This window comes from Gorilla gorilla, chromosome 7, assembly GCF_029281585.2.
Source record: "Gorilla gorilla gorilla isolate KB3781 chromosome 7, NHGRI_mGorGor1-v2.1_pri, whole genome shotgun sequence".
Lineage (NCBI taxonomy): Eukaryota > Metazoa > Chordata > Mammalia > Primates > Hominidae > Gorilla > Gorilla gorilla.
This window is the reverse complement of record NC_073231.2, coordinates 24,249,936-24,319,983: the sequence shown is the minus strand read 5'-3', so window position 1 is coordinate 24,319,983 and position 70,048 is coordinate 24,249,936. Positions and strand designations below refer to the sequence as shown.

Sequence of the window (70,048 nt, the reverse complement as noted above, 5' to 3'; positions counted from 1 at the left end):
GACCTTAATAAATGCTTCTCCACTTACTCGGCTCTCTCCTTATTTTTCTCATTAGGATTGTATAATTTTCTCCACCTGAATTTCTTGAAGGGGAGTCTGTGACATGTTGGTCCTCTGAAATGCATCGTTTCACTTCATCCCCCTGGGGTGGGCATTGTGGTCCCCATTTTACGGATGAGAACAGCCCGCGAGGTTAAATAATCAGCTTGAGGTCAAATAGTCACTTACACAAGAAGCAGCAGAGCCCAGATTTGAACTCAGGTGGGTCTGACTCCAAAGTCTGAGGCCTTTCCTTAACAAATCAATCTTTTAACACCTTTTGCTCATGAACAAAATTTAACACAAGGCTTTTTTTTTTTTTTTTTTTTTTGCAACAGTGAATTTTATTACTAATGTTTGATTGGGCTGTAGAAACTTTTCTGCATATTTTAAGAAATGTGCTATGTTACCTTCACCTTCTTCCACCTTGATTCTCCTTCCTCCTGAGCCGCCTACCAAATTCTGTCTCAACTCTCACAATGAAATTGGCCTCTGATTTCTAGTATTTGTCACTGGCTTGAAAAACCACAAGTAAAGACCAATTCCCAGTATTTCCAGAAGAGGGCGGTAGAGCCCACACTAAATTGCTCAGATACCAAACTAGTAAATTGGATCGGCCTGGACCAAATTCTGAGACTTGAGACTTGATGTACTTTACTTTCTATTAAACAAAGTAATAGGGCCTTACACACACTGGCTTTGGCTTACACATTTTAAGTAAAGTTTATGATATGGTTAGGCTCTGTGTCCCCGTCCAAATTTTATCTTGAATTGGAATTCCCAAGTTTTGAGGGAGGAATCTGGTGGGAGGTGATTGGATCAGGAGGGCAGTTTCCCACATGCTGTTCTCGTGATTTGAGGGAGTTCTCATGAGACCTGATGGTTTTATAAAAGTGTTTGGCAAGTTCCTCCTTCGCTCACTCTTCTCTTTCCTGCCGCTGTGTGAAGAGGATCCTTGCTTCCCCTTCGTCTTACGCCGTGACTGTAAGTTTCCTGAGGCCTTCCCAGCCACGCAGAACTCTGAGTCAATTAAACCTCTTTTCTTTATAAATCGCCCAGTCTTTGGTATGTCTTTACAGCAGTGTGAAAACTAACTCATACAGTTTATTTTCTGTGTTCCCGTCTCCCTTCCCTGCTTTTCCCTTGTCTACATCCTTGTCTTCCTTTCCAACTCCAGCCTTCCTGAGCCAAAGGTAGTTTCCTTTCATGCCATCTTGCCTCTGAACTTCTCCCAGCTCTCAAAATAAGTGGGTGAAAATTCTGTTTTCTTCAGGCTCTGTTTCCCCCACCCGCCCCAAGGATAATCCTAAAAAGTAGCTTACTGGATGTGTCAATGACTTACCTCAAAGTGATGACATCCTAATGGCTGACTTCAGTGCAACAAGCATTGCCTACCATCTGGCTGATACTAATCAGATCTATATGGGATTCTTTAAAGAAAAACAACAAAATTAAAAATAATAATAAACACTTACTCTTTGGTATGATGTGCTTCTTCTAGCTACTCAGGGGGCTGAGGCAGGAGGATCACTTAAGCCCAGGAGTTACAGGCTACAGTGGACTACGATGGTACTGTTGCACTCCAACCTGGCCAACAGAGTGAGACCCTGCCTCCTAAAACAAAAACCAAAAAAACACCCCAGAGTCACTTACCCAGACAGCCATAGCCACTGCCAGTGTCATTCTTACTATTCAGGGTGTAGGAATGGTATCTCCGAAGGACAGATTGTGGGCTCAAGGGTATCTCTGTGCCACATACTCCTCTCGCCCTCTTCAGAACTTTCCACAATATGTGAGCTGGAAAATCTTGGTTGATTGGAACTTGGAGAAGGAATCCCACTGAGAGTACTCACTAGCTGTCATTTCCCTAATATGGGTTTAGTGTCTTCATCTATGAAACAGGGAGGTTGGTCTTTACCAGCCCAACTATTCTAGGATTCTGCATATCCTGCTTTTACCTTTCATAGGACCTTGGAGAGAAACACCAAGCTGGAATCAGCCAGAGTTCCTTAGGTGGACCAGTGGAATGTTTTAATGTTTTACTCACCTGTGACTGGCAAATCTGTTTACTTCCTGCTTTCCAAGACTTTTGAATACGACTATTTTTTCATGGGACTCCCCAGATCAGTGCTCAGTAGTGAAAGAGAGACAGAGTTTGGGCTGCAGAGATCCTTGGGAAGTTTCCACCACTTCAGATAAAGCTTTAGTTCCCTGATGGCGCCAGACTTGGGCCTCTGTCTGACTCTTCAGAAACAAAAGAAGCATTGCAAATAGCATCACTGCAAGGCTGCAGAAAAGGGGAAAACGTGCCTTCTACGTTCTTGGAGAGTCAGAAACCGGCAGGGCTTTCCTTGGCATAGGACTGAATTAAAGAAAAAATTCGGGGCCAGGCGCGGTGGCTCATGCCTGTAATCTCAGCACTTTGGGAGGCCGAGGCGGGTGGGTCATGAGGTCACGAGATTGAGACCATCCTGGCTAACACTGTGAAACCCCGTCTCTACTAAAAAAAAAAAAAAAACAAAAAATTAGGCGGGCATGGTGGCGGGCACCTGTAGTCCCAGCTACTCAGGAGGCTGAGGCAGGAGAATGATGTGAACCTGGGAGGCGGAGCTTGCAGTGAGCCGAGATCGAGCCACTGCACTCCAGCCTGGGGGACAGAGAGAGACTCTGTCTCAAGAAAAAAGAAAAAATTCTGTGTTCAAATGAATGACTTGAGTAACTCTATTGATGAAATACAATTATGTCCTATAAATCCTATGTGAAATGTTATCTTACACTTGATTCAATTCCTTAACATCACTTTCATTCCATTACACACCTAACTTTTCATCGTTGATCAGACCTGAAATGAGGTTTAATGTTGGGCATGGAAGACCATTAAAAGACATGAGGGTCAGAGAATAGGCATTAAGAGCACTGGGCACATGTCGTGGGTATTAAACACCTGAAAAATAATTAGTTCTGGCATGTTCATTTTCTAAAATAACCATATCATACCGGATGGAGGTCTGGCTTCAAAATCAAAGATGTAGTTTGGATTTTGCCTGCCCTGGGAGGCCCTGGGAAGACGTCTTCTCCTCTCTGAATCTTATTTCACAGAGTGTAGTAAGACTTGGTAACTATACTTACCCTGCCTTCCCCAGGATTGCTGCAAAGATCAGAGGAGGGGGAGTGTGTGCTTGTAATTGTAAAACCCAAACAATATGCCAGTTATGAATGCTAGTCTGCAGATCACTGCACCAGTGGAGTGAGTGGCAAGACAATTATTTTGCTGGTTTTCTGCTTATCCTGGTGTAGAATTCAAACGGAGCCTGAGATGATAGAACAGAGAACATCAGTGTCTGCTGTGGGTGTTAGGGGCTGCCTGTCATGCTTCTTTCTCCTACAAAGGCTACTATGGTTGTAGCTCGAATCCATCAGTCAAATGGACCACAGATATTTACCGCCAAGCTATTAAGCCCAGTTTAGATGGGAGGCGTAGACAAGGAATGGCCAGCCCATCCTCTAGAGGCTGGGAGGACCTAGGCAGGCAGTGCAGGAGACGCACAGTATATGGTGGGGCCAGGCAAGCCCTAGAGGGATTATAGAGAGTGATGATCAGAGTGAGGGGCCAGGGAGGTCTTTATAGACAACTGGGGTCCCAAAAAGTGGGTCATCAAGGATGGCAGGGAATCAAATGACTGGATGACACGTGGAGTCATTCGGAGCGAGGGGCTGCAGTGATCAAAGGCCAGGAGGTGGGGCAGTGAGTGAGGAGCTGGTGCGGGAGGAGGCAGCAAGGCTGGGAGGGTGGGGTGGGCTGGATTCTAGAAGCAGGTGGCTTCCGGGCCAGGGTCTGTAAACTGTCTCCCAAGGCATCAAAACCAAAGGAAGAAAGGCCTGAAAAACTGGCGTGGCTGTCATACAGGATGAACAGGGAGCAGGGAGGCCCAAGTGGGACCCAGTGGTAATCCTGTCAGGCTTCCTCCCCTTTCAGCACTCCAGCCATGGGTTCTCGGTGTCTGTCTGCTACAAGGTGCCATCAGTTTTTGGGGTTGTAAGCTCTCATCCATTCCCTTGGTTTCAGCCTCCTACTGTACCTCACCAGCAAGACACTCATTGTCCCTGTAGCTGCCCTGTGGCCCTTTCTGTCTTCCTGACAGCCTCACAGAGGTTCGCCCCGGGGCCGCGGCTCGGCCCTGGTAGGCTCTGAGCTGTGTCTGTCAGGCAGACGTACAGGCACCAGATCGAGGGCAGAGCAGGCCAGTTAGTGCCTGGTCCTCCTGCCTGTATGGGACCCGGCCTGCGTTTAACTGTGATCTTCGACACTCACAACCACAAGCCACTATCTCAGCCCAGCACCCACTTGTGGCCACAGCGAGCTCTAAAGACTGATTTCGGTGCGTGTGGCCTGTTCACATTCTGGCTGGAGCTATGAGTCCTGGAAAGTCCTCAGCCCACTTCAACTCACCCTGGATCCCAGCCCTGCTCACCACTTGCCAAGGAATACCCAAGCCTTGCTCAACAGGCCATCTGGTATATGCAGAAGAGAACCCAGGCTTCAGGGTCAGAAAACTGAGCTGCGATTTCTTGCTGCTCCACTTATTCTCTCTGTGACTTCAAGAGGGCGTCACCCCGGGCCTCGCTTTGCTACGTGTGTGCAGTAGAAGGTTTGGATGACACCTGTACCAGAGCCCTGGGTCCGAATGGAGTGACGTGTGTGAAGCCACGTTGCATACTCTAGAGTTCTGCGCAAACGGCATGTCCCAGGCTCTCAAGAACTTTGGGAAGATTGACTTCCTTCCCAGAACATCTTTGTGAATTGAGCTGGGACTTCTGGAGGCAGGATTGTAGCCCAGAGGCGTGATGGATGCTGGGAAGGAGAACAGAGTGAAGAGGATATCGGCTTCTCAGTATCACTGGTGTTGATAGATCCAAGGTTTGCTTTAGGATGCCAGGACCTGCAGGAGGTAAAGGGACATGTTCACTACAAACCCCTCAATTAGTCACAACAAGTCCCACTTGCAGAGGAAAACAGCACAGCCTGACCCATCTGATTAGCATGTGTTGATATGGGCCAAGGTATGAGATTAACATTTTATTTGCAAAGCTTCTGTGACCTCCTGCTTGCAGTTGTGAAGTCAGGACTCAACTCACAGTGTCTTGCTCAAGGTCCACATAAACATATTATGCTCACATTTGGGCATGGCCCTGCTTGGCAGAACTGAAGCTGCGTACGTGAGGCATATGTATGTATGATCCAGCTGCTGTCTGATGCTTGCAAAGTTGGTAAAGAGGATGCCGAGAGACAAGAGCCAGCATCTGTTCTCAGCTGTCTAAAAGTCCACTTGAGATCAGATCGTAGCAAGTGAAATGTTTGGACAATGATTCGAATAACTTTCTGTGTAGCCTGGGGCAAGTCACTTAACCTCTCTAGACATGTTTTTCCATTCCTCATAGGAGAGCAGGAACTTCTACTTTCAAAGGGAATCATGACCTCTTAGCTCTGGAAGAAAACTGAGGGTGGTATGTTAGGCCAACCTTCTTTGGTCTCAAACCTCCCTTCTACCACAGCCTGGAAAAAAGGGCCTATCCTATCACTTTTACTTACATACCTCCTCCCACAGGGACCTCACTACCACTCCTGAAGCCCATTCTTATGTGAGAAAGCTCTGATAGTTAACAAGCTACTTCTCATTTTCAGAAGAAGGTTTGGTAGCCAGGTTGATCAGGGAATGTTCAGCACTGGTTTGGGGAGTTGAGACGCCCCAGAGCTGGCCTGCCTCTCAGCAGTTAGGGCCAAACTACTGCCAAGGAGGGTGATACAGTAGCAGCAACCACTGCTTTCTCTTATTCTGTTGTCTGCCTGGACCAGCTGCCATCATCTCTCATCCTCCACACCCCAGGTTACACTGTTTCTGCAGACTGAAATGAGTTTCCCTTACACTAGACAGAAAGCTTGCTATCGTCCTTCAAGATCTAGCTCAAATGTGTCATCTTCCATGAAGTGTTCCTAGACTTATCCAGGCCACACAACTCCCCGCCTGCATCCCCAGAACACTGAGCTCTTGCCTCTGTTATAGCAGGAGAACATAACATAGCAGTTGTATTGTTACAAAGCATCTCCCTCAGTACATTCTGTGCTCTTCCAGGCTAATTACTGGGTCTCATATCCATGCTGGCAACCTCAGTATCTGTTGCAGGCCACAGCATATAGTATAAATTCAATATTTGTGCTGACCCATCTAGACATAGACATAAATAAAAGTATATACATACATATCTTACTTCCTCCCTTCCTTCCCTCCCTCCCTCCCTCTCTCCCTCCCTCCATCCCTCTTTTCCCTCCCTTCCTCCCTCCCCTCTCCTCCCCTCCCCTCCTCTCCCTTCCTCCCTCCCTCCCTCCCTTCCTTCTCTCTCTTTTCTCTTTTCTTTCTCTCTCTTTCTCATTTTATTTTTTTCCTGCTACAAGCTCTTGCATGTGGAAGACAGAGTGAAATACCCTTGGAATGACTGTAGTTTGTAGGAGAAGGGTCATTGTCTACTGGAGGTTCAGAATTTCTCATAAAACACTTTAAAATGATGTGTGTTGGATGCGTTTAAACATAGCACAGTTAGTGCATTTATACTAAGCATATCAATATACTAAGTAAAAGCAAATTAGAAAATTTAATTTGCTAAAAAGAACATCTGGATATCTAAGTAAAACAGGTAAGGCTGTTATTTGACTCTGACCTGCATTCTTACTTCCATCGTCCTGCCCCAGTCAATAAACTCTTTTGGCCGGGTGCGGTAGTTCACGCCTGAAATCCCAACACTTTGGGAGGCTGAGGCAGGTGGATCACCTGAGGTCAGAAGTTCAAGACCAGTCTGACTGACATGGTGAAACTCCGTTTCTACTAAAAATACTCAAAAATTAGCCAGGCATGGTGGCAGGCACCAGTACTCCCAGGTACTTGGGGGGCTGAGGCAGGAGAATCGCTTGAACCTGGGAGGCAGAGGTTACACTGAGCCGAGATCGTACCATTGCACTCCAGCCTGGGCGACAAGAGCAAAAATCCACCTCAAAAAAAATTTAAATTTAAAAATAAATAAAAACCCTATTGATTTCTAGCATCTGCATGACTTTCCACTGAGAATGAATGATGGATGCCCTAAACTGTATAATATGCAGAGGTGTCCTCAGGTAGGATTTTTGAGGTGAGCCAGAGAGGGCTGCCTTTGAAACCCTTCACCCACAGCCCCGCCTTTGCACCTCTGCACCCAGAGGCATGTGAGGCTTGGTCTTTGAGGAATAGCTTGTAGTTTCTAGGCCCTAAGGGCCCCTAAACTTCATCATCTTTAGCTCCCTGCCTGTTCCTGGAAACCTGGGGTGTGCTGTGGTGACACAGCCAGCGGGGCGCCCCATCCTCTCCACAGCCCTGGGTCCCGAGGGCTGAGTGCTCCTCCTGCTCCTAAGAAGACTTCAATGCAGCTTTCACCCTTCCCGGTTGGTGTGGATCTTGAACTTTTCTAGAGCTTCGGGTAGGGGAATTTCATTCGTCTCTACTTATGGGAACCTGATGGGCAGAAACTGCCACCATGGTTCATTTAACAGTGACATCTGAAATAAGTTCTCTGCGTCTCTTTAACATTGACATGTGGAATCAGTTCTCTGCATCTCTTTTGTTTCAGGATTGTTATATGATCCATAGCGTGTCTCTCGGGGCTCTCTCTCATGCATGCTGGAGCCTCAAGTGTGGGGAAGCATGCACGTCACAGGTTATCTTCTCTGTCACCCTGCCCATATTAGCTGTGGCTGCTCTCTGGGTCTGGTTAAGATCTTTGGTTGGTCTAGGTCAGAGATGCTCACCCAGGCCCCCACAGCTCTAGACTGTCCCTGGAGATAGGTGGGCAGAGTTTGGGGTTACCCCGCTTCACATGTTCACCTAAAATGTTGTTTAAAGGAATGATTATGCTGCTTGAAGTACAAAGACAAAACACTGGGAACCACTGCCGCAGAGGGTCTCTGGGGTCCTCCACATTTCCAGCAGCCAAAGCCTCCTTCACTCTCAGTCAGTGAAGCCCCAGGGTAATGATTATTTTCATTTGTTTTACTTGTTGGACATCCAGCAAATGCATCCAGCAAGACTGCATTTGAACCAAGTTTTCTGAGGATAAAAATCATTAAAAAACATTTAAAGCTGCATTTAACACAGCTCTCAGCCCCCTTGGGAACCATTTCTGTATGTAGTTATGCATCTCTGTTCTTTTCATACAGTTCCCTCCCTCCTGGAAGCCAAGTAGTAAAACAGTCCATAATTAGTGGGTGGAGGAGCTTCTAGTTGGAGACAAGGCATGTGTATTAGTCCGTTTTCTGCTGCTTATAGCAGAATGCCTGAAAGTGGGTTGTTTATAAGGAATTTATTTCTTACAGCTCTGGAGGCCAAGAAATCCAAGGTGCTGCATCTGGTGAGAGGCTTGTTGGTGGTGGGGACTAAACAGTGTCCTGCGGTGGTGTAGCGTGTCACATGGAGAGGGACTGAGTGTGCTAATGTGCCAGCTCAGGTCTTAGTTCGTCTTTATACCACACTGATCCCTTAACCCATTAGTTCATGAATGGATTAATCTACTCCTGAGGGCAGAGCTTTCATGATCCCACTACCTCTGAAAGGACACTGCCACACTAGGGATGAAGTTTTGATGTGAGTTCGGGAGGGGACATTGAAACCACAGCACCATCCAGTCAATGCTGTTCTTAATTCATCTCTCGGCTAAGGAAGCCTCCCCGCTGGGAACCTGTCTCTAATGTCTCCAGGCAGAGCTAGTGATATGGTTTGGCTCTGTGTTCATGTTCAGTTGTAATCCCCTGTGTTGGAGGTGGGTCCTGGTGGGAGGTGGTTGGATCACGGGAGTGGTTAGCATCATCCTCCTTCGTCACCATAGTGAGTGGGTTCTCATGAGACCTTTCATCCTGCTCTGGACATGTGAGATGTGCCTGCTTCCTCTTTGCCTTCTGCCATGACTGTGTTTCCTGAGGCCTCCTTAGAGGCAGAAGCCACTGTGCTTTCTGTCCAGCCTGCAGAACATGAGCCAATTAAACCTCTTTTCTTATAAATTACCCAGTCTTGGATATTTCTTTTTCTTTCTTTCTTTTTTTTTTTTGTTTTGAGACAGAGTCTCATTCTGTTGCTTAGTCTGGAGTGCAGTGGCACAATCTCAACTCACTGCAACCTCTGCCTCCAAGGTTCAAGCGATTCTTCTGCCTCAGCCCCCTGAGTGGCTGGGATTACAGAGGTGTGCCACCACACCCGGCTAATTTTTGTATTTTAAGTAGAGACAGGGTTTCACCATGTTGGCTAGGCTGGTCTCAAACTCCTGACCTCGAGTGATCCCCCCGCCTCAGCCTCCCAAAGTGCTGAGATTACAAGCATGAGCCACTGCGCCCAGCCTCAGATATTTCTTTATAGCAGTGAGAGAACTAATACAGATAGTGCTTCTCCCTCAGTGCTCCCACAGTGTCTCTGCCTTATATAAGGTGCGCTATGCCAAAGGCTGTTTCCAAGTCCGTTTCCCTTGATAGAATGAGAGCTCCACGAGGGAGGGAACATACTATTCATTCTTTACTCTGGCACTTGGAATGTGGCAATCAGTGATGGTGGAATGACAGTTCAACAAAAATGTCCCCAGCCCAATCCCCAGAACTTGTGAATATGATCCCTATGTGGCAAAAGCGGGTTGCAGATGTGATTCAGGTTAAGAATCTTGAGATAAGAAGGTGATCTTGAGGTACTCCTGCAGGTCCAATCTAATCAAACGAATCCTTCAAAGAGGAGAAGCTTCCCCAGCTGAGGTCGCGGTCAGGGGACAACACGACAGCTGAAGAAGGGCCAGGAAGATCTGCCGTTTTGCTGAGTTTGAAGGTGAAGAAAGGAGCCATGAGCCAAGGCACGCAGTGACCCCTGGGAGCTGGAAAGGCAAGTAAATGAGCTCCCCCCAGAGCCCCCGCTTTCAGAAGGAACACATCCCTGCCAGCCCCTCGATTTCAGCCCGGTAAGACTGGTTTTGGGCTTCTAATCTACAGAACAGTAAGATCGTAATTATGTGTTGCCTTCGGCTACTATGTTTGTCATAATTTGTTACAGTAGTGAGAGAAAACTAACACAGGTACAAAAATAGAGAAAATCCAATAACTGGATAAGAGGAAGAGAATTAGGAAAGATTCTTAGGCCAGGCACGGTGGCTCATGTCTATAGTCTGAGCACTTTGAGAGACAAGACTGGAGGATTGCTTCGGCCCAGGAGTTTGAGACCACACTGGGCAACATAGTGAGACCCTGTCTCTACAAAATATTTTAAAAATTAGCCAGGTTTGGTGGTATGTGCCTACAGTTCCAGCTACTCAGGAGGCTGAGGTGGGAGGATCGCTTGAGCCTGGGAGGTTGAGGCTGATTGCACCACTGTACTCCAGCCTGAATGATAGAGGGAGACCCTGTCTCAAAATAATAATAATAATAATAATAATAATAATAATAAGATTCTTTTCTCATTTTATGTAGATCCACCAGGAGGAGCCCTTATCACACTATTGAAATCTGACTCCTCAGAGGCATCAAGGTTTTTAAGTATAGGGAGTTTTCTACAAGCATGCAAAACTGTTACTCTACAAAAAGGCTCAAGGAAAAATTGTGAAGTGGTGTATTTCTGGTCAATTTTCTGCCCCCTTTCAGTTTGGAATGCACAGGCCACCCGGAGCCCAATGCAACCCTCGCACTGCCGGAACTGTGTTCTGCTCACCGGGGCTTCTCACCTCTCCTGGGGTTCCCAAGGCAGCTTTCTGGTTCTAAGCTACCAGCCTGCTTCTGTCCAATGAAACTGACCTGGTCCTTCATTGAACTCTGGCTGGTGACCCAGTAAACTACCTTCTATCTGCGCCCCTGTCTCTCTCCCTCCCTCCTTCCTGAAGGTCATTGAAAGAATGATTGCAACTCAGTAGCTCACTCACTCATTCATTTATTTCTATGGTCATCATGATTATTCATTACGCACCTATGATGTTTCAGTTACTTTACCAGAAAAACAAAGTCGGATAAAACCTGGCTATGCCTGCCCAGCACCCCCATATAATAGAGGGGCTTTGGGAGGTGGGAGGACTCAAGTATGGTGGGGGCACAAAGCGACCTACCCAGCCTTCAGCCATTCTTAGGGGAAGGGGCTGAGGGTAGAAGGGAGAAACTTGTCCAGAAGAGGTGACATTTGAGCTAGACCTTGAAGCATAGACAAGAGTAGCTTTTTCTAAATGAGAGTTGAGCAGTAAAGACAGGGAGGAGTGGCGGGTGTATTGAGGGAAGATAATGGCAGTGGCAGCTGTAGGCAGGTCTGGCAAAGCACAGTCGGATTCCTGTAAAAAGAGGCTTACACACCAGCCAGGAAGCATTCAGACCCGAACTTGCAGTAAGTAAGGAGGAGTCAGACAGACCTGCATTTATGTCTTAATGTGGCTATATTTGCTGTATTTGTTTTTCTAAAACATCTCTTTGACAGCCATGTGGAGGTTGGGGAAATATTGTGAGCAGGAAGACCAGCTAGGAGCCTTCTACTTAAAGTGACCTAAAAGGGGGCATGAGCAGAGATAATGGAGGCGGCAGGATGAATTTTAAAAGGCAGAATTTATAAGACTTTGTGGCTGGGCTCAGTGGCTCATGCCTGTAATCCCAGCACTTTGGGAGGCCAAGATGGGTGAATCACTTGAGGTCAGGAGTTCCAGACCAGCCTGATTCACATGGGGAAACCCCATCTCTACTAAAAATACAAAAATTAGCTAAGCGTAGTGGTGGGTTCCTGTAGTCCCAGCTACTTGGGAGGCTGAGGCACGAGAATCGCTTGAACCCTGGAGGTGGAGGTTGCAGTGAGCCAAGATCATGCCACTGCACTCCAGCCTGGGCAACAGAGTGAGACTCTGTCTCAAAAACAAACAAACAAAAAACAAACAAAAAAAGACTTTGTAGGAATGAATGTGGAGAGTGAGGAATAGAGGAATAGAAGGAGGTGTCAAAGCATAGAGATTCATTCCTCTACCTTGGGTGATGGTTTCTAAAGAGAGATCTTTGGCTGAGAGGGAGGTAAAGAGGGAGAAACAGAAGAAGGGATGGATTGCAAATTGGAGATCAGTCTAGCATGCAGGTAAAGAAGATGGGGAATCATCAAAATGCCATAAATAAATCAGAACAAACGAGTTTGTCAGAAGGTGGGAAAGAAGACTGTTCAAGGAAATGGTGGCCTGTAGATACTGAATGCCACAGAACAGTTATGTAAGCAGAAGACTGAAAGATACCATTACAGGTGACAATTAGAAGTCACCTACTAGGCACCTTAGGAATACGTTGTTTTAGCAACTCCAGAACTTGTTATAGGAGGATAAGAAAATGCAGTGGTGCTGTGATCCCACTTTTCCAAAGAGATGGAACATCAAAGGTAAGATTGTGAATATAAATAGAGGGGCAGGCAGAGGTGTGAAAAGTTTTCGGTTTTATTATTGTTATTATTATTTAAGAGACATGGTCGTGCTCTGTTGCCCAGGTTGGAGAGCAGTGGTGCAATCACAGCTCACTGCTGCCTCGAACTCCTGGACTCAGGCGATCTTCCCACCTCAGCCTCCCCAGTAGCTGGGACTACAGGCGCACAAAACCACGCCCAGCTAATTTATTTATTTTTATTTTTTTTTGTAGAGGTGGGATCTTGCTATGTTTTCCGGGCTAGTCTTGAACTCCTGGGCTCAAGCAATCTTCCTGCCTCAGCATCCCAAAATTCTGAGATTACAGGCATAAGCCTTCCTGCCTAGCCAGTTTTATTATTATTATTTATTATTTATTTATGTTTTTTGAGACAGAGTTTCACTCTTGTTGCCTAGCCTGGAATGCAATGGCGGGATCTCGACTCACTGCAACCTCTGCCTCCTGGGTTCAAGCAATTCTCTTGCCTCAGCCTCCCCAGTAGGTGGGATTACAGGCATGTGTCACCACGCCTGGCTAATTTTGTATTTTTAGTAGAGACGGGGTTTCTTTATGTTGGACAGGCTGGTCTCAAACGCCCAACCTTAGGAGATCCACCTGCCTCAGCCTCCCAAAGTGCTGGGATTACAGGCATGAGCCACTGCACCCAGCCCAGTTTTATTATTTTTAGAATGGTGAGTGTTGAATGCTTTGTGGACTGAGGAGAAGCAAACAATAAACAGGATGAGATTGAATACAGGTAAACATATTTACAATTTAAACACCCAAGAGAGTGATTCTGGTCTGAGTTCCAGGCACTGCTGGTGAGCTCCTGAGGGCTACTTTCCAGGTGGCAGCACTCCTGAAATCCACCAGGTGGGCCACCCCCTCCTTCCCCCTGCCTGAACAGACAACTGGGTTCTGTCATGCCTTAGAGGAGGGGGTCGTGTGAGGCTTTGATTTCTGGGAAAGCCTACAAGGAGAAGTCAGACAGACCTGTATACCAACCTCAGTCCTGCAAATAGTCACTGTAGGCAAGATGACCTCTGAGCCTTAGGTTTCCCCTGGAGAAAATGAGGGTAATACAATCTATTATCTATTTTGCTGTGAGGCTGGATGACATATGTATGTAAAGGCCTCCCTACAATGCTGCCTCTGAAGTAAAGGCCTCCCTACAATGCTGCCTCTGATGTGGCAAGCAAATTCAAGAGTCCTTATTTTCACACTCATGCCCAAGAGGAGATTCCTGACCAGGAGAGTTCTTTCTTTCCAGAGGTTATGGGCAGCCCTGCATGTGTTTGCTTGGTTTTTCGTTGTTGTTGTTGTTGTTGTTGTTGCTGTTGTTTGTTTGTTTGTTTGTTTGTTTGAGACAGAGTTTTGCTGTTGTCGCCCAGGCTGGAGTGCAGTGGTGTGATCTCAGCTTACTGCAACCTCTGCCTCCCAGATTCAAGTGATTCTCTTGCCTCAGCCTCTCGAGTAGCTGGGATTACAGGCACCAGCTACCACGCCCGGCTATTTTTTGTAGTTTTAGTAAAGACGGTGTTTCACCACGTGGGTCAGGCTGGTTTCGAACTCCTGACCTCAGGTGATCTGCCCGCCTTGGCCTCCCTAAGTGCTGGGATTACAGGCGTGAGCCACTGTTCCTGGCGCTTGTTTTTGTGTTTCTGTGTGTCTGTGGCTGTCCGCTGTGCTCATCAATATCTGGGCTCTTCCCAGCTGGGACAGGGAGCCTCTGTTTACTGCCCTTTGCCTGATGTTTACTACAATGTTGGACAGTTTGAGCTCTCAAACACCCAGCAGATGAACTCCCTCATTCAACAGATTTAGGAGGGAGTTGGGGAGACCAGACACAAGAAAAATAGCATATTTCCCCCTAGAAGATTCCTGGCCAGCCTTCTTTCTTAGAAAGCCCTCCCTGGTGAGTCAGTGCATTGGCCTGCCCTGACCTCCCAGAAGGTTGGACAGAAGATTGTCTTGGCACAGGCACGGCAGACAATTTCTCTGCCTGCACAGATTTCCTGGTACCCAGCAATATTTGGCTAACCTGAACTTCTATTTTTCTAACTGAAACACCATACTGTTGATTTTAGGAACATTGCTTTTACCTTCTCTAAGAGGACAAGGTCTCTAAATCTTTCCCTATTGAAGAATTTGATTTTGGTTCATCCAGGTAATTGTGGCTAGGGCTAAGGGTGTAGGGAGGTCTGAGCTTCCAAAATGCTGGTTATGCAGGGAGCAGATGGGGAGGGAGATGAGTTAGCAGGGCTCTCTCCTGCTCTGAGAGTCATCTCTGAGCCCCCCAACCCCCATAGCACCTGGCCAGTGGCTTGGACAGAGAAGGTGCTCAGAAAATGTTGGATAAGCAAGTGAATACGTGGGGATATGAACGGATAGATTTGACTTGTTTACTCAAGAGGCAAAGAAGAACATGAAGGAGCAATGGAAATGGGCTTGGAAAGAGTGATAACTGGTAGGTCACCACGTTGAGGACAGGACAGGGTGAATACTGGCTGGCATGTATGTTTCAGTGTTGTTGTATTAGTCCATTCTTGCACTGTTATAAAGAAATACCTGAGACTGGGTAATTTATAAATAAAAGAGGTTGAATTGGCTTACTCTATTGTAGGCTATACAAGAAGCATGGCTGGGGAGGCCTCAGGAAACTTACAATCATGGTGGAAGGTGAAGGGGAAGCAGGCACGTCTTACACGGCCAGAGCAGGGGGAAGAGAGAGAAGGGGGAGGTGCTACACCCTTTTAAACAACGGGATCTCATGAGAACTCACTCACTATCATGAGAACAGGAAAGGGGAAATCTGCCCCACTGATCCAATCATCTCCCACCAGGGCCCTTCTCCAACTTTGGAGATTACGATTCGACATGAGATTTAGGCGGGGACACAAATCCAAACCATAACAAGTGTATACCTAAAGCTCAGTAGTCTTGAAGCTGGCACATCTAGCCTTGTGAAATTCCACATGCCTGTATCACTGTCACTCTGTGCCCATTGATAGGATACAGGGAAAGTGGATTTTAGAATACTGAGAAAACAATTCCTAGAGAGAGTTCTTGCAGGGCCTATCTCTGCTTGAAGGGGCCAAGTAAGGAATGAGCCCAACACAATCACTGATCAGGCTTGCTCAGCTGGGGCGTGTAAACCCAGCTTTCCAAACTTGGTGTTGAGAACCAAGGCATCCTGGTGATATTTTCTGTGAATCTATTGAATTGGCCATGGCGGAGGTTGAATAGAGCAAGTATACTGTTAAAGGAAAAGGCTGTTGTGATTCAGTTCTGGGTTGTGGCTTGTTTTTTTGAGCCACTTCTGGGCTCAGCTTCATAGGTTGGGCTGCATACTTGGTGGCTGGATCAGTGGCGGTCACTGGGAAGCTGTGTCACTCAGCCAAGGACATTGGCTGTGGGTGATCTGTAGCAGGCGGCAGCAACCTGGTTTCAGAGCTTAAGACGATCCTTCAAACTGTCCCCAGCAAGTTCGCTGCACTCCCAGCACCATTAGATAAGGCAGTGTCCTTGATTTCAGGGAACTCACCTCTGATTGTATTCTTCTATAGCCTGGAGTAATTGAGACTTTTCAAAGCAGCCTGGAAAAACCTTACATCCTGGAGGAAAGAACAGGGCCCACTTTCTCTCCTCTTTCCTCCTAGAGTCTTAGGAATATTTAACCTTCAAGTAGGTAGAGATATTACTGGGGCCTCTTCACTCTGACTTTCTCAGCTGCCGATTCATTCTCTTGGTGCAGAAATTCGTTTTTACTCTTATGGGTTGCTTTAGTACTAACACATAGCAACTTGCTTTGAGTATGGAAAAATATGCCAATAAACGCATGCAGACATGTCTGATCATGTAGGGAAAATGTCGGTAGACCCAAAGACTTTTATCATCACGAGCCATTGGGTCTTGAGGATCCTGAGTTCTCTTCTCCAGAGCCATTACTGAAGTATACTGAATCTCCAGGACAGAAGCTCCATGAGCCTCAATAAGAAAGATCAGGAACTCCCTTTCTTCCCCAGCAATTTGGGGGAGCAGCAGCTTCTCCCATTCGAAAAGCATTGCCTGGAGAGAGAGAGGTAGATTGATGGAAAATAGTCAAGTATACACATAAATATGAAACACATTTTGACCCAATGTCTAGTTCTAGTTCTACAGCAGGGAGAGTAAAGAATTTAGCCCTCACTATGGGAGAAGCCCTCATTGATCTAATCAGGGAAAATGGGAGGAGGCCCATTTGTAAGAGACACTAAAGGAGAAGATTAGGAAGTCATCAGGAGGGGTTTCAGTGGACTACGCCTTGGCCTCTGTATAATGAAACCAGTATCCTTAGAGCTTCAGGAGTGAAACTCCCCACAGTTGCAATAGAATAACTTATATTAAGTCCTGCTTTACAGTAAATAACAACTGAGTGAGATTCCAGGGAAGGGGCTTAGAGTTATCATTTAATCAAGCCAAGACTTGTCACTGAAAAATTATGTGTGCAGAGCCCTGTGTTAAATACAGCAAGGAATACAGAAATGAAAAATGTGGGGATGGGCACGCTGGCTCATTCCTATAATCCCAGCACTTTGGGAGGCCAAGACAGGCAGGTCACATGAGGCCAGGAGTTCAAGACCGGCCTGGCCAACATGGTGAAACCCTGTCTTTACTAAAAATTCAAAAATTAGCTGGGCGTGGTGGCACTCACCTGTAATCCCATCTACTTGGTAGACTGAGGCATGAGAATTGTTTGAACACTTGAACACGGGAGGTGGAGGTAGCAGTGAGCCGAGATTGTGTCACTGCACTCCAGCCTGGGTGACAGAGCAAGACTCTGTCTCAAAAAAAGAGAAGAGAAGAAAAGAAAAAGGTGTGAATTCTGCCTTCCAGGAGCTTCAGGCTGGTAAGAGAGTAAGACCTACATAAATAACCTGTTAAAGGGCAGAGTAGTTACGACCAAGCCAGAGGCCCAAGCAGTGTGCTTTGGAAGTAGAAGACAGGGAGAGATCTATTTCATTTAGGGAGCTCGGGTAAAGCTCATTAGAGGAAACGGCATTGAAACAGGGATCTCACAGACTTATACCAGACTGAAGGTGGGGATTAGGGTAAAATGAGTGGGACACTTGACTGGGTTACAGTATGTACAGGAGTGCCAAAAAAAACTTCAGTAATCAAGATTAATAATACGTTAATGAAATATTTTAAAATCAAAATAAATGCAAAAAACCTCACAAGTAATAGAACATCCATTATTTCAATAAGTCCAGGATGTTTTGAATGAGCCTGCCTTCTCATACAAGGGAACTATTCTTTTTAATCAGCTCTTGGTTCCTAGTTCCCTACCAGGAGCCTTTATAAGGGTTGTCAGCAACCTGTGAGCAGATTGGGCAACCTAGAGGTTTATATATAGTCATTTTTAAAAACTGTAGAGCTTTTATTAGCTTTTACACTTGATATGGTTTGGCTGTGTCTCCACCCAATTCTCACCTTGAACTGTAATAATCCCCACCTGTCAAGAGTGAGGCAAGGTGGAGATAATTGAAACATCAGGGTGGTTTCTCCCATACTGTTCTCATGGTGGTGAATAAGTCTCACGAGATCTGATAGTTTTATAAATGGGAGTTCCCCTGCGCAAGTTCTCACTTGCCTGCCACCGTGTAAGATGTGACTTTGTTCCTCATTTGCCTTCCACCATGATTTGTGAGGCCTCCCAAGCCATGTGGAACTGTGAGTCCTTTAAACCTCTTTCCTTTATAAATTACCCAGTCTCAGGTATGTCTTTATTAGCAGTGTGAGAAGTGCATATGGGGGTGTGTATCTTTCCTTTTGCTTGGACTCCAGCATGGCTCAACACAGCACTAGCCAAATTGGTAAAAAATGAGGCCGTGTGGAAGGAGAATAGTTTGAGCAAAGGTAGGAGACACTAGCGTAGGTCCAGACCCACGGGGGTTATGAATCACATGCTTGGGAAGTTGTAATGAGAGAGAAGGCTGGAACATTTAGAAGCAGCGAGAGTGTGAAGGGCTTTGAATACCATTTTGAAGATGTTTGGAATTAATAGTGTGGATACTTCAGGTACCATAGAATGTTTCTGAACAAGGATTGTGGACACAAACACACCTAAGGCCAGTCTATGGAGCAAACACACCTGAGGCCAGTCTGCGGGTAGTAGGGAGCATCTGTTGGAGAGGGTGAGTCAGGAAAGAGAATTGCTGGAGGAAGCAGCCACTGCCATCGAGCAGGAGAAATGGAAGAGTCCTCCCAACCAGGCAGAGGGCGTCAGGCTTAATAGACCGTGCTGTTCAGAGTATAGTTATAAGGACTTCTTCAGCTGCTTCTTCAATAATCTAAGAAGCTTTGCTGAGTGCTTCCTGTAGATAACAAACTAACATCCACTTGAGGACAGGAAATGCATTGTGATTCTTTTTCCCGATGAGGACACGGCAGCCCCACTGAGTTAGGTATCCTGTCTAACAATCTCACACCCTTATTTTCATCAGCTGCTGTGATCTCTGGGCCACGTAAATTTCTAAGTGGAGGTACAGTGAGTTCCTAAGAAGCCAGGCCTTTCCTTGTCTCTGCTATTAGAGCTGTGTTGCTATAAATTTCAGAGACAGAGTCAACATCCCATCTTGGATGGAGGGGAGGAGTGGAAAACCAGCCCTCAACTTTTTTGGGGTGTTTTTCTTTCCCATGTTGTAGTAAGCATGCTAAGAAAAGATAAAGTTTTGCAGATGTGAACTGATTGGAGAAGAAAACTTGTTCTGTAAAATACACATATTATTAAACCTCACTAATTCTGTTTTAATTTCCTGAGAAATCACAGTGGATCAAATGAAGGATGAATTGATTTATGATTGATTATAAAGGAAGGGTGGTTCTTGCTGTTGTTAAAAATAGCAGATGTATTAAATTTAAAAGAGTTTTAATTGAGCAAAGAACAATTCGAGAATCGGGCAGCCTCTGGAGCCAGAATAGACTCAGAGACTCCAGCGCAGCCACGTGGTGGAAGAAGATTTATGGACAGAAAAAGGAAAGTGACTTAAAGAGAACAGATGTGAGGAACAAACAGGTGGATTCGTTACAGCTTGGAGCTTGCCTTATTTGAACACTTTGAATAGATGGCCACGTTTGATTGGCCAAAACTCAGTGATAGGCACAAAGTAGGCTACAGTCTGTTTACACCTCCATTTAGCTTATAATTCATGATGTATAGAGAAACCTTTAGGCTGATCATAAAATACGTAAGGAGGTAGCTTTAGGCCAAACTTGATTCAACACTGGGAAGAAGTAATGTAAACACGATGGCAGGTTGGAGATTCAGAATACTTCAGAGGCATGAAAAGTCCAGGTAAGCATTGTCAAGAGTAAGAAAAACCCATTAAAATCCAACTAAGTCAACAATTTCTATTTATACGTTAAAGACTCAAAAGGAGTTCTCTCAAATGATACGTTTAGAAAATGATTTTAGTTAGAATACAATTTAAAACATATAAAACTAGATCTCTTGAATTATATTCAGTAACATACTTTCTCACAAATGTAGACAGGTCTTTCCTCAATTGGTCTGAAATGCTGAACTGGATTGAATGAGACAAATCCCTATTTGAGTGTCAGTTCCTGGGAAGGATGCTAAGGTGGGTACGACCTTCCTCTCCAGGAGAAGGCACTATCCTGTCAGGAATTAGAGAGTAAAACAAGAGAAAAAGAAGTTACTTAGCAAAAGACTTGAAATATTATCTGCTTTAGTCAGCTCAGGCTGCCATAACAAAATACCATAGCCTGGGATTCACGTGGAGAGATGAGTCTCAGCAGGGGTGGGCAGATGCAAGCCTACTGAGGTGACAGCATGGCCACTGGCATTTGCAGGGCCCCAAGGGACCCCAGAGGCCCTCTCAATGACTTGGGGAGGTTTTATTAATGGGCTTGGCTTCAGAAAGCTAGATCCAGTTATTTTGTTTTTGTTTTTAATTTTATATCTCCTCACATTCCCTTTACCATGGACATAGTTTTGAGGTGGTAGCAAAAGAGGCCTTCAGGTCTGTGCTTAATGTTTGCTTTGTAGAAAAACTCACTGGAATGCATCAACTCTAGATTATAACACATGAAAAGTAGAAAATCTGTGCTGGGATGTAAGCAGACTCCAGAGATGATCAGGTGAGGCAAAGCGAAACAGGCCATGCCTGCTAACAACTGCCCAACTTCCAGGAAATAGAAAACAGAGGACAACATGATGTTGGCCAAAACTTGTCCATCACTAAGGTAGCAATAATATCCAATCAGGCACAGCATGTGGAAAATACTACAGAGTAGGCATACTGGCTACCATTGATCAGGGCGATCATAGTATCATCAGTGGTGTGCCAGAACAGACTGGTGAAAGGTAGACCATGCCAAGTTTTTCTCGAAAAAACCTTGCTACAGTTTATTTTTTAAGAAAACAGAATAGGCTGGGCACAGTGGCTCACGTCTGTAATCCCAGTACTTTGGGAAGCTGAGGCAGGCGGATCACGAGGTCAGGAGTTTGAGACCAGCCTGGCCAACATGGTGAAACCCCATCTCTACCAAAAATACAAAAATATTAGCCAGGCATGGTGGTGGCAAGTGCTGTAATCCCAGCTACTCAGGAGGCTGAGGCAGGAGAATTGTTTGAACCTGGGAGGCGGAGGTTGCAGTGAGCTGAGAGTGCCACTGCACTCCAGCCTGGGTAACAGAACGAGACTCGGTCTTCAAAACAAAACAAAATAAAAACCTATAGATTGGATGGCCTACATTCTGGAGGCTGGAAGGCTGAGAGCAAGGTGCCAGCATGGCTAGGTTCTGGCGAGGGCCCCCTTTCTGGCCTTCGGTTGGCTGCTACCACTCCACCTACTCCTGTGGACTTTCTTTAGTATACGCTCCTGGAGAAAGGGAGAGAGAAAGCTCTCTGGTATCCCTTCTTCCAAGGGCACTAAGTCCATCAGACCAGGGTCTCATCTTCCTGACCTCATTTAATCCTAATCATCTCCCAGAGGACCCAACTCCAAATATCATCCCCTTGGGTGTTAAAGCTTCAATATATAAAGTTGGCAAGTGGGGGACAGAAGCATTCAGCTCCCAGCATTATCAAAGTTTATAATTGCAGGAGACTGATTGAAGTGAGAAAGAGCGAAATGTTTCTGAAACAGTTAAAGGGAAGAAGTGGGCCCAGGAAGGTGCTGTGGAAGCCAGAGTTTGGGCTGTACTACTTAGAAGGGACTGGGTTTCAGTCGGGCATCTGACTGAAAGGGAATGCATCTTGGGAAAGACAGAAGCAGGCATGTTGAGGAAAGCAGAGGTATGCTAGGGACATTCAGGCCACGGACAGAGAAGGGGGAGGAATGGCAGGGTGAAAAGCCACCAGGACGGAAGTGTCAGGTTGAGCAGAAAAGAAAGCTTAGGAGCAAGAGGTGGTTGGGTCTGGGTTAAGGGACCCTCAGAGCCTCTAATGGGTCAGAGGAAGCTGGCTTCCATCCTACTGGTGGAAGGGAAGGGAGCATATAGAGGCAGTCGTCCAGGAAGATGATTGGCCAGGGCCATGTTGTGTAGATGAAGGGGGAAGCAGGAGACAGGCAGACTGGTGAAGAGGCTGCAGCAGTGTACCAAACCTAAGCAAGCCAGAGCCCAGGTCAGGGTCTTGGATCCTGACTGCCGCTGCTTTTGCCCCAAGTAGCTGGTCGTTCCTGGCTTCATTTTCTCTCTGTTGAAGATGTTGCATAATTTGGGGGCATGTGCAGAAGTCCCAGAGCCTCTTTCAAAATCCTTGTCCTGTTTGGACTAAGGAAATCATAGAATAGCAGAAAGAGTTACAAGAAGAAGCCTCAAGCCCAGAGAGACCATGAACACATACCTGAAGGTGTTAGAGACATAAATTATGATGAGCTAAGATTGAATGAGAGATTGTGATAAGATCACTTGCAAAAGCATTTGCTGGGGAAAATCTATGTTCTCTTGACCATCAGGAAGCATGGACACACCTAGTACTGCTATGCCTTCTACCCCACACACAGGGAAAGTGAACTAGAGGAAGCATAGGGAATTGAACTGATTTTTTAAGGTTCACTTTTCCACTAAAAAATCAAAACAATGCTTGCTTTCTATCCAAACAGGATATCTCTGGATAGTTCTCTGAAAATCATTTCACAATTCACATTGCTGGGCCAAATGTTCCTAAAATATATGACTATTTCTCCTCCGAGAGCCCAGTAAAGGAACTTGATTACATTTGGTAAAGAAATCTAGAGACACATCCTTGTAGGTGAAAGAGGGCCTCATAAAACTGTATCGGCCAAACTCCCCACATAGGTCATAAGCCCAAATGAAGAAAAATCCCAAGTCATTGGCAAGCAGTGTCTGCTTTAGTTTTTCCCTGATGAGTCTGTTTCTTCAGAGTCCTAGATAAGGAAAAGATATGGTGGCTTTTGGTCGGGGACGGTGGCTCACTCCTGTAATCCCAGCACTTTGGGAGGCGGAGGTGGGTGGATCACCAGGTCAGGAGATCAAGACCATCCTGGCTAACACGGTGAAACCCCGTCTCTACTAAAAAAAAAAAAAAAAAAAAAAAAAAAAAATTTCCCGGGTGTGGTGGCAGGCATCTGTAGTCACAGCTACTCAGGAGGCCGAGGCAGGAGAATGGCATGAACCTGGGGGGCGGAACTTGTGGTGAGCCGAGATCGTGCCATTGCACTCCAGCCTGGGCAACAGAGAAAGACTCTGTCTCAAAAAAAAAAAAAAAAAAAATGGTATGGTGGCTTTTGACCCTGGAATGTGGTCCATGGTCAAGTCAGCCTTCTTCTGCAAAGCCCCAAGACAGAAAGCTAGCTGACAAGACACCTGCAGCCCAAATCTTGGGTACAGCCCACAGCTGGGTCTATTAGAGAAATAGCATCGTAATAGCCTGTTCTGTTATGCATCAAGTTGTGTTCAGACAAAGAATGAGAGCTGTGTTTCTGGCAATCTCTACGGAGGAGTCTTGAGCCACATTCAGTCTTGGGAAGAAGAACCATAGCACATTCTGGAAACTCCTGTCTTCTCAAGTGTCAAAGACAAACTTTAAACCAGAGGGAGGGTCTTCCTTTGGCCTTGAGAGAGATGGAAATTTTGTACAGATTATGTAGGTGGAAGCCTCCAATGGGAAATAGTACTAATAACATCTTAAATTTATGTGGCGCCTTACAACAAATAGAAGCCCCCTCATTTGATCCATTATGAACTGGCAGGTATCATTCACTCAACTTTGTAGATGAAGACACAGATATTCCAGGAGGCTCAGCATCCTGCTTGGGCCACATACCTAACGAGTAGCAGAGTCAGAATGCAAATCCCCATCTTCTGACTCCCGTCCACAGAACTTTCTGAACACCAGAAAGAAGGCCCTGTAAAAGGAACCTATTTCCTTGTCTGAGTAAATAACCTGTAGAAATGGTGGTTATGGGCTGGGCGTGGTGGCTCACACCTGTAATCCCAGCACTTTGGGAGGCTGAGATGGGTGGATCACGAGGTCAGGAGTTCGAGACCAGCCTGGCCAACATGGTGAAACCCTGTCTCTACTAAAAATACAAAAATTAGCTGGGCGTGGTGGCATGCACCTATAATACCAGCTACTTGGGAGGCTGAGGCAGAAGAATCACTTGAACCGGGAGGCGGAGGTTGCAGTGAGCCGAGATCGCGCCATTGCACTCCAGCCTGGGCGACAAGAGCGAAACTCCGTCTCAAAAAAAAAAAAAAAAAAAAAGGTGGTTATAACAGCCATTTATAACAAATTTTTACCTGATTTTTATTCAGTTGACAATCACCATTTATGATTAAAGCCAAAAGACACCTGATTTTATGCTACTTCCAATGCAAGCAGGAGATGAGGAAATGAGACAAGCTCTAAGCTTGGTTGCAGCCAAGTTCATTCATTACTTTACCACTCTATTTTTTAGCAAAAGTTATGCTGCAACTCCCCCTCTCCACTCCAAACATGCAAAAGAACCTTGAACTATTTCTAAATCATTTACCTACATGAAAGCTCAGTCACTTTTACCCCGGGCCCTGAGACTTTGGAGGAGGAAGGGCCGGTGGGGAAAATGTGTGGCCCTTCATCTCATTTCCCTTGCTGAGATCACAGGATTCGTTTCTGTACAGGGAGCTCTGCTTAAATCTCCAGACTGGAAACATGTTCTAGCAATCCATTCTCTAGAATAAACTTGTACCAAAAACAAATTTTTTCCAGGGATTTTTCCGGGGATTTTATCTGTTTTCTTTTAGAATTTGCAAATGTAAGAAACTCAAAATATTCAAGTCATGCAGCTATGTCTGGACCAGGTTTTGTCTTAAAACATTTAACTCCCCATTTTGAGGTATGTTAGCATAAGTACATACATATGTAGGTAAATACAATTTTAGAAAATAAAACCTAACAAACATTTGTGAGAGTTGTTGAGAATGTGGGTCAACATATGCAAATTAACTTCCTGGTGGTGTCACTAAGTTAATGGAATCAGTGACCAATAGGCTGAATAAGAACTTAGGGCCACCCACTCCTGTGTTTATCAGTATTTTCTCTCCATATCCCCTTAGATAAGGGGATATAATGATCTTATAATCTGCTTGTAAATTAGTTGAAAATTTAAAAAAAAATTGCCATTAATGACAAATTTAATAAAAATAAAAAACAGATCAAAGCAACGGATGAAAGTTGTGCTTCGTTTTCATACCTCACGTCACCTCTATGCCTCTTAGGATAACAAAATTCTGGTCCAGTCCAGCTTTGTAGAGGAAACCAGCCAAGAGAAGGATGGTGACTCGATGGTTAGTGTGATCAATAGAGACCTGAAATGGGAATCAGAACACCTGAGTTTCAGGTACAGATACTCACCTGAGTCTGTAGGATCTCCTCAAGGCCTTTGTTTTCTCATTCATAAAATAGCTGGGTTCTTTTAAGCCTTAATTTTGCTTCTTTTTATAAAACTACATCAAGATCAAGACATACCATGGTTATAAAAGCTATTTGTGGAAGTAATGGACTATCTGCCAGTGAATGAAGGATGCTTGCTGTTATTCTATTAGAAGAAATGGATTAAATAATTGTTTCTCCAATAGCAGGGGATTCCTGGCCCATTTAATTTTAGAGACTCCCCCGACCATATAGTTGTTCAACTTTCTATGACCCTCTTCTGGATTCCTTTCTATGGCTGCCAGCACTTCCCAAGCTCCTAAAACTCACCATGTTACTTTCTCTTAGGACTCCTAAAATTCTCTTAGGACTCCTAAAATACAAGGTAAAGAACTTAGAAATGAATAAAGTCACTTGAAAACACAAGCACTTGCGGGCTGTGGGCAAGGCCTCTTGAGGCCCAGGTGAGACAAAGGCCCACACAGAATGGGGCAATGTCCCCCTTCCTGCCCTGGACCCCAGGCCTTCAGAAAATCAGGAAAACAGAATCAGCAGGGGCACCCCGTAGAATGCAGGGTTAGAGAGGCCATTTTCAGGCAGTGGCAGAGGCAGGAGCGGTGGCGAGGGCTTCTTGCAAACGTGGCTGTTGGACACAGACCTCCAGGAGGAGATGGCCTCAAGAGAATAGTAGCCATGGGTGGTGCTGCGTGCCCAGCTACTAAAGAAGCTGAGTTGGAAAGATTGCTTGAGGCCAGGACTTTGAGGCTGCAGTAAGCTATGATTGCACCACTGCACTCCAGCCTGGGTGACAGAGAACACGAGTCTTGCTGGACCTAATTTATTTATTTGTTTGAGACAGTCTCACTCTGTCACTCAGGATGGAGTGCAGTGGCGTGATCTCTCCTCACTGTAACCTCAGCCTCCCGGGTTCAAGGGATTCTCTTGCCTCAGCCTCCTGAGTAGCTGGGACTATGGGTGCATGCTACCACACCTGGCTTTTTTTTTTTTTTTTTTTTTTGTAGATGTGGGGTTTCACCATGATTGCCAAACTAGTCTTGAACTTCTGGCCTCAAGTGATCTACCCGCCTCAGCCTCCCAAACAGCTGGGATTACAGGCATGAGTTTAAAAGGGTTTTCGATTCCATGGCCACGTCTGAGATGATTGGAACCCATGGAATAAAATAAGAATTCTTGAGTCTATGTCAATACAAATAAATAAATAAATAAATAAATAAATAAATAAATAAATAAATAAATGAAGGGAGGTCAGGTGCTGTGGCTCATGTCTATAATCCCAGAAATTTGGGAGGCTGAGGCAGGCAGATCACCTGAGGTCAGGAGTTCAAGACCAGCTGGGCCAACATGATGAAACCACATCTCTACTAAAAATATAAAAATTAGCCAGGCTTGGTGGCACATGCCTGTAATCTCAGCTACACAGGAGGCTGAGGTAGGAGAATCACTTGAACCCAGCAGGTGGAGGTCGGTTGTTGTGAGCCGAGATCGCACCACTGCACTCCAGCCTGGGTGACAGAGAGACTCGGTCTCAAAATATAAAATAAAATAAATGAAGGAAAAGAAAAAGCTTTTTCTTTGGGTAGAATTTCAATGAGTAAATACAAAAGGGCTAATAAAATAGAATATCACCTTTAGGGAAACACAACAGCAATTATTGTTGCAGGCAAGAATCATCAATGTAAGCTAAACTTAATTGACAAAGATATGTTGAGAACGTGGTCTTTGCATGTTCTTAAAGGATCTAGTTATTAAGTACCAAAGGGAAAATATTTACTATGGAGAAACTTGGCAGACACAACCTTAATAAGGGGTCCAAGTCACCGTCACCTGTAAAGGGACAAATAAATACCGTGTGTCTCCTTGTAGGATGCCCTGACGAGGACAAAACAGCTCGTCTGTGCTATTCTTACCCCAAATAGAAAGTGCGAACACAAATCATGAGGAAACATCAGACAATGCCAAACTGAGGAACGTTGGGCAACATAACTGATCAGTCTTCTTGAAAAGTATCAGGATCATGAAAGCCAAAAAGATTGAGGAAATGTGTCAGATTAAAGAAAACCAAGGAGAAATGGCAACAAAGCACAATATGTGATTCTGGATTGGATCCTGGACAAGAGAAAAGTGACATTAGTAGATTCTATAACTGTTATTTACACCTGTGTTAACTTCATTGTGACCATTGTACTGTGGTTATACAAAATGTTAACATTTGGGGAGTTGGTGAAAGTACACTAGAATTCTTTGTGATATTTTTGCAATTTTTATGGAAGTCTGAAATTATTTCAAAATGAAAAGCTTGAAAAAGTTAAAAAAATTTAAAAACCTCACACATACATACTCATGAGATTTCCAGGGTTCCAGAAATAACTGGGAGTTGGGTGGAAGAAGGTGAGAAGGTCTTCAGTGAGGTATGGGAGAATGAAGAGTTACCAAAGGGAGAAGCTAGTATCTATTATTTTTGGGTACTAAGTTAAATACAGCATTTTTCATTCACATCTCCTTTATGTGGCTATTTTGAGGTTAAGTAGAATAGTGAATATAAAATGCTTAGAGCAGTCCTTGGCCCACAGTGCATGCCTAATAAATTCTAGCCACTGTTTTGTCATCTCCATGGTTGCCATCCTGGTTGTTATAAGCTCTTGAGGCCTAGGGGTGCTCTGGTTACACACATATTCCACTTGGAAATGTTCACATCTGTACTTACTTTCCCTCATGTACAGACTCGGCTTGACCCTGATTTGGTTTGACTGTGCCCCCACCCAAATGTTAATGAATTGTGACTTTTCTCATACAGCCTTGCTAGTGTCCAAACAGTAGGGACAGAGCCACTGTTCACCCCACCCCACCTCCTCCTCCCTCTGTGCAGCCTTGGCTCTCCACTAGGGAAGTGCCAGCCTCATGAGTCCCTGTCTAATTGTGCAACACCATTTCCACTGTCCCTCCCTCCCCACATCAGCCCTCGCCTACCTTCGGTTCCTGCCTTTTTGTCTGGGGCTGGCTTGAAGCCAGTTCAGTGCATCAGATGGCGTCTATTCAGCAGAGATGAGGGTGCCAGAAGAGCCCTGAACACTGCCCACCGTCGCCCCCAAAATAACCTCCCACACACTCCTGTTTGCTGATCTTTGAAATTCTTTAGCAGAAGATAAAGCCTTTGTCTAGGAAAACAGAGAGATGTGGGGGAGGAGGCCATGGCTAAAAGAACGATGAATTTAGAGGACTTGGATTTTAGTCTTAGCACACACTTTGGCTGTTTATCACTTGCCTTTGTGAGACTCATTTAACTCTCCCAGGGTCAGGTTTGCTTGCCTAAAGGGCAGGACAGTAAAACTTGCTCTGGATGTCCCAGAGCTTTGATGGTTGAATGACTTAACACACATGAGCTGCTGTGTGCATGGGAGGTGGCCTTACTGTCATGAGAGCTGATAATTGAGTGCACTCATTTCTGGGGGAGGAATTACACTGAGCTTTTAAGACTGATTAAAATCAATCAATCCAATGGGATGGAGAAGTGGATGCTGGCTACTGTACCTAGGGTTATAGTTGAAACATAAGTATGAAATTTTAAAACGACTGAAATGTTTTTAGATCATTAAACAAGATGTGTGTATTTCATAGGTGCCACTTCCAAAAAGTGCTTTGTGGTTGATCCCTTCCTCCTGCATCCCATGAAACCCAGATGAGAAACCAAGAAGATAAGATAAAAGCAATTTTTCCTCAGGTCCCAGCTTCTTGAATCTCTTGTTCATGTTTGTGGGATGCCAGGCAATTTTCAGGCCTCAATCCCTGCAATAAGATGCTCAGAAAGGAAGCAACATGTATCAATCAGGGACCAGCCAGGAGATAAAAACCATACAGATATTTGAATGTGGACAGTTTACTATAAAGAATTATTTATTGGAAAAAGATATTGAAGTAGTGGGGAATTGGTCAGTAAGGAGGGGAGAAAATCCCAAATAATGTAGGATTTGCAGCTATAGAGAGCAGTTGCTATCCCTAAGGCTGAGACCCAGACCTCTTTGAGAGCCCAGCCATGGCTCAGTGCTCAGCCACCAAGTTGCAGAGGTGCCATGGTGGCAGAACTTGCTGTTAATCTTCCCTCTGAGGTGCCAGGGAGAACTGTCCACAGGTAGGTGATAGGTCTCAGGACTCACTGCAAAGATTCCTGATGAGGTGCTGAGGCCCTGCAGGAGCTGGGTGCAGATGTGGTCACTGACTGCTGGGCTCAGATACTGAACAGACTGTGTATTGCAAGAGTCCAGAGGGGAGAGTGCTCTGGAACCCGGAGGAGAGAAACCCCTTCTGGCGGCAGTGTTCTTCCAACATCCTCTGCTAACAAGGGTCCACATTGTGCCAGCTAGCAAAGGGGAAATACGGGGCCAGCTCCGTTGACCCAGAACAATGAAGGGTGAATTTGGAGCTGAGAGGCAATAAATTGATAACTGACACAGATCATGGCATTTTACAGGGTACATTGGGCTCTAGGCCCAGCATGGTGACATATGGCCTCAGACAGGTCTCATTCTCTGAGCCTCAACTCTCATGGCTACAAAATGGGATCTTATATACTTATCTTTCAAGGCCGGGATCAAATAAGACAGAGGGTGGAAATTGTCATTAATAACAGGAGTCACAGCTTCAATATGTATAATGACACCTATTTCACTGACAATTTTAAAGTAATTTAACAATGTGAGTTAATCAAAACAACATTTATTGACTCATTTCTCACTCTTGGGAGGAGTCAATGAGAGAATATGCTCAGTGGGTTTGCCCGTATTAAGTGCAAAAGTAAATGTTAGTTGTAATCAACTCATTGTTAAATTACTTTCTCTATAACAAAATAGTGATGCATTTATTTTTCCTTTACTTTATAGTCACTCACTTTGTTTATTGAGTGCCTACCATTTGCATACGTGATGCCGAGTGTTGCGTTAGAGGCCCAGGAGCCATGATCACTTTTAGGAGTGGGCAGATAGAATGCTTTCAGGGATGTGACTCCTTGGGAAGAAATGCTGTTAATTTCTCTCAAGAGCAGAAAAGCCACCCATGTTCTCTTGAATTATGGCTATTCTAAAGTCAGCCCCATGTGGTTTCTCTCCTGTTCCCACCCTCCCTCGTTCCTGCTGTCCCTCATTTAGTTGCTTATGAATTCTGAGCATTTATACAAAGAAGCTTTCATTTTTGAAGAAAGCTTTGCAGGCTGAATTCCTCAGAACATGTTCTGAATGGAGGGACTGAGTTTTTCCTATGTGTTTGTTTGCATGTGAATAAACAGGAAGTGTAGAAACCGCTAAGGAAGAATTCCTTTGGAGGAAGTGAGTTTGGGAGCCAACTCTGGACCTCCTGGGCTTCACTGGCTCTTTTCTGCTTTTGCGCCACAGATGCTGGGAGGGGAGATGCTAACTGGAATGACCGACATGTGGGCATGTTCAGAGCCCACAGGGCCTGCACGGCCGCTTAAATTGTTTCCTTGATGGTAGTCTCTTTGCCCTTCAGTCTCTCTAGTAGAGGGAATATGCACCTCCATGCTATGGATATTTGGGACTGGATAATTCTTTGTTGTGGGTGCTGCCCTGTGCCTTGCAGGGTGTTTAGCAGCATCCCTGGCCAATGTCCACCAAATACCAGGAACACCTCCCCCTCTGCTGACCAAAATGTCTCCAGAAGTTGATATGCCTTCAGGGACGAAATTGCTCCTAGCTGAGAACCAAACTGCAGCTCTTAAGAAACTTCCTAAAGCAAGCCTTTCACCTGCTTGAATGAGATCCATGTTCTTTAGCCTAGCATTCAAAAGTCTTCAATAACTTGACTCTTCCCAGAAGCCTCATCCCCGCTGTTGTCTACTCTTTCTTTGACTCCAAAAAATAGATCTGTCCAGAGTTCCCAGGGAATTTCTTTCACAGCTCTTTTATCTTATCATCCTACTTTCTTTACATATTCTTTTCTCTCCTCTCCAGCTACCCAAGGAAGATTTGAATAAATTGAAAGATATAATTTGCAAAGAAAAACTTGATATTGTAAAAAGATCAGATCTCTTTAAAATAATCTATAATTTAGTATCATCCCAGTAAAAATGTCAAAAGAAGTGTTTTTAATAGCTAGACTAGTTTCTTCTAAACTTTTTTATAGAAAGTAAACATGTAAGAATAACTGAAAATATTTTGAAGAGTATTAAGGTACAAATCCTACCAGTTATTCAAATATACTATAAAGATATAGTTATTTTAAAATTATGGTATGATGCTTAATTACAGATGTATGAACAAAACAAAATAAATATTCTAGAAATATGACCTAATGCATGTGTGAGTCTTATATATAATATATAATAAAGAAGGCATTTCAAGTCACTGGAAAAATGATGGATTATTCAATAAATGGTTGGGGAACAACAAGGTAGCTCTTTGGAAAACATAAATCCCTACCTTCTTACATTAAAGTATTTCCCAAGTAGTTCATAAGTATTAACATAAAAAACTCCAACAGGTATGTAATAATAAATTGTATCATTTTGTTAGGAGTTTTAAAATAAGAGGCAAAACCCAAGAGTCATGAGAGAAAAATATTAGTAATTTTATTGAATAAAAATGTGTGCTTCACAAAAACCACCTGTATTAGTCCATTTTCATGCTGCTGATAAAGACATACCCGAGAATGGGTAATTTATGAAGGAAAAGAGGTTTAATGTACTCACAGTTCCATGTAGCTGGGAAGGCCTCACAATCATGATGGAAGGTGAAAGGCACTTCTTACATGGCAGGGGCAAGAGAGAAAATGAGAATCAAGCGAAAGAGGTTTCCCCTTATAAAACCATCAGATCTCGTGAGACTTATTCACTACCACAAGAACAGTATGGGTGAAACCGCCCCCATTATTCAATTAACTCCCACTGAGTCCCTCCCACAACACGTGGGAATTATGGGAGCTGCAATTCAAGATGAGATTTGGGTGGGGACACAGCCAAACCCTATCAACACTATAACAAAGCTAAAGACAAAAATAATTAACAATGGTATTATAAGACATGTGATCCAACAAAGGGTTAATTTTTATAAAGAGTTTATGAATAAGAATCAAATCAAATAGAAAAAAGCAATAGAAAATCAAATAGGATCCAATTAAATAGGAAAAAAAAGTCAAGAACTCCAGAAAATAAGAAAGTAAATATCTGAGGTTTTCAAAGTTAGCCTTATTATAAGAAACAAATGAAAATAAGTCTCTGTTTTTATCTATCAAAATGTCAAAGGTCAAAAGGTTATTAATAAAGCTTTTATGAATGTACAGAAGTAGTATACCCTTACATTGCTACAAATTAAAGGCAGAACAGTTTGCCAATAACTTTCAAAATTACAAATGCACATATCCAGTTATTCCATGCCCAGGAATATATCCTACAGGTACACCCGCATGAAATGTGCAAAGAGGGATGTGCAAAGATATTCACTGGAGTATTGTTTAGTAATTAGTTAATAGCAAAAACCCGAAAGCCTTCAAATGTCCATAAATATGAGAAATGGTAAAGTAAATGATTGTGCAATTGATTGAACACTCTTTGGACATGAAATGCGATGCAGCCGATTTGTATGGGCTGAAATGGATTGGATTGAGTTCCTAGGTGTATTAGGAGAGAAAAAGTAAGTTGTAAAACCATGTTGGTGCAGTGTGTGTGTGTGTGTGTGTGGCTGTGTTTGTGTGCACGTCTGTGGATAAGATAGTTCTGGAAAATGACATGCAGAATTCACTAAATTGGCTTCTGAAAATATATATAATACGTATACATGTAATATTAGCTAATATATATTATATATTATATTATATGTAATGTTATATGTTATATAATATGTAATGTTATATATTATATAATATGTAACGTTATATGTTATATAATATGTAACATTATATATTATATAATATGTAACGTTATATATTATATAATATGTAACGTTACATATTATAGTATATGTAATGTTATATATTACATTTAATATATAAATACCATTAGGTTTTAAAATATATGTTTTGCTCTTTTAAATTTAAAAATAATAAAACTTTTATCATTAATATTAATAAGAAAGCCTTCTTATTATCTGCCTTCACAGCACATGTCACTCATATCTCTCATTGTTAATTGTCAAGTGACATTTTGTGAGCTAACGTTATTATCCACATATCTCTATCAGCCAATTACATTGTTGATTGTTTTTTAACTCCTTTGCTTTCCCTATGATACTGCTGTAGAGTTATAAAAATCATAAGTTTTCAAATGATATGGGCATGGACTATGACTCCTTATTAAATATAGATGTGTTAAATTCTGAAATGATCAAATACTTCACCATATTAGGCATTTACAGATGGAAAATTGAAAGGAAAATTGTCAAGGGAAGAAGGAGAATATCAGAAAGGGAAGCCAACCAGGTGAGTTGGTTTGCGCCTGTAATCTCAGCTGCTCGCGAGGCTGAGGTGGGAAGATTGCTTGAACCCAGGACTTCAAGACCAGCCTGGGAACACAGTGAGACCTCATCTCAAAAAAAAAAAAAAAAAAAAAAAAAAAGTTAAAAAAAATGGAAGGCTTCCAGTTACCCTGCAAATAAGTGGGCCCTGAGAACTGAGTCACCCAATTACCAACTACTTAGTAGGAGAATTGAGATCAGAAACAAGGTCTCAAAAAACAATGATAGCAGCAAAACAGTCTCTACCCTGGAAAGACTGACAAAGGACAAATATGAAAAATAATTTTACAAGAAAATTTGTGTACACTTGTAAGATACTATCAGAAAAGTGAGCATCTTGTATTTCTGTGATCTCCTTCTGTTATTTCACATTTCCCAAACTCACCTCTGAGAAGAATTACCCAATTCTCTGGAGAGCATAGAAATCTAGAAAATTTACATTTTTTTAAACAGGCAACTCAAGGAATTCTTATAATTAAGCCACCTTACAAAACATTGCTTTATCTCACTTCACTCTCAAAACAAGCCACTGAGGTAAGTAAAATATATACTCTTTATTCCTGTTTAACAGATAAGGAGACTGAGGCTCACTGAGTTTAAGTGTCTTCCCCTTAGTCATAGAGTAACATCTCTGAACTTGTAACATTTCTTTTTTTAAATATGTATTTCTTTCTTTTGTAGTCTTCCAATAATTATTCACTTTCAGCAATTAGAAAACAAAAATATTTTATGAATGCTAGAATATCCACATCTTAGTTAAGGCTGCCATTGATAAATATACCACTGGATGAAACTCCATTCTTTAAGTACCAAGAAATGAAAGTTACTGAGGGTGGACATAAACCAGAACCTAGAAGCTTACATAGATTCTACCCAACTCTTCCTGTTTTAGAAGAAAAACATGGAATAAAAAGGAGAAGGGCGAGTCTTGCAAGTCGGCAAGCAAATTCTGATTTGCCACTAAATCATTATTTTTTTCTCCACTAGAAACCCTTTTCTAAGACAATGTGGGAGGAGGAGGTAGTTGCATGAGTCATGCTGCCACTTGTCTTAAAAAGAAAAGAAAAAAGTGAAAAATGATTTTCTCTTTTTTCTTTCTTTCTTTTTTTTTTTTTTTTTTTTTGAGACTTAGTCTCGCTTTGTCACCCAGGCAGGAGTGCAGTGGCACAATCTCGGCTCACCGCAATCTCCACCTCCCAGGTTCAAACGATTCTCCTGCCTCAGCCTCCCAAGTACCTGGGACTACAGGCGCGTGCCACCATGCCCAGCTAATTTTTTGTGTTTTTAGTAGAGACGGGGTTTCACTGTATTAGCCAGGATGGTCTTGATCTCCTGACCTCATGATCTGCCCGCCTTGGCCTCCCAAAGTGCTGGGATTACAGGCATGAGCCACCACGCCCGGCCAAAAATAATTTAGGGAGAAAAGAGGAAGCAGTGCCTTGAACCCACACGTGTCCACCAGACATAGGAAAGAGGCTACAAGCTAAGCTTTTTCATGGTTACCTAGACTGGAGGAAACACCTTTCCATTTCCCCCCAAGGTATCTTTTGTGGCTTTTTGCCCCAACTTCAAAGTGTAGTTGAATTTTAGATATTCAAAACCATTGGGGAATTCGTTGTTTCTCAGGGCTATTTTGTATTTTAATAGTTGAGAGTCTATGCCTTTGAGCACCAACATCTGAACTCCTTCTAGTTGTTTTAGGATAGAAATCAATATAAAATACATCTTGGCAGCCTTGTGTACAGACTATACTGAGCAGAGTCTGACTTTTTCATAATGTTTAAGGGGCATCACTAGAAATACCAGTCCTGGTAGGTTGCTATAACTATAGTGATCCCAGGCTGAGCCTGAGGAATTATATTGGAAATTTTGAGATGACCTCGTTGCCCCTAAGCTAAAACTGAATATTTTTTTTATTTGCTTGGGAATGAGTTTATTTACACCAAAGGCCTTATAAAGAGCAAAAAGTTTCATTTTGTGGCACAAAATCAGAATGATTTGAAGTTGATGTGCCATTTCTTTACAGTTATTTTTTTAAAAAAAATTTTAGTACCTAATGTCTTGAATTGTTAGTGATTTTTTCACAGGTCTTTTTTCTGCGATTAGACTGAAAGCTCCTTAAAAGAAGGGACTGTGCACTGGGCCTTTGGGTATTACCCATAACAGTGTATTATAAAAACAGGTACCTATCCAATATTTGTTGTTTAGAATGATACTGAAAAGAGCAAGATGTCTGAGCCACCTGGAAAGGCTTTAAACCCTTGTGATGAGTGGGAAGGAGAGAAAACTGAATAAACTGCAAAAAGGATTTCCACCCTGAAAGCCATTTTCAGGGCCAGCTTGAGAAGGCCCAAGGCTGGGGGAATATTAAAGACCAAAATAAATCACTAAAGAAGATCTATGTTATGGAGAGATTTTTCAGTCTTCAGAGATAGGATTATTTAATATCATAAATGTGATGGTTAATACTCAGTGTCAACTTGATCGGATGGAAGGATACAAAGTATTGATCCTGGGTGTGTCTGTGAGGGTGTTGCCAAAAGAGATGAACATTTGAGTCAGTGGGCTGGGGAAGGCAGATCCACCCTTAATCTGGTGGACACAATCTAATCAGCTGGAAGAAAAATGTGAAAAGGAGAGACAGGCCTAGGCTCCCAGCCTAAATCTATCTCCCTTGCTGGATGCTTCCTGCCCTTGAACATCGGGCTCCAAGTTCTTCAGTTTTGGGGCTCAGACTGGCTCTCCTTGCTCCTCAGCTTGCAGACAGCCTATTGTGGGACCTTGTAATTGTGGGAGTTAATACTTAATAAACTCCCCTTTACACACACACACACACACACACACACACACACATATATATATAATCTCCTATTAGTTCTGTCCCTCTAGAGAGCCCTAATACAATAAAGATGCTAATTCTCTCTAGACAGACTTACAGAATCTAGGTTGGATGCAACTACAGTGAAAATTCCCAGTGAGATTTTCATGGGCCTTGACAAACTGATTTGAAAGTTAAAATAGGGAGGCATGGCCAACAATATTTGAGATGCTTCTGAATAAGAAGAATAAGGAAGGGGGACTTATCCTACTAGGTATCAGAACTTATTATGAAACTAAAGTAAGAAAGTGTAATACTGGGACAGAGATAGGAGATAGACAAACTGAATGATGGGACAGAAGGTCATGCAATAGGGCCAATACAGAAAGCTGATATATAACAGGAGGGGATGAAATATCAGAGGCAAATAAATGGAGCTAAAATTAAATAATTATTCAGTGGTGGTGAGTGAGCATAGAATTGCATCTCTACCTTATGTTATACACAAAATGAAACTTAAAGTGATTCAAGAACTTAAATGCCAGTAGGAAATCTTTAAAGGTTTTAGTAGAAAATATAGGTCAACATCTTTCCTTTCATAGAGCAAAGGATTTCTTGAACAAGACACTTAACAACTGAAAGTTTAACCAAATTAAGAAGTATGTTCATCAACACAATTTAAAGCGGGAAAAGGATCTGATGGCAACAATTTTAGGCTTTGCAGGCCACGTGGTCTCTGTCTTATCTTCTTTTTGTTGTAGTGGTTTTGTTTTTACAACTGTTAAAAAGCATAAAAACTATCCTTACCTAAACGCCATACAGAAACAGGCCATGGATTAGATTTGACCAGCTAGTTGTTGTTTGCAGACTTCTGCTTTCAACAAAGTGAAAAAACAAGATACACACTGGGAGAAGACATTTTTTAACACATCCAGTAGTCAAAGGATTCGCTAATATCAGGAATATAAAAGATACGGCCAGCCCAGTGGCTCATGCCTGTCATCTCAGAACTTTGGGAGGCTGAGGTGTGCAGATCACTTGAGATAAGGAGTTCAAGACCAGCCTGGCCAACATGGCGAAACACTGTCTCTACTAAAAATATAAAATTTAGCTGTGGGTGGTGGTGGGTACCTATAATCCCAGCTACTTGGGAGGCTAAAGCAGGAGAATGTCTTGAATCCGGGAGGCAGAGGCTGCAGTGAATTGAGATTGCACCACCGCACTCCAGCCTGCGGGACAGAGCCAGACTCTGTCTCAAAAAAAGAAGAATATAAAAATATAAAAGATCTACTAATTCATAAGAAAATGACAAACAATAGGAAAACATGTAAAAATCATAAACCTGCATTTCACAGGAAAGGAAGATTTTTGTTCAGTAAACATATAAAAATGCCCTCCTTAATAGCAATCAATACTTTAAGCTTTGCAGGCCATATATTCTCTGTCAGGGTTAGGGTTAAATATAATTTTACACTTATTTGATTATTAAAAATTGATACAACAGACATTACCAAGTGCTGGAGAAGATCTTTTAATCAATCAGAGCTTTTTTTTTTTTTTTTTTTTTTGAGATGGAGTCTCACTTTGTAGCTCAGGCTGGAGTGCAGTGGTGCGACCTCGGCTCACTGCAACCTCCGCCTCCTGGGTCCTGGTTCAAGCAATTCTCCTGCCTCAGCCTCCTGAGTAGCTGGGACTACAGGCACACACCACCATGCCCAGCTAATTTTTGTATTTTCAGTAGAGACGGGGTTTCACTGTGTTGGCCAGGCTGGCCTTGAACTCCTGACCTTGTGATCCCACCAACTCGGCCTCCCAAAGTGCTGGGATTACAGGCATGAGCCACCACTCCCAGCCCAATCAGAGCTCCTATACATTGCTGGTGAGGAGGTAAATGGGTTCAACCACTTTGGAGAACAATTTGGCATTATCCTATAGAACTGAACTTTCACGTACCCAAGGACTCAGCCATTCCATTCCTAGGTATACAGCCAAGAGAAACTCTTGCACATATAAATCAGAAGATATGCCAAAAATGTTTATAGCTGCACTGCCTGTAGTCATTAAAAAATGAAAACATCGAAATGCCCTTTGTATTAGTTTCCTGTTGTTGGTACAACAAATGACCACAAATATGGCTACTTGATACAGCACAAATGTGTTATCTTACAGTTCTAGAAGTCCAAAGGGGATCTCACTTAGCTAATATCAAGGTGTTGGCAGAGCCACGTGTGAAAGCTCCATGGGAGGGAATCTGTTTCCTCTCTTTTTCTGACTTATAGAGGCCACCCATGTTCCTCAGCTCAGGGCCACTTCCATCTTTAAAACCAGCGATGGCTGGTCCAGTCTTGGTCATCCTGCATCCCTCTGACACAGATGATTCTGCCTTCCTCTTCCACGATGGCTCTTATAATTATATTGGGCCCACTTGGATGATCCAGAATAACTAACCCATTCCAAGGTCAGCTGATTATCAACTTTAATTCCCTCTGCAATGTTAACTTCTCTTTGAAATGCACTGGCCTACGTGCTGGATTTTCCCAGCTCCCATATTCCCAGGCTCCAGGGACAAGGGCATGACTTCTCCAGAGGAGCTGTCATTCCACTTTTCCACATCCATGAGAGGAGAATGTATAAATACATTTTGTGGATACGATAGAATATTATGCAGTAATAAAAATGATGAAATGTAGCTAAGTGCAACAGTATGAATTCCTCTTCATAACATAATGTTACAGAGGAAAAAAGAAGCAAGTTCTCAAACTATATAAAGTAGGACGTCTTTTTTAGTAAGCCCCAAAACAGCAAGAATTAAATAATGTGGTTCACTCCCAATCAGCCCTACCCCCTCTCAATAATCGGCTTCACTACTAGCCACCTAGTTGCTTAGGCCCAGGTCCTGGGGCTTGGCTAACACACATTCCAATGGATCAGTAAATCCATTTCAAAATACATCCTGAGCTTGACCACTTTCCCCATTTCTGCTGCCGTATACTTAGTTCAATCTGCCATGGTCATTTGTCACATGAATTAACCCAGTAGCTCCTTCATTTATTTTTCTGCTTCCACTCTTGACCGTTATAATAATCCACCCTTTACAGAGTGACCTTTCTAATGCATAAATTGGATTACAGCATTCCACTGTTTAAGCCTTTTAATGACTTCCAATTATAACCAGCATAAAATCCAAAATTCTTTGCAAGGCCTACAAGGCCCTGTGAAGCCTGCCCCCACCTGTGCATCCCAACTCATGTTAAGCCACCTGCTTCACTCTTCCCAAACTCACTGGCTCCCTTCTTCTTCCCCAAACAAGCTCTTTCCATCTTGGGGCCTTTGCACTCTTCAACCACATATCTCTCCCCAGGTCTTCAAGTGGCTGCCTTCTCTATTCAGATGGCAGCTTCTCAGGGACCCTTCTCTAACATCATTAAAGCATCAATTCCAGTTACTCTTTAGAATATCATTTCATTTCTTAAAAATAACTTGTGCATTTGTTCCTGTGCATCCCACGGTAAGTAAAAGAGTAGACTTGGGAGTAAGTCTAACTGTGTGACATTGGATCCCTTAAACTTGCTAAGCCTCAGTTTTCACATCTATAAAATGGGGGAAATAATAGCATGCATCTCATAGAGTCATATGAGAATTAAATGAGTTGATATACAGAAAGTACTTGGAGTCTTGCACCCAGTAAGAAGACCCATGAGTGTTGGCTGTTCATCATTGTCTGCCTTTCCTTCTTAGGATGCGAGGTATTCCTCATAGGTGTTGTGTAGCCTAGAGAGTGGTGAGTACTCCGTGAACATCTGCTGCCTGCTGCCTGCCTGCCCCTCTGAAATGCGGTGATTATATTTGTGGATTAGCTCCTTTAGTGATGGAGTCAAAGCAAAGTTCAAAGATGGACTAAATTTATAGAATATAACTCTATATAGAAATATACCAAAATGATAACACCAGTTGAGTTATGGAGTTGTTACCTACACAGAACATGTTTGCAGGTAGGTAATTTTTTTTCTTCTATATTTATTAAAATAATTATGAGTAAATAAAATTTTAGGACTTTGAAAATTTAAAAAATCAATATAACTAACATTTTATAAAATGATATCCTAAAAGTATAAATTTCTTTGTTGTGTGAATGCGTGCGTTTTTGGTTCTGTTTTATTACGATTTGTGTTGAGTCATTTCCAAATTGTGGATGACCTAGTTTCAAAAATGGAACTGGACAACTAATTTCTGTAAGAATCCCTATAGAGATGAACTTCTGTGGTTTTTATTTAAGACATTTTGAAAGCCAAAAGACATGTTCCAGAAGACAAATAGAACATAACTTTGGCTTGGAGACAAAATATAATATTTACCAAAGAGACTAAATTGTTTATGTGCAAATGTGTGTGAATCCTTTGCCCCAAGAGATTCCATTTGTGGTTAATTTCCACTCATATGACTTTTCCAAATAGGATTCTCCCTGAAGTGATGCCATTGTAAACTAATTTAGAGTGAGAGCATCCTTAGAGAGCCTCAGGGTCTCAGAGTTATCACTAGAAGATTTGGTTAGGAAAAACACATCATATGGGGCCCTCTAGGAGTTACCATCTGGATGAAACTCAGCTCAGATGAAATTCAGGGAAGCGTTAGAAAGAAAAACTATCCTAAAATGGCTAGGTAAGGGAAGATGCATTCATTTATTCATTCAACTAATATTGAACTCCTACAAAGTGCTAACTCAGCACTGTGCTGGGCACATGGGCTCCATCAGTGAATAAAACCTAGAATGATCACTGTCTTATGGGGCTTCCATTCACATGGGAGGTGGAGGGGCGATCCAATGATAAGTAAATGAGATAATTCTGGGGGCGATAGGTGCCTTGAAGAATGAATCAGCTGGGTGAGAGTGACAAGAGAGAGATGTGATTCTAGAAAATGCACTCAAGGAAGCCCCTTTGACATAGTTGTCATCTTCACTGGTAGACCCTAATCAATACTCTTAATCAATAGAAGAAGCAGAAGCCTGAATCCCCGAGGAAGTAGTAGAGCAGATATCCAGCGAAAAAAACATCTGGGCAGAGAGGAGAACAAGAGGGAGCTTGCTGGGGGATGGCCAATGATCAAGTGATGTAAGTACCTCCTTGCTCCTCCAAATCACACCCTCTGACAACACAACCGCAATCGTATCTTTTGTCAGCTTCCAGTTGTAGGAATTGCTTATGAATGAATAGGATGAGCAGGAGAAGGTGCATGGTGGAGAAGTTAGGTCAGCAAGACATTTGTGGTAAGATTGTGGAAAGCCTTGAAGGCTGGTGAAAAGGGCTGTGAATTTTATTCACTCTGAGATGGGGAGCCCCTGGAACATATTCAGTGATAGCTTCTGGCTCATGGCTTTTGTTTTTTTTTTTAAGTTTAAATGTTTTTAATATTTACTCTCGAGGTGTGTGAAGAATAAAAGAGAGAGGTGGAAGCATGGAGACCATTTGGATATTGCAATAATTTAGTGATAGCTGATGGTGGCTTCTCTTAGGATGTAGCAGTGGAAATAGAATTATTCACCTTCTGGATATATTCAAAGAGAGAGTCAACAAGATTTCCTGGTTGGATGGATGTGGGATATGAGAGAAAGAGAAAAAGCAGCACAATTTCTAGGTTTTTAGCCTGATTAAATGGAAGAATGGAGTTACTGCTTTCTGAGATGGGGAAGATCAGATGGGAAACAGACACTTGGGAGATTAGTCAAGAATTCAGTGATGCGCATGCTAAGTCTGAGATGTCTATTAGACATACAAGTGCAGATACCTAGTGGATAGCTTGCTGTGTGAGTCTAGAGTTCAGTGCGGAGGTCTTGACTGGAGAGATAAAGTTGAAAGTCACCGATCTGTAGATGGTATTTGAGGCTATGGGATAGAATAAGATCAGCTGGGTAGTGAGTGTAAAGAGAAGTTATCTGAGGACTGAGCCCAGGGCCAGAGGAAGGATGATGAGGAACCAGCACAGGATGCTGAGACAGAGTAGGTGCAGATCTAAGGGGTCAAAAGCTACCCCCCACAATAGCCAGGCCAAAAGACTGTTAAGGAAGAGAGGGAGTGATCACTTCTGCTGCGGGTAGTTGAACAAGCAAAGATCTCAGAGTGTCTGAACTTTGGATCTGGCACGTGAGGCAGTTGTGGAATTTGACAAGAGCATTGTCCATGGACTGGTGTAGATGAAAGATTGACTGGAGCAGATGTAAAAGAAACGGCAGGGAAGATGGAGTGGGGGAAGGACCTGGAGACACTACTTAAAGACTACTCTCCCTTTGATTGTTGCTGTAAGGCGGAACAGAGAAGTGGGGTGGTGGCTAGGAATGGATGTGGGAAAAAGTTATTTTACATTACAGAATCTTTGTATATTGTTGATAATAATGATCTAGTAGTAGGAAAAGTGATGATGGCAAGAAATACAAGGAATAATTACACAAGTAATGCCCTTGGGCAAGGGAGAGGGAAGAAAATCCAGGATGTAGGCCAGGCATGATGGCTCACGCCTGTAATCCCAGCACTTTGGGAGGCTGAGGCAGGCAGATCACCTGAGCTGAGGAGTTCAAGACCAGTCTGGCCAACGTGGCAAAACTCCGTCTTTACTAAAAATACAAAAATTAGCTGGGTAGTGGTGGCATGCACCTGTAATTCCAGCTACTTGAGAGGCTAAGGCAGGAGAATCGCTTGAACCCAGGAGGTGGAGGTTGCAGTGAGCTGAGATCACACCACTGCACTCCAGCCTGGGTGACAGAGCAAGGCTCCCTCTAAAAAAAAAAAAAAAATCCCGTGTGTATCTGGAGTGCAGATGAAGGTGTTTGTGGGAACATGGACAGGTAACTCCACTGTAACAGGCAGAGACATAGCACACATGTGTAGAAGATTCGACGGCAAAAGCTGGCCTTGTTGGGCAGACAAGATCTAGTTTTTTCAGTGGTTTGCAACTCCAGCTACATATTAAAATCACACGGTGACATTAAAAAATACCAATGAGAAATGCAAATTAAACCACAATAAGACACACCTGTGAGTATGGATAAAATGAAAAAATACCAACAATACCAAGTTCTGATAAATATTTGGAACGACTAGAATGGCCACACATGGTTACTGGGATTGCAAAACAGTGCAGCCACTTTGGGAAACAGTTTGGCAGTTTGGTAGTTTCTTACCACTTGGCCAAACAATTTCACCCTACAGTATGGACCTGAGAGTTCTATTATAAATAACTAAAGACCAGAAGTAATCCAAATGTTCTTCCACAATCAGCACTGCTGGCTTAGTGGTATCATGGGAGAGTCTCCAAAGTCCTTCAACAGATGAATGGATAAATAAACTGGTGCATCCACAGAAAAGAACAATACTTGGCAGTAGAAAGGAACAAACCCTTGATCCACACAGCAGCTTGGATTGATCTCAAGTACATTACGCTGAATGCAGGAATCCAGTCTCAGAATGCTGCATGCTTCATGATTCTATTTACATCCCATTGCCAATAGACAAAATTACAGTGATGGAGAACAGACCAGTGGCTGCCCAGGGTTGCAAGGGAATTGAGTATTTCACTATGAAGAGGTAGCTTGAGAGGGTAATTTGGGGTGAGGGAACAGTTCTGCATTCGTGTATTAAAACTCATACAATTGTACATCAATTAAAAAGGCAGTTTTAGGCCAGGCGCGGTGGCTCATGCTTATAATTATAGCACTTTGGGAGGCCAAGGTGGACAAATTGCCTGAGACATCACTGGACAACATGGTAAAACTCTATCTCTACTAAAATACAAAAATTAGCTGGGCAAGGTGGCGGGCACCTGTAGTCTCAGTTACCCTGGAGGCTGAGGCACAAGAATCTCTTGAACCCAGGAGGTGGAGGTTACAGTGAGCCAAAATTGTGCCACTGCACACGAGCATGGGTGACAGAGCAAGACCCTGTCTCAACAACAACAAAAAAAATTGGTAGATTTTGAGTAGAGCAAATGAACCTCTATAATGTGGTTGAGTGGGCCTCATCTAATTAGTTGAAGGCCTTAAGAATGAAAGACTCATCTCCTCCAAGAAAGAGAAAAATCCTGCCAGCTGACTGCCTTTGGACTGAAGCTGCAATATTATCTTTTTCCCAGGTCTCCAGCTTGGCAGCCTATGCTGAAGATTTTGGATTTGTCAGCTTCCGCAATCATGTGAGCCAGCCTGGGTGTGCTGGCTTATGCTTGTAATCCCACCACTTTGGGAGGCCGAGGCAGGAGGATAACTTGAGCCCAGGAGTTTGAGACCAGCCTGGATAATGTAGAGAGAATTTGTCTCTATTTAAAAAAAAAAAAAAAGACTCTTACTGATAGCAAGTACCCTGAGGGAGTGTGTGGTGGGTAGACTCCAATTTTTGCTGAAGGTGGCAGTGGAGACATCCCCCTTCCCCTGTTTCCAGGGCTGCCCCAAGACAGAGGGTCCCCTCTGCTGCTTGGCTGGCCTAGCCAGAGTTCCGGCTCTTCTGGAGATCCTGCACATCTCCTGAGAGCTTTGACTCAACCCCTTTCTTGTTTGAAATGTTTTAAAAATAACCATGCTTAAACTCCACCCAGCCCCCGCCCCCGCCCCGCCCCCGCCCCCAAATCCTTACTCAATTATTGGGGAGGGGAGGAAGATGGATTTTTTTAAAATTTTTTTTCATTTTTAAAGTGCTTTACAGGCAGTTATAATAGGCAGCCAAAGATAAAAGGCGTGAGTTCAATCAAGACAGTGAAGGCACAATTCAGGAACAGTTTTAGATTAAGTGGTACTTTCCTGATGAATGACAGCAAGTTGCAGAGGGCATTGGGCCAGACTGTCAGGGTGTGCAGGCCCTCTGGGCATGGGGGTCTGGCCAAGACGGTCCATCTGGGGATTTGCAGGCTGACCCCCACTGGGCACAAAAAGACTAACCCTGGTGGTCTTCAGGGGGATTGTGGCAGTGAGGCTATGAGGGTTGGGGAAGGGCCAGGGGTCTTGACTGAAGCACTGGAGCTTTATGAATCTTCCCTAAGCTGTTCTAACAGCTACGCAGTCAACAAGGGAAGTGCAGGGAGGTGGTGGGTGCTCACTGTGGAACAACCAACAAAGGAAGTGAGACAAGAGGGAATATCCTACCCGTTTCCTCTGACAATGGCAGAGGGTGGGTTATGGAAAGATCCTCTCTATGTGGTCATCCCCAACAAGGTTAAATTTACATGCTGAATACAGTCGCGCATTTAAAGTACTTAAAGCAATGCCTACGGCATAGGAAGAGCTTAATTAATAAAGGCTAAGCAGAAAGTAAAAGAGAAGTCTCTGAAAATGCTTTTCCTTTCTGTGTATCAGTGTAAGAATTTTTTTTTTTTTTTTTTTTTTTTTGAGATGGAGTCTCTAAAAACAGGAGAGCCCTGTTGCCCAGGCTGGAGTGCAGCGGTGTGATCTCAGCTCACTGCAACCTCCGCCTCCCAGGTTCAAGCTATTCTCCTGCCTCAGCCTCCCCAGTAGCTGGGACTACAGGCAGGTGCCACCATGCCTGGCTAATTTTTTGTGTCTTTAGTAGAGACACAGTTTCACTATGTTGGGCAGGCTCATCTCAAACTCCTGACCTCGTGATCCGCCTGCCTCGGCCTCCCAAAGTGCTGGGATTACAGGCGTGAACCACCATGCCTGGCCCTGTAAGAATTGTTTGTCTTCAAAGAACTAATGTAGTTGACAAAGCCAGTGCATTTACCCATCAGATCTCTTTTCCTGCATCTCCTGGACCTGGGGTAGATTCTGTGATTTGGCACATTCTCAAGATTGATGGCAAAAAGTCTCCTGCAAATACATTCCAGAAGACCCATGATCCGGAACCCATTTCCAGGGCTCTGCATGGCTGAAAACATAGGCAGAACACGTGAGGAAATGTTCCACTGAGCTCAGCTCCTTTTGGAGTCTCCAGAGTTTGGGATTTACTGGTCCAAAGGCTGTGTCTCTCTCTCTCTCTTTTACTTCTTTTCCATAATTGATCCCAGCAGAATTCTGTGAGAGGAGTAGGAAGACAATATGTCTTCCGTTTACTCTGACGGGCCCCTCACACATTGAAGTTTCTTGTTGCGTGCTATGAAGCAAGAATTTATGTCTGCTTTGGAGATCATCTAGAACACGTATTGAGAACTTACTCCTTACTGTGTGTTGGGACCTGTGCTTGCTCTCATTCCTGTAATCTCATGATCTTTATGACAATCCTGTGAGGTAGGGTAGGGGAGTCATTAAGATTTTATGGACAAGGAAGCTTAAATTCAGAAAGCTGCTCATCTAAGGCCATGGAGTGAGTTGGTAGCAGAGCTGGGATTTGAACTCATCACCTCCCCAACAGACCTTTCTTCTCCTCTAAGTGCTGTGACCCACAGCTGTGTCCTGGAATACAGTAAGCCTCTGTGGCAGTAAATGTCCCTTGGTATCCCCCTAAGTGCTGGCTTCCTCTTGGACTGGGCCGTCCATGGGAAGTGAGATTCTGTTAGATCTACTCCCAGCCATTCACATCAGCGGCCCCATTTGTTTCCCAAGACTCAAGGGTCCCAAGGGTTTGGAAGCACAAAGAAGTGCCTCAGGACACCCACGTCCTGGTTCCCTAGACTGATTTGTCTCCAGGCGCCAGTGTCCTGACCCCTGGTATATCTGCATTCCTCATCTTCTTCTGTCTGTTGCAGGGACAGGAAGTGGGGAAATCACTGACCTTTGACTTAAGAGGAAACACTGAGAGAATAACAAGCAAATGCAAGATGACTGTTAATCAGATGATCCTGCCATCTCCAGATGGCTATCTCCATGCTGGGGGCAAAGGAAGGGAGCCTGCCGGGTCAGTCTGTTTTTTGAGGCATGGCTTCTCTGTGGCTTTTCTGTGGGTTCCTTGGTCTGAGTACCAAGAAGCTGTTGCTTCCTGGGATGTTTAAAAATCAATCAAATATGGAACTTAAACACGTAATTCATCCAGGGAACCAAAGTGGCAAAGGTGGGGCTAAGAATTAGAACTGGGTTTCTTGTCTCTTTATTCAGTGCTCTTTCTGATAACAGTATAAAGGACAATTTCTAGAAATATTAAATTGCTATTTCGAAAACAATGTGAAGTTTTCTAAATAACAGGTGGAGATACTGCCCCCTGTCTATGAAGTTCCCAAAGCTGGGTCAAATTTGGAAGACATAATTTCTTACACTGATACATAGAAATAAAAACTGTCTTCAGGGATATAATCCCTTTTATTTCCTCCCCAACCTTTATAACCTCTTGTGGTGGGCTAGGCACTGCTTTAGCAATATAAACTGAGTTAAGGCATTTAATTATGTATGTAGCTTTAATCATGACCACATTAAAGATATTTCTGGAAAATCATAGCATTGGCTAACGCTCATGTCCAGATGCTGACAGAAGTGTTTTGCACATGTTACCTTATTTAACCAAAACTCCTCCTCTGAGTTCCAGACCCAAATCACCACCCACCACTTCAATATCTCCTGTTGAGTGTCTCAGCAACACATTGAGTTAAACATGTCCTAAAGGAAGTGTGTGCTGCCCCGCCCCATCCCAGACCCTCCCAGTGTCCCTTGTGGCAGTGAACAGCATCTATTAAACAATACCTAGACTGAGGAGTTGCCCTTGACTCCTCCCTCTCCCTTGCACCCCATTTCTGACCCATCACCAAATTCTGTGGATTTTATGGAACCCTATGTTTCTCTCAGGCCTATCCACACTTCTCTACCTGACTACCCTATTCCAAAATACCATCATTTCTTACTTAGATTTTGACAGAAGCCTCCTAACTGGTCTACCCATATCTACTCTTGTGCTCCTTGAAGTGTTTTCCAAATTGCATCCAAGATAATTTCCTTAATAAGACAAATATTAACATATTCTCTTTTTAAACACACATTAACAAGTACCCACTGCTCTTAGGTTAAAGACAAAACTCATTATGGTGAGGAGGGCTCTGTATGGGGCTGCTGCCTCCCCTGCCCCCTTGGTTTCTATGGCATTCTCCTGCCTCTGCAGCTATACTGTACTTCTTTTAGTCTTGTTCCATATAATAGTCCCAACAGTCACAGGACCTTTGCACGTACTGCTTCTCCTAGTCTAGTTAAATCTCTCGTCATTCATATCTCAGCCTTCCCTAGCCTTTAAGATTAATGAAAATCTCTCCCATTCCATCTTTTCATAGCATCATGGACCTCTCACTTATAAGATTTGTCATAACTAATATTTTTATTTATTTATGTGGTTCATATCTTTCTTCCATAAGGGCAAGTGTATCTATAATTGCTCAAAATTGTATTCCCAGTGCCAAGAATAGTACCTAACCTATAGTAGACACTCATTTTATAGGTGTTATCTGATAGACGAATGAAATGAATAAACAGATTTGCCCAGCATGGTAGAAATCTTATTATGCTGTCACTTCTATTTCAGTAAATTTTATACTGATTATAGAAAGTCTTCCTTCTGTAATATAAATATAATGGGGTCACAAACTCAAATGCTCCCAGGGTCAGGCAGGTGCTGAAAATGAGAGGGTAGCCCCCATCTAAAGGAGACAACCATGGGGAATTATAGGCTTAGAGATTTTTCAAGAGAAACTATATATTTGAATTTTTTTCGCAAACTTTTCTTGTGGGTTGAAAAAATATTGGAGTGGTCAGAAAGATGAAGAAACGGAATGGGGAAATTTTGTTAAATGTTGCTTACAAGGTATAGTGGGTTGATTAACACCTCCCAAAAATTCATGTCTACCCAGAACCTCGGGATGTGACGTTATTTGGAAATAGGGCCTTTGTAGAAGTAATTAGTTAAAGATTGAGGTGAGGTCATATTGGATTAGGGTGGGCCTAAATCCAGTGACTGCTCTTCCCATAAGAAAAGGTGAGGACACAGAGAGCTTTACAGAGAAGTCCGTGTGAAGAGAGGCAGAGATTGGAGAGATGTTTCCACAAGCCAAGCGTAAACCAGAAAACTAACAGAGCAGATTTTTTAAAACTAGGACTGAACATTAGTTGGATAAGACTTGGGTACGTGGAAGTCATTAGAGGCCTTTGCTGGTGGCATGGTGGCATTCCAGAGGAGAGGTTTGAAAAGTGAAGAGGGACTGAGAAAGTGAAAGTCATTGTCTATTCCTGCCCTGACCCACCCATTCCCCACACACCAGTCCCTGCTGTGAAAAGAGGCTTCCTGGTAAACCTGATGTCCTGGGGGTATTGCCTGCTTGCAGGTCTGTCTGAAACACACAGAGATGAGGGACTTCCAGTCCTTGGCCATCTCCCTATGAACACGTGAGACAGGCTGGGTGCAGGACCAAGGAGAAGTTTGGCTCTGCTCAGGGACCATGACATGACTCAGGTGAGAGAAGTGAAAGAACCTGGTAGCAGGAGGAGTTGGGGGAGCTGGGGACAGAGAGCAGCTGGGGAAACAAACTTGACTGCGGAGGCCGTGCCAGCCAGCATACCGCCAGAGAGCCCTAGGCACCGTCCTGATAGATGTCAAGGTCAGGCAGGGTTAAGAAAAGCACGTCAAGAGGCCCAGCCAGTCAGCAGGGAAGCTGGCAAAGATTCCAAGCAGTGGTGATAAGAGAGGAGTCACGTGGATGTACCTTGTCGTTCTAAGGTACCTATTCTCGGCTGGACTCTGGCAGCAGAGGCATGTGGACCGGGATGTGGTGCCTTTAGAGAGGAGTCTGGATCTAAGGAGATAGTGCTGGAGGAAGTCACCACTGCCCCAGGGGACCCCTGCGGTAAACTGATCGAACAGCAATGGGAGTTTATAGACTGTACAAATGACACTGCCAGCCATCAGAGATGGTGGAGCTCGGTGAAACATGACTGCTTTCCATCCCTCAGCCTGGACATCCCTGGTAAAGGTTAGGACCCAAGGATCAACATGATTGGCTAAACTTAAAGCAGTCATTCCAGCACTGGATGCTTTTAACAAGGTCTCTATCTTGCCCTAAGCCTTAATCTCTCTTGGATAAAATTTGTGCTTTATTTTGAAATTTGCGGACACTGTGACTCAAGTGTCTGGGCCTCAGCTGGGATGGTTGGACCTCTCTTTCCCTCTGTGGGATTTCTTATAGACAGGGAGCCTATCCCAGGCCTCTTTGCAACTTGGCGGTCTCAGGTTTCAAAAGGGTAAAAGTGGAAGTTGCAAGATCTCTAGAGGCCTTTCCCTGGTTTGGGCAATGTTGAACTTCTCCCTCTGTGAGATTTCTTATACTCAGAGGCTACCCAGAACCTTTTCAGAGTTTAGCGCTTTCAGATTTCAAAAGGATAAAGATGGAAGCTGCAAGGTCTCTTGAAGCCTTGCCCTGGTACTCACACAATGTCACCTCCCCACATTCTATTGGTTAAAGCAAGTCATAGCCCTGTTTCAAAGGGTGGGGAAATAGACCCAATTTTGATGGGAGGAGCTACAAAGAAACTGTGACCATTTGTCATCTACCACATCAAACCACTGTGTTCCTGGACTTGAAATCAGGTGCAGAATGATGTAAAAATCATGGGAAAATTGCTGGAGTTAATTCACCACGTAGGAGACATTTGGAGAAGACAGTATATTAACTAGTTCCTGCTACCCAGACCCTGGATGCCCTTTCCTGTGCTTTCCAACCCTGTTTCTTTGGCTTCTCCTTGGATTCTGTGAACTCTACTATATCTTTCTAAAAAAATTCCTTTTGTAATTGACTTGGATAGATTGGTTCTGTTGCCTGCATTTAGTGAACGCTAGTATAAATTCTCCTTCATGGAGGTACTGTAGGGATCAAATGAGATAATGTAAATAAGGCACTTAGTAGGGTCTAGGTCCATAAAAAGCACTTAAGGCATTTAGTTATTATAATTAAATTAAAGTGATTTGAACTTCGGAAGGGTGACTAGAAAGAAAGGTATAAGTAAAGAAGTATGACATTAAAAAGAGTCTTGATCTAGGCCAGGCGCGGAGGCTGATGCCTGTAATCTCAGCACTTTAGGAGGCTGAGGTGGGTTAATCACTTGAGGCCAGGAGTTCAAGACCAGCCTGGCCAATAAAGCAAAACCCCGTCTCTACCAAAAATTAAAAAAAATTAGCCAGGGATGTAGTCCCAGCTACTCAGGAGGCTGAGGCACAAGAATCGCTTGAGCCCGGGAGGCAGAGGTTGCAGTGAGCCAAGATCACACCACTGTACTCCAGCCTGTGTGACAGAGCGAGGAAAAAAAAAAAGTCTTGCTCTGTCTCCCAGGGACATTATGAGCATTGGTGGTGACGCTTGTCTGGCACCACATGCGGGCCACGACTCTTTTTTTTTTTTTTTGAGATGAAGTCTTGCTCTGTCACCCAGGCTGAAGTGCAGTGGCACGATCTTGACTCACTACAACCTCTGGCGTCCGGGTTCAAGTGATTCTCCTGCCTCAGCCTCCCTAGTAGCTGGGATTACCGGCACATGCCACTATGTTTGGCTAATTTTTGTATTTTTAGTAAAGACGGGGTTTCAGCATCTTGGTCAGGCTGGTCTTGAACTCCTGACCTCGTGATCCACCCGTCTTGGCCTCTCAAAGTACTGGGATTACAGGTGTGAGCCACCGCGCCCAGCCAGGACTCTTTTTTATGACTTCTACAGACAGGCACAAAGAACCTCAGTCCAGTCATCGGGAGGCTTTACTGTTATTTTTATGTGATTTCATAGTAAATTTACTGTCTAGAAAAGAGAATAGTGCCTGCCCAGAGACTGCCACTTTCTATATCACAGTTCCTTCAGAGTGCTAAAAAAGACATTAAAGCAAATACTAGGAACATATTAACAATAGTGATCCAGACCAGGTATGCTGTTCTTGTTCTCCTGCGGATGAGATTATATTCTCTGGCAGATTCACTCTTTGGGAGATCTGGTCCTTAAAAATCTGAAACAGAATCAGTAACATGGGAATGTAGTATATGATTATTAAAATAGCATCTCAACGTCAGTGGGGGAAAGTACTACTCAATAAGTGATGATTGTGGGAATTATTTAGGGGTAAATACCTCAACCACACTCTAGGATTAACTCCACATAAATCCAATATTAAGATTTTTTTTAAAAGATTAATTAAAGGACTAGAGGAAAATACGGAAGAATTATTTTTTATGTCTTTGTAGTAGAAAGGCCTTTCTCAGTATGACTCAAAATCAGTAAGACCTAAAAGACTGATAAATTTGGCAACACACAAATTTATTTGTTTATTTATTTATTTATTTATTTATTTGAGATGGAGTCTCGCTCTGTCGCCCAGGCTGGAGTGCAGTGGCACAATTTCTGCTCACTGCAAGCTCCGCCTCCTGGGTTCATGCCATTCTCCTGCCTCAGCCTCCCGAGTAGCTGGGACTACAGGCACCCTCCACCACGGCCGGCTAATTTTTTTTCTGTGTTTTTACTAGAGGCGGGATTTCACCGTGTTAGCTAGGATGGTCTCGATCTCCTGACCTCATGATTCACCCGCCTCGGCCTCCCAAAGTGCTGGGATTACAGGCGTGAGCCACCGTGCCCGGCCCAACACACAAATTTAAAGAGTTGTTCATGATAAAACACACACACGTACATGTCATAGCCAAAGCTAGTTGATAAGTGACAAACCGAGAACAAATATTTTACAAACCATGTCACAGACCCAAGGTAAATCCCCTGAATACACAAAAAATCTCTAAAAATCAATAAGAAAAAACAACCTAATGGAAAAATAAGAGGCAATTTAGAAAAAAGGAAATAATAAATAATTTCTACACATTGTCCATTTAGGAATAAACTTGTTAAACACACATATGGAAACATGCACAACTTAAAACTATACTGAGATAGCATTTTCACCTCTCATATTGGTAAAGTCTTCAGGATTTGATAACACTCATAGTTGGCAAGGCTGTGATGAGGAAATTGGTGCTTTCAGACATTTCTGTTGGGAGGGTAAATTAGCACAACCCTGTCAGAGGCCAATTTGTCAATAAATACTAAAATTGTAAATACCTATGCTTTCTGCCTGGGAATTATAGTTTTAGGAATTTCTACTACAAATGCAGTCACATACATATGAAATAACTTGTAACAACAAAGTTAAGAAGTAATTTAAATTTCCATCAATAGGGGACTGTTAAATTATGGAATATATATACAATGGAACTCATTCAATGGTTAAAAAAAGAAACAAAAGAAAAGGAAATGAGAAAACTTTCTATGTACTGATGTGGAAGTTGCTCTAAGATTTCAAGGGAGTAAGTATGGAACAATGGGTAGAGTGTGACATCATTTGTGGTTAAAAGGCGGAAAGGAGAGGATAATGTATTTTGAAATGGACAAATGCCTTTGTCTTCATATTTATCCAAAAGATCTGGGAGCTCACAAAAAACAACAAAAACCTAGTAACAGGAGGCAGTGGGAATTTGGAAGATGGGGAAGGGACATCTTTTACTGTTATTTTTGCTTCTCCAACTTCTTGAATGTACTGTTTAGCTAAGAAATAGTAAACATTTTGAAATCAAACAAACAAGAAGACAAATTAGGTTATTGTCTTTTAAGGAAGGCTCAGGAATTCAAGTCCTTCAATGTATTGAATCTATAATGAGAATAATTATGACTCTTACAGTGTAAGCCTATACATTTTACAAAATATCTTCTCCTCCGTGATAGCTCTAAACTGCATGATTGCTCCCTTAATTCTTAAAATGACTTACGAACCTGGTTTTGTTATCCCCATTCAGGAACCGAGAAAATTGAGCCTCTGAAGTTCAGCAATCCCCAGATCTCACAGGTTGACACAGAGCTGGAGCATAAGCCGGAGTCTCCTGGCTCCAGACTGACCTCCAACCATGACATGCTGCCACTGGGCACTTGGCCTCAGCTGGTGGCTGGGTGGCTGTACTCTGCACATTCCCATTGCCTGGTGGAATATATAGTACATACTGATTCTCTGGGGTGATAACACAGCATCTCCCCCACTTATCCACGGGGGATATGTTCTAAGACCTCCAGTGGAGGCCTGAAATCACAGATAGTACCAAACCTGATTGTAATCAATAGGAACACATTTCTGTTCCTGTCTTTCATTCACAAATGTAATGCTTTTTCCATCTCAAGCACTTACCGTGCACTGTGGCGGTAACTTTTGCAGCAGCAAAACTAGCACAAATTTCTTTTTCCTTCTTCACAATTTCACAGATAGAAGATTCCTTCTTACCATAGATCTTAGCAACCTCAGCATGAAGTTATTTTTTTCCTTCCTTATTAAGTCGAGAACTTTCACTTTTCACTTAAAGGAAGGACTCTATGGCTTTTCTTAGGCAGATCCGAATTGTCAGCATCAATCCTCTTGTGGTTGGGGGTTATAACCATGTAAAATAAGAGTTCCTTGAACACAGCGCTGTGGATACTGTGACAGTTGATCTGATAACTCAGGCAGCACCCGAGTGACTCACGGTGGGGAGTGTCTACAGTGCGGATCTGCTGGACAAAGGGATGATTTGTATCCCAGGTGGAACACAGCAGGATGACACGAGGTTTCATCATAATTTGAAACTTAGGAATTGTTCATTTCTGTAATTTGCCACTGAATATTTTTGAACTACCATTGGCCACTGGCCACTGGTAACTGAAACATTAGAAAAGAAAACCTCTAATAAGGGGTGGGGGAACCACTGTACAGACATGTGTACCAGCCCTGTTCCAAACCAAGGCTCCTGGAGTCTCCTTCCTGTGCAGGAACATGATGTTGTTTTCCTGAACATAATACTGCTGTGATCTGTTAAACATCTGATTTCCCAAATGGACACTCCTAACTGAACCAACATCTTTGTCACCTAACTGAACCAACGATGGCACATTGAAACAGCTCCATAATTTCTGCCAAGGAGGGAAGCTGTGAAACTTGAAAGATGAATGAAGTTGAATGGATGGGGAAAGGGAGCAGGCAGGTAGCGGGAGACTCAGTCCCTGCAGGCAGGATTCCAGATGACTCACAAAGTGTTAGTTCTATCATAGTAGAAACTTTAGAGATGGCACAATCCCCTTATTTTACAGATAGTAATAGAAATCTATTAGAATAATGAGGAGATATTAGGCTTTTGTGCTAGGTACAGTTTAAAGTGGTTCACATTAGTAACCCATCGAATTCTCATACCAACCTTATGAAATAGACACTATCGTAAATCTCCTTTTCACAGATGGATAAACAGAGGCACAGAGAGTTTTAAGCAACTCACTGAAGGTCACACAGCTAGTAAGTGGTAGAGCAGGCTTTTAGAATCCAGATAGACTAATTCTGAGTTCATGCTCTTAACCGTTCAACTCTGTGGTAAAAGTGATTTGTCCAACTCAATTAGTGAGTGAGCCAAACTGGGTCTAGACCATACAAGTCCTGAGAACATCCAGTGTAGACACACAATCGGCACTGTGTGGAAAAGACAGCCATGAATGACAGAATTAGAAAGATGTATCAGGAAGGAAGGAAGGAGGGCAGGAAGGGGAAGGGAGGGCAGAAGAATCATTTTCCTTGTCCCAGGGTGTATGATCCAGCTTCCCACTGGCCTCTCGTCCATCTGCAGACCAACAGCTCTGATGCTGACATGTTGGTTTGCTGCAGGATGCTTTAGACAGGAGAGTGACATCATCTGATCACTTTGGCCAAGTTTCACCAGACGGACTGTGTTGTCTTCACTACCTGCCTTCTGTGTTCTCTTGTCAATTAAGGGTAAATCATCCTGGTTAACAAAACCATGCTCCTGGGTTTTTGGAATAATCATTATAAACAAGAACAATTTGTTGAGCTGTTTAAATACATTATCTCATTTTATCATCCCAGAAAAAACTGAGGTATATATTATTATTCCCATTTTGGAGATGAAAATATTGAGTCTCGGGCAGCTTAAGTAATTTGCTCAAAATTATATAACTCATAAGTAGAAGGAAAGAGATTTGAACCAGGACTATTTTATTCTAAAGCCTAGTCTTTAGTATGATGATGTATTGCTTCTGCAGAGTGTATTCTGAATCCTCTAGATAATTTCATGTGGTGAAAATATTCAAGTCCTGGCCGGGTGCGGTGGCTCACACCTATAATCCCAGCAATTTGGGAGGCCGAAGTGGGCGGATCACCTGAGGTCAGCAGTTCAAGACCAGCCTAGCCAACATGGTGAAACCCCATCTTTACTAAAAATACAAAAATTAGCCGTGCCCGTAATCCCAGCTACTCGGGAGGCTGAGGCAGGAGAATCGCTTAAACCTGGGAATATATATATATATACTCAAGTTCTAACATCATTATATTAACCAATTTGAGCAAATAATCTACAAACACCTGTTTTCAGATGGCAGAGAAGTGGCCTCTTTTTCATTCCCTCTCTATTCCCAGCAGGTCAGAGACTGACTTTGACCAGATCACAGTGAGGTAACTGTGTCCTTGCATAAAGAACTGACCCAGAAGCAAGCCATTTGAGAATAATTCAGTGGCACATTCTAGGCCAAGAGAAAATAACTCAAGATAAGAATATAACCCCCAAAGGGGAATAGATTTCTTGTTGGCAGAACTCTATATGCTTCCCAGTTCTGCAGCAATAGCAGATATCTCCAAGTTACTGAGTTCAGAGGATATATTTTGTTTAAACAACAACAAAGAAACGTCAAGAGAGAGCTTGTTTTTTCTTTTGCAATAAGCTACATTTATTTTTTGAATGCCTGTTAAACATTCCGTTGTCTGGCATGGGGCCCTCCACATTTTCTTTCCCCTGTGGGGCTCTTACAACCCATCTCACTTCACCCACAGCCTTCCCTGAAATATGGCTCATTTCACTAGTAGGTCAGCAAATATGGCAAATTGGCAAATTGTCAACTCCAAATTGACCTTGCATTTCTCAATGCTGTTTGCTGGGCAACAAGCAAGGGGAATTAAAACTTCAGTGAAACGTCCTGGAGTCTCAAAAGGAATCGGAGCAAAAGTCAAGATTGATAGCAAAGTGCTGAAACAGACATTTTATTGGGTGGAGCCATTTCAACGGAAGTGCAAAAGGCATCCTGGTAAGGAGATGAGCTTGTGTCTTTGAACAGCTTTTTCCCTTTCATACATCTGATATTTTTTTGAGTGCCTACCAATTTTCTAGACTTTATTTTTGGCTTAGGATCCAAAACATTATAATCACTGCCCTCCAGGAGCTTACATTCTGATGGGGGAGGACAAAACATAAACATAGGAAAAAGTAAATTAAATTGTGCATTAGACAGTGATGTGTTTGGGATAAAAAAAAATAGGGAAGGGTTTAGAAAATGCTAGGAGGTGAGCATTTTAAATAGTGTGTTGTCAGGGAAATCTTCACTGAGAACTTGATGTTTGAATAAAACCCAAAGGAGGGAAGGTAGCAAGCCAAGCTGATGTTCTGCAGGACACTGTGCCAAGCAGAGAGAAGAGCCACTCACAAGGCCCTTGGGGACAGGTACTGGAGGAATGCGAAGGGGCCAGTGTGAGTGGAGTGGATGAGGCTAGCAAGAGGAGACAGATACTGCAGGGTCTTGTAGGCCATTGATAGGTCTCAGCACCCTGCTAAAACCATGACCACTGCGTCATTTGTAACCCTGACATTTGCAAAGCATTCATTTTCAGTGTTTGCTTATATCCTTGATCAAACTTGGTTCTACACCGAGAGGAACAGAAGCAGACCACTTCTCATTGTCTCCACTTTAGAGATAAACCAGACGCCAAGAATACTGAATAAATGACCACCTTCTTAGAGGGTGATTTGACCTCCCGTCTCTTAATTTCTAGACTGTTGCTTTTTCTACTGCATCTTCATTCTATTTCAGGCCATTTGTGCTTTGAAAATGGAGAGCTAATAAAAACGAGGAAGCTCAAGCCTTATCCTCAGCAATTATCTTGGATCTTTTTGATTCAAGCGCTCTCTCATTTCTTGGTTTGTTTATCTCACTATCCACAGCTACAAAGCAATGGTGCAGGGTACACACAGCCCAGCTCTACTGGGCACCATTCGTACAGACTGCAGTGTGAATTGTGCCCCTTGGTGTTGAGCCAAGTGCAGGCACTGCTGTGGTGTACTGTCTTTCCTCATCTTGACTTTGTCTCTTATTTCTAGCCTCACATTTGAATTCTCTGTAGCAGAATTTTATCTTCCCAGTTTTGAGTTTTGGCAGTCCCTAGATAGAACATGGTTTGCACCCACACTTTCGCAAATAATTGACCTAGACCCAACCCAGTCTTGAGACATCTTCTGGCATTAACTGCCTAGAAGTTATCTCAGTTGTTCCTGTTCCCTCCTGTCCCTCATGCCTAACAAGAGATGGGACAGTTTTGAAACCACTTTTGCAAAAATTTTAAAAATGTGAAAATTATGACAGTAAAAGAGATCTGATCTAACCAATCTCCATCTTGCCTCTAACTTCCAGACTGTCCTTGGCCATTCCTAGGCTTAGGTCTAGCTAACTTTGGGAGAAATTTAGTTTATCATTTAAATGATAACAGCCCTTCCCCAAAAGTAAACCATCTTTCTAAAACTAATGAAAGACTACCAGGTTAGGAGGATGAGAGGAGCCTGAATTCTGCTAAGATGTAGGCAGAATAAACTATTACCTATAAAGAAGGTAATGAACCATTACCGGCCATTATTCCAGAGGTCACAAGATTTGCAAATTCTCCAATTACTCCTGTAGGTAACATCGGTATTGTGGAATCTAACAAGATTGGCCTTTTGAGATGTCCTTTCAGATTTTTGCATTTCTAACTACCAGATGGCCCATCCGGACCCAGGACTCTGCTCCTGTGGCTCCTACCCAGAAAGGACTCTGTACAAGGACCACTTTGCACACCGCTGTGATTGCATCCAATCAAGCAGTACCCATTCCCTCAGCCCCCTGCCCACCAAACTATTCTTAAAAAACCCTAGCCTCTGAATTCTCAGGGAGATTGATTTGGGTAATAACTTCATCTCCCACGTGGCATGGCTGGTCTTGTGTCAATTAAACTTCCTTATTGCAGTGTCATGATTGCAATGAACTGGTTTTGTCTGGGCAGTGGGCAGGAAAAACCCATGGAGCAATTACAGTTTCCTTCTATATCTAACTATCCACCCTTGAGGAAATCAGCTCATAATCTTAGGTAGTTAGTATTTATCTCTGATTCTTGTGTTTATATATTTCAAATCCTCCCAAACCTTGGGCTGCAAGTTTTTTCTGTATGCTGTCTTTGTGGGGTCTTTGGCAGTTTTTTCACAAAAGACTAAGCTTGGGCCAATTTGACGAATGGAGTCTTTAGAAACGGACTTTCATTTGACACACAGATCTGCTAAGCTAATAAACTTTGTTATGAGCTGAGCAAATTTCCTCTTCTGGAATCTTCCCTGTGGCGACTGGCCTGTGCTGGGGAAGAAATCAGCTGCTTTCTCAAGGGCCTTTGTGTCCCCAGCCCCTGCTGCAATTTACAGAGGGGTGACCTCGACCACGTACTTTCCCACGCCCCACCTCCTGACTCTGGGGTGTGCAAGTGAGTGTGAGAATCCTTGAAGTTACATAACAGAGAGCTCAGGCAACAGACTGCTTCTGCTTCCTCCATCACCAGGAGAGCTTACTTCTGACTTTGGATCCCAATTCTTCACTAAGGATGCCCTGTCCTTTCTCAATTCAATTTCCTTTCACTTCCTCTAACCCTTCAATCTTGGATTCCCCTTGATCACGTAGTTCTGTTAACCCATAGCCAGGAAGTTTTTGGAAGAAACAGAGGCACCCTTTATCTCTTAACATATGAAATACATACAGGATATACGCATATGTGCACATGCAGTACCAATATAGCACCATGCAAGGACAGCCGTCAGAGGAAATCCCCACAATGCAACAGCAAATTTTCTTGCTTTCTTATTTATTTATTTATTTATTTATTTATTTATTTTTATTTTTTTGAGATGGTGTCTCACTCTGTCGCCCAGGCTGGAGTGCAGTAGCCCGATTTCGGCTCACTGCAACCTCCACCTCCCGGGTTCAAGTGATTCTTCCGCCTCAGCCTCCCGAGTAGCTGGAACTATAGGCGCGCATGCTAATTTTTGTATTTTTAGTAGAGACTGGTTTTCACCATATTGGCCAGGCTAGGCTCGAACTCCTGACCTCGTGATCCACCTGCCTTGGCCTCCCAAAGTGCTGGGATTACACGCGTGAGCCACCGCACCCGGCGTACCAAACTAAAAAAAAAAAAAAAAAACCGCCCACAAAGCAGGCCACACTGACCCTCCCAATAATGCCGCAAGATAGAATTTCTGGGAGGGGTGTTATAAGAAATTAAGAACTATATATTTGATTTCTGCCCCTGGTTCCTGGTACAAGAGCGTCTAAGAACCCCTCGGAGCTCCCTGAGCGATGGGAGTGGGAGGAGCTTCTTTTGTCGTTCCTACCAAGTTGGGGACTCGTTGCCAGAGGAATCAAATTCAGCCCCATCACCCCCCTAAACCTATGGCAGGGGAGAGAGGCTGGGGATTGAGCTAATCACCAATGGCCAATGATTTAATCAATTGTGTTTATGTAATAAAACCTCCATAAAAACCCCTAAATAATGGGGTTTGGAGAGCTTCTGGACTGGTGAACACGTGGAGGTGCCTAGAGGGTGGTGCTCCTGGAGAGGGCATGGAAGCTCTCTGCCCCTTCCCCATACATTGTCCTGGGCGTCTGATACGGTTTGGCTGTTTCCCCACCAAAATCTCAACTTAAATTGTATCTCCCAGAATTCCCATGAGTTGTGGGAGGGGCCCAGGGGGAGGTAATTGAATCATGGGGTCGGTCTTTCCCGTGCGTGCTATTCTCGTGATAGTGAATAAGTCTCACGAGATCTAATGTGTTTATCAGGGGTTTCCGCTTTTGCTTCATTCTCATTCTCTTTTGCCCCCGCCCTGTGAGAAGTGTGTTTTGCCTCCTGCCATGATTCTGAGGCCTCCCCAGCCATGTGGAACTGTAAGTCAAATTAAATCTCCTTTTCTTCCCCATCTCGGGTATGTCTTTATCAGCAGCGTAAAAACGGACTAATACAGCCTCTCTTCCATACGCTGTTCCTGAGTCGTGTCTTTTATAATAAACGAGTAGACTGTTTTCCTGGATTGTGAGGCAGTCGAGCAAAATATTAAATCCAAGCATGGGGTCGTGGGGACCCCTTATTTATAGCCAGTTGGCCATAAGTTTGGAGGTCCAGATTTACTACTGGCATCTGAAGTGGGGGGCTTGTGTGTGGGACTGAGCCCTTCACTAGTGGGGTGTGATCTAACTCCTGGTGGTTAGTTTCGGAATTGAGTTGAATTACTGGACACCCAGTTGATGTCTGGAGAGTCACAGTATTGGTGATTGGTGTGGAAAAAAAACAAAACAAAACAAAAGAACCTCCCGCATTAGGTGTCACAGGTGTTGCGAGTATAAAAACAGTTTTTTCCTCAGGTGGGCAACAATCGCTTTCTTGCTTCTGGGGCAGGAGGATGTAAAGGAGGGAGATGAGGCAGTGGCGCACTGAGTGAATCTGGCCTGGGGTTGGTTAAGGCTGTTTCAGGAGAACATGTGGAAACTTACATCAGAATCACACTGAATAATTCTTAAAGTCATATATAGCTGCTGCTTCTTATTCATTATGGTCTGTAAAGTCGCTGTAACACTAAATTAGTGAATACTGAGTCATCGCTCCTAATGGAAATACAGGCACCTGCAAGCCTCTGGTTACAGTATTTTCCTCCAGTGGTCAATACATAACCTTGTTTGATGTGTATCACTGTTTGAAGACACTTTATTTAACATTGTTGATTCATTGACACTGAACTCAAGGCCAACAGCAGTATCATTCCTGACTGAGCAAAAGCTTATCTGACACATGTATTTCTCTATAACATATCACAGCCTTCTTGCCCTTAGGAACACTAGGCCAGCAGTGTTTGGCACCAGGGACTGGTTTCATGGAAGACTATTTTTTCATGGACTTGAGTGGGGATAGTTTCAGGATGATGCAAGCCCATTACATTTATTGTGTACTTTATTTCTATTATTACATTGTAATATATAATGAAATAATTATACAACTCATGGTAATGTAGAATCAGGGGAAGCCCTGAGCTTGTTTGCCTGCAACTAGACAGTCCCTTCTGGGGATGTTGGGAGACAGTCACGGATCATCGGGCATTAGATTCTCGTAAGGAGTGTGCAAACTAGACCCCTTACAAGCACATTTCACAGTAGGGTTTGTGCTTCTAAGAGAATCTAATGCCACCACTGATCTGATAGGAGGCGGAACTCAGGCGGTAATGCAAGCAATGGGGAGCAGCTGTAAATACAGATGAAGCTTTGCTCACACACTGCTAACCTGCTATGGGGCCCAGTTCCTAAAAGTCCACAGAACAGTACCAGGCCCAGGAGTTGGAGACCCCTGCACTAGACAAAACTTCAGCAGCTACACTTGGGGGCCATTTTAAATAGCAAAATCACCAACACAAAGCACACACAAAACCCATGATACAATGAAAAGGACACTCGTTTATATCATGAGAGCTGAAACAGAAAGGCAGAATAATCATGTCAGTATTTCAAATGTCTTGCTACTCTATGGATGTGCACAAAGACTGCAGAAGTGGCATGTGTATTGATTCTGAGGTTAGAAATACATTTTAGGGAGTAGGCAAATTCACAAATACGGAATCCATGAATCCACATCTCAGTCAATGTACGGTCATGTGCTGCATAATGACGTTTTGATCAATGACAGACCACATATATGATGGTGGTCCCATAAAATTATAATGGAGCTGAAAATTTTCTATTTCCTAGTGATATTGTAGCTGTCATAACAGATGTCATAGTGCAATGCATTACTCCCATGTTTGTGGTGACACTGGTGTAAACAAACCTACTTCACTGCCAGTTATATAAAAGTATAGCACATACAATTATGTACATTACATCATAATACTTGATAGTGATAAAATGACCATGTTACTGGTTTATGTGTTTACCATACTATACATTGTAGCATCATTTTAGAGTGTACTTCTACTTATTAAAAAAAAAAAGCTAATTGTAAAACAGCCTCACATAGGTCCTTTAGAGAGTATTCCAGAAGAAGACGTTGTTATCCTAGGAGATGACAGCTCTGTGATTGTTACTGTCCCTGAAGACCTTCCAGTGGAACAGGAGTGGAGGGGGAGGACAGTGATATGGATCATCCTGACCCTGTGTAGGCCTAGGCTAATGTGTCTGTTTGTGCTTTAGTTTTTAACAAAAAAGTTTTAAAAAGTAAAAACTAAAATAAAAAATTTGAAAATAGAGAAAAGCTTATAGAATAAGGATATAAAGAAATAAAATATTTTTGTACAGCTGTACAGTGTGTTTGTGTTTTAAGCTAAGTGTTATTACAAAAGAATAAAAAAGTTTAAAAAGTTTTTAAAGTTTGTGAAGTAAAAATGTTATGGTAAGCGAAGGTTAATTTAATATTGGAGAAAGAATTTTTTTAAAAATGTACTGTAGCCTAAGTGTACGCTATTTACAAAGCCTACAGTGTTGGACAGTAATGTCCGAGGCCTTCACATTCACTCACTCAGGGCAACTTCTAGTCCTGCAAGTTCTTTTCATGGTAAGTGAACTATACAGGTGTAGCATTTTTTATCTTTTGTACTGTATTTTTACTGTACCTTTAATTTTTTAATTTTTAAATTTTTCCATAAGTTATTGGGGGACAGATGGTATTTGGTTACATGAGTAAGTTCTTTAGTGGTGATTTGTGAGATTTTGGTGCACTCATCACCCAAACAGTATACACTGCACCATATTTGTAGTCTTCCATCCCTCACCCCTGCAAGTCTCCAAAGTCCATTGCACCATTCTTATGTCTTTGTGTCCTCATAGCTTAGCTCCCACACATCAATGAGAACATAAGATATTTGGTTTTCCATTTCTGAGTTACTTCACTTAGAATAATAGTCTCCGATCTCATCCAGGTCGCTGCAAATGTTGTTAATTCATTCCTTTTTATGGCTGTGAAGTATTCCATCGTGTATATATATATACCACAGTTTCTTTATCCACTCGTTGGTTGATGGTCGTTTGGCTTGGTTCCACGATTTGCAATTGTGAATTGTGCTGCTATAAACATGCGTGTGGAAGTATCTTTTTCAAATAATTACTTCTTTTCCTCTGGGTAGATACCCAGTAGTGGGATTGCTGGATCAAATGGTAGTTCTATTTTTAGTTCTTTAAGGAATCTCCACACTGTTTTCCATAGTGGCTGTACTAGTTTATATTCCCGCCAGCAGTATAGAAGTGTTCCCTGTTCAGCACATCCACACCAATATCTGCTTTTTGATTTTTTGATTATGGCCATTCTTGCAGGAGTGAGGTGGTATTGCACTGTGGTTTTGATTTGCATTTCTCTGATGATTAGTGATGCTGAGCATTTTTTCATATGTTTGTTGGCCATTTGTATATCTTCTTTTGAGAATTGTCTATTCATGTCCTTAACCCGCTTTTTGATGAGATGGTTTGTTTTTTTTTTTCTTACTGATTTGTTTGAGTTCGTTGAAGATTCTGGATATCAGTCCTTTGTTGGCTGTATAGATTGTGAAGATTTTTTCCCACTCTGTGCATTGTCTGTTTACTTCGCTGACTGTTCCTTTTGCTGTGTAAAAGCTCTTTAGTTCAATTAGGTCCCAGCTATTTATGTTTGTTTTTATTGCATTTGCTTTTGGGTTCTTGGTCATGAAATCCTTTCCTAAGCCATTGTCTAGATGGGGTTTTCCATTGTTATCTTCTAGAATTTTTATAGTTTCAGGTCTTTGGTTTAAGTCCTTAATCCATCTTGAGTTGATTTTTGTATAAGGTGAGAGATGAGGATCCAGTTTCATTCTCATACATGTGGCTAGCCAATTATCCTAGCATCATTTGTTGAAAGGGTGTCGTTTCCCCACTTTGTTTTTGTTTGCTTTTTTGAAGATCGGTTGGCTGTAAGTATTTGGGTTTATTTCTGGGTTCTCTATTCTCTTCCACTGGTCTTTGTGCCTATTTTTATACCAGTACCATGCTGTTTTGGTGACTATGGCCTTATAGTGTAGTTTGAAATCAGGTTGTGTGATGCCTCAAGATTTGTTCTTTTTGTTTATTCTTGCTTTGGCTATGAGGGCTCTTTTTTGGTTCCATATGAGTTTTAGAATTTTTTTTTCTAATTCTGTGACGAATGATGGTGGTATTTTGATGGGGATTGCCATGCTTTTGGCAGTATGGTCATTGTCACAATGGGAGATATTACAACTGACACCACTGAAATACAAAAGATCATTCAAGGCTACTATGAACAACTTTACGCACATAAACTAGAAAACCTAGAAGAGATGGATAAATTGCTGGAAAAATACAACCCTCCTAGCTTAAATCAGGAATAATTAGATACCCTGAACAGACCAATAACAAGCAGCGACATTGAAATGATAATTTAAAAATTACCAACAAAAAAAAAAGTGCAGGACCAGACGGATCGGATTCACAGCAGAATTCTTTTCTTTTTTTTCTTTTTTTTTGAGATGGAGTCTGTCTCTGTCGCCCAGGCTGGAGTGCCGTGGCGCAATCTTGGCTCACTGCAAGCTCCGCCTCCCGGGTTCATGCCATTCTCCTGCCTCAGCCTCCCGAGTAGCTGGGACTACAGGCGCCCGCCACTGCGCCCGGCTAACTTTTTGTATTTTTAGTATAGATGGGGTTTCACCATGGTCTCGATCTCCTGACCTCGTGATCCGCCAGCTTCGGCCTCCCAAAGTGCTGGGATTACAGGCGTGAGCCACTGCGCCCAGCCCACAGCAGAATTCTTCCAGACATTCAAAGAAGAATTGGTACCGATCCTATTGACACTATTCCATAAGATAGAGAAAGAAGGACCCCTCCCTAGTTTATTCTATGAAGCCAGCATCACCCTAACACCAAAATCAGGAAAGTACATAACCAAAAAAGAAAACTATAGACTGATATCCTTGATGAACATAGATGCTAAAATTCTTCACAAAATACTAGCTAACTGAATCCAATAACATATCAAAAAGATAATCCACTGTGATCAAGTGGGTTTCATACCAGGGGTGCAGGGATGGTTTAACATACACAAGTCAATAAATGTGATATACCACATAAACAGAATTAAAAGCAAAAATGAAATGATCATTTCAATAGATGCAGAAAAAGCAGTAGACAAAATCCAGCATCTCTTTATGATTAAAACTCTTAGCAAAATTGGCACACAAGGGACATACCTTAATGTAATAAAAGCCATCTATGACAAACCCACAGCCAACATAATACTGAATGGGGAAAAATTGAACACATTCCCTCTGAGGACTGGAACAAGACAAGGATGCCCACCCTCACCAGTCTTCTTCAACATAGTGCTAGAAATCCTAGCCAGAACAATCAGACAAGAGAAAGAAATAAAGGGCATCCGAATCAGTAAAGAGGGAGTCAAACTGTCCCTGTTTGCTGACGATATGATCATTTACCTTGAAAACCCTAATGACTCCTCCAGAAAGCTCCTAGAACTGATAAAAGAATTCAGCAAAGTTTCTGGATACAAGATTAATGTACACAAATGAGTAGCTCTTTTATACACCAAAAGTGACCAAGTGGAGAATCAAATCAAGAACTCAAACCCTTTTACAATAGCTGCAAAAAAATGAAGTACTTAGGAATGTTCCTAACCAAGGAGTTGAAAGACCTCCATGAGGAAAACTACAAAACACTGCTGAAAGAAATCATAGATGACACAAACAAATGGAAACACAACCCATGCTCATGGATGGGTAGAATCAATATAGTGAAAATGACCTTACTGTACCTTTCCTATGTTTAGGTATGTTTAGATACATAATACCTACCGTTGTGTTATAATTGCCTACAATATTTAGTACATTCACATGCTGTTACAGGTTTGCAGCCTAGGAGCCAAAGGCTATGCCATGCACCCTAGGTGTGTAGAAGACTATCCCATCTAGGTTCATGTAAGTTCACTCTACGATAATCACACAATGATGAAATCACCAAATGACGCATTTCTCAGAAAGTATCTCAGGTGTTAAGCAACATGCGACTGTATATAGTATACGTGTCTGGGTCTTATTATAGAATGTGGTCTTCATCAAGCCCTCCCAGGCATTATATGTACATTTGAGGGCTGGGTATAATGGATTCTTCCTGACTATTCAAATCAAAGCTTAGGTGCCCAGAGTGTGCAGGACTAGGTAAAGAGAATACATTCAGCAACACTTACCTGGGCCTGGGCACATGGCAGTTGGCAAAAGTTGACATGTACAGTTGGCAAAAGGATGCCAAGATCAAATAGATGTGAGTCTACGCACTCAGACATAAAACAGACTCACTTCTAGGTGGGCTGACACAGCCCCATGTGAAAGGAGTGATGGCTTTCCTCTGTCACTGGCCTGGATGGAACCCAGAGGGGTTAGAATCGCCTATGCTCCTTTTTTAGTATTATTGAAAGGCTCCCAGGAGCTGTCTTCCAGTGCTGAGGCCACATGAGCTACTGGATCACCCACTGCCTGGGAAGCTGCATGGGGGCCTCACCACTACTTTTGGTTCCCACCGCCAGGCTGCTGTGGCCAAGGGCTTCTGCCTCTGACTGTCACCTCCGCAACACCTCTCTTGAGCTTCAGTGCTGCACTTCCCAGGACCCCTAGAAGCCAACACCAACTGGTATTCTGAGCAGATGTAGAAAAATTCTTGTCAGTCCTGAGGCTGCCAGAACAGATAATCACAAACTTGGTGGTTTAAAACAGCAGGAATTTATTTCTCACATTTCTGGAGGCCCAAAGTCTGAAATCTGGCAGGGCTGCCCTTCCTCCCGGGGTTCCAGGGGAGATTCTTCTTTGCTTCTTTCTGCTTCCAGTGGCCCCAGGCATCCCTAGGCTGGTGGCCACATCACTTCTATCTCTATCTCCATTTTCTTTTCTTTCATGGCTCACTGCAACCTCCTTCTCCTGAGTTCAAGCGATCCTCCTGCCTTAGCCTCCCAAGTAACTGGCATTTCAGGCGCCTGCCACCACTCCCGGCTAATTTTTGTATTTTCAGTAGAGACAGGGTTTCACCATGCTGGCCAGGCTGGTCTTGAACTCCTGACTTCAAGTGATCTTCCAACCTCGGCCTCCCAAAGTGCTGGGATTACAGGTGTGAGCCACCACACCCAGCCAGAAGATGCCAACTCTTTCCTGAATCTCCAGGCTGCTGGCCTCCATGATCAGATTTTGGGATGGCCAAGCTTCCACAATAGCATGAGCCAATTCTTTAAATAAATCTCTTTCTCTCTACATACACACACATCCTATTGGTTCCTTTTCTCTGGAGAACCTTGACTAATATATCTATGCTATGCTAAAGGACAAACAAAGCCAGTGGCGACAACACTATTTTTTTTTCCCTGGCTATAGTTGACATGGCTCTGTTGACTATTGAGTGAAAAGGCTTATTATTCCTAGAAGTCACACTGTAATGTTTATTTTTTTTGTATCTCATTATCTCAAACAGTAAATGCAGTTCATTTTTTCATATATGTACTTAATTTTTAGATTTGGGGTTGTTGATATGAACAATTTCCTCATGCCTGTGTCTGGCATCTCTGTCGAGTTTTATAAGCAGGGATGGGAAGCCCCACTTCAGCTTGGCTCTCAATTAGTGGTATTCAAAGTGTGATCGCCAACCAGCAACATCAGCATCCTTGGGAACTTCTTAGAAACACACGTTTTCAGGCCCTACCCTAGACTTATTGAACTAGAAACTCAGGGAGTGGCCCGGCAATCTGTGTTTTAAGATTAAGCTAAAGTTTAAGAACCACTGCTTTAATTATAGAAGACTAAGACATTTCCCCAATTTCCTGAATGATAGAAGGTACAGATACTCCTTCAAATAACTCTCTTGACTGATAGGAAAATAAATAAATTTCCAGATGGGTTATTGAAAAATGTGTACAACCAGAAATTCACATAGATTTAGAAAACAGTTCTAATTTGACTTTTGTTTCATCTCAGAAATTAGCAACAGTGGTGAAAACAATCAAATCTCAATCAGTGCTTAACACGTAGCCGTCACATCATTAGTTAGACTCAGTTCCTCTTCATTCCTGATTCTGTGCCTTCCCTGTTACCTAAATTACCCATCCTTCTTTCTAATTTATTGATTCATTCAAGGCCCGGCTGAGGTTCTTTCTTCCTTGTAAAGCCTTTTAGCTACACTATTCTCTCCCCGTTTACCATCTACCTGGTTAGATTATTGCATTTTCTCATTTAGTTAAATAACCTTGGATTGCATTGATATTTATATTTTCTCCCTCTCTGCTCCCCAGAAAGTATTGCAAATATCTGGAGGGAAAGACATGCAAATTTAGGTGATTG

At 43.0% G+C, this 70,048-nt stretch overlaps 1 long non-coding RNA gene across 1 annotated transcript; it reads right to left on the bottom strand.

The window, feature by feature from the left end:
- Nucleotides 1-9,612: 9,612 nt before the first annotated feature.
- LOC134759013 (uncharacterized) lies at nucleotides 9,613-55,080 on the bottom strand. Its single transcript, XR_010134854.1, has 4 exons — nucleotides 54,757-55,080; nucleotides 15,415-16,558; nucleotides 13,496-13,551; nucleotides 9,613-9,966 (listed from the first exon to the last, which is right to left on the bottom strand). It is a non-coding gene; the product is annotated as an uncharacterized lncRNA (long non-coding RNA).
- Nucleotides 55,081-70,048: the final 14,968 nt, after the last annotated feature.